General features: G+C 44.2%; 1 protein-coding gene across 1 annotated transcript; it reads right to left on the bottom strand.

Moving 5' to 3' along the window:
• Nucleotides 1-7964: 7964 nt before the first annotated feature.
• Nucleotides 7965-62875, bottom strand: LOC309568870 (uncharacterized protein). Its single transcript, XM_082274654.1, has 6 exons — nucleotides 62630-62875; nucleotides 41445-41579; nucleotides 40260-40353; nucleotides 28349-28395; nucleotides 13808-13933; nucleotides 7965-8170 (listed from the first exon to the last, which is right to left on the bottom strand). The coding sequence occupies exons 1-6, from the start codon at nucleotides 62772-62774 to the stop codon at nucleotides 8043-8045; spliced, it is 675 nt and encodes a 224-aa protein (XP_082130780.1). The 5' UTR covers nucleotides 62775-62875; the 3' UTR covers nucleotides 7965-8042.
• Nucleotides 62876-63684: the final 809 nt, after the last annotated feature.

Below are 63684 nucleotides of genomic sequence, written 5' to 3'. Positions count from 1 at the left end.
CTAAATACAAACAAAATGGCATGTGTATTCTTGCCTAAAACTTGGTATCCTTTGTATAATTCTTTCATATTTGAGTAATAATCCAGCATAAAAAACTCCATAACTTCTGTGCAGGACTTTCCTGTAGTAAGGACCAGTCACTGCTGCTCTCTCTCCTTGTGCAGGGCAACCGGTCTTGTATCGGCTCCATTTGTAATTTTTTTTACCAGCAGCCTGTGGTGGGAGGGCCTGCAGGGTCCTACCCACAGCTCTGCTCTCTGCACAGGCTATGTGCTGCACTGTGATGATGTAACACCTACATTTACAAGGAAAGAACTGGGTTTGCAAAGTTATCTTACAAAGTTGATTTATATCCTTTGTGGCAATTGAGGAAACTGCCCAATCACAGAAACCTTTGTATTTTATGAACTCATTCAAAAAATACAAAGGTTTCTGTGCGTGACAGCAGAATGGAGGGGCAGGCATAGCTGCTCTGTGTGCTTCTCTCCTCTCTCATAGCCCAGAGTGTCTCCAGTGTATCCTCCTGCAGAGCCATCAACCTGCCAGATATAAATAATAGAGATAAGTCCATGAGCTAGCAGGCACCTGGTTGGACCTAACTCATAGTGTGTCTGTGCTTTTTACGAAGTTGCTGAATTCCTGGAAATCAGATTGAAACTATAGCAAGAAATATATTGTAAATATTTGAAGAGTAGATAGAAAAATACTTTAAAAACAAACAATTGCTGTAGAGAGCACATCCCAGTCTAAACCCTACACAGGGAAAATCCTAACTAGTAAAAATTCTGCCATCATAACAGTTCAGCAGTCAGTAATATACCCTCTCTCTGTCTCTTCTGTTGGCCAGCTCATTGGGGCCCAATTGTTGTGTTGGAGCACTCAGAATAATGTCATTTTAACTACTGATAAAGGCACTAGCTCTACAGTATCTCACAAAAGCGAGTACACCCCTCACATTTTTATAAAAAATGTATTATATCTTTTCATGTGACAACACTGAAGAAATTACACTTTGCTACAATGTAAAGTAGTGAGTGTACAGCTTGTATAACAGTGAAAATCTGCTGTCCCCTCAAAATAACTTAACACACAGCCATTAACGTCTAAACCGCTGGCAACAAAAGTGAGTACAGCCCTAAGTAAAAATGTCCAAATTGGACCCAATTAGCCATTTTCCCTCCCCGTGTCATGTGACTCGTTAGTGTTACAAGGTCTCAGATGTAAATGGGGAGCAGGTGTGTTAAATTTGGTGTTATCGCTCTCACTCTCTCATACTGGTTACTGGAAGTTTAACATGGAACTTCATGGCAAAGAACTCTCTGAGGATCTGAAAAAAGAATTGTTGCTCGACATAAAGAGGGCCTAGGCTATAAGAAGATTGACAAGACCCTAAAACTGAGCTGCAGCACAGTGGCTAAGACCATACAGCGGTTTACAGGACAGGTCTCACATTTAGAACAGGCCTAGCCATAGTGGACCAAAGAAGTTGAGTGCACGTGCACAGCGTCAAATTCAGGAGTTGTCTTTGGGAAATAGACCTATAAGTGCTGCCAGCATTGCTGCAGAGGTTGAAGGGGTAGGGGGTCAGCCTGTCAGTGCTCAGACCATACGCCGCATACTGCATCAAATTGGACTGCATGGCTGTCATCGCAGAAGGAAGCCTCTTCTAAAGATGATGCACAAGAAAACAAACAGTTTGCTGAGGAAAAGCAGACTAAGGACATGGATTACTGGAACCATGTCATGTGGTCTGATGAGACCAAGATAAACTTATTTGGTTCAGATGGTGTCAAGCATGTGTGGCGGCAACCAGGTGAGGAGTACAAAGACAAGTGTGTCTTGCCTACAGTCAAGCACGGTGGTGGGAGTGTCATGGTCTGGGGCTGCATGAGTGCTGCCGACACTGGGGAGCTACAGTTCATTGAGGGAACCATAAATGCCAACATGTACTGTGACATACTGAAGCAGAGCATGATCCCCTCCCTTCAGAGACTGGGCCGGAGGGCAATATTCCAACATGATAATGACCCCAAACACACCTCCAAGATGACCACTGCCTTGCTAAGAAGCTGAGGGTAAAGGTGCTGGACTGGCCAAGCATGTCTCCAGACCTAAACCCTATTTAGCATCTGTGGGGCATCCTCAAATGGAAGGTGGAGGAGCGCAAGGTCTCTAACATCTAACAGCTCCGTGATGTCATCATGGAGGAGTGGAAGAGGACTCCAGTGGCAACCCGTGAAGCTCTCCATGCCCAAGAATGTTAAGGTAGTGCTGGAAAATAATGGTGGCCACACAGAATTTTGACACTTTGGGCCCCAATTAGACATTTTCTCTTAGGGGTGTACTCACTTTTGTTGCCAGCGGTTTAGACATTAAGGGCTGTGTGTGGAGTTTTGAGGGGACAGCAAATTTACACTGTTATACATGCTGTACACTCACTACTTTTCATTGTAGCAAAGTGTCATTTCTTCAGTGTTGTGACATGAAAAGATATAATAAAATATTTACAAAAATGTGAGAGGTGTACTCACTTTTGTGAAATACTGTATATCTGCAGGCAAAGCTGTTTCTCTTTTGTCAAAGTGTAGTGGAGTTTTGACCTCACACAAACTCCTTTGGTAGCAGATGATCTCCCTTTATTAACAGTTGGTAGCACAACTGATCAGTGTCCATAGTGTCCAATTCTTTAACATCAGCCTCTTCTTGCCTCTTCTTGCAGCCTCTTCTTGCAGCTATCCTGTAAATAATCTCCTTCACTTATCACACAAATAATCTTCTCCAAACAATGAACGGGGGCAGGTGTGCAAGCAGTAAAACTGAGCCAGTCCAAGTAACTGCACCTCTCCCTGCCTGCTGCGGACCGGGTCTATATGAGTTTTGAAAATTAGTTTATTCACATTATCCGCAGATACTAAAGTGAGTGATGGCTTGATTTGAAGTTCTTTTGTTGCTTGTTAAGAATATGTAAATACTTTAATCCCCATAGTCTAGGAACAGGAACACTTAAAGAGGAAGTAAACCCTCCTCTACCACTTGTACCTATAGGTAAGCCTATATTAAGGCTTACCTATAGGTACTGTAAATATCTCCTAAACATGCACCGTTTAGGAGATATTTACCTTATATGCAGCCAGTGACGTCACTGGCGCATGCGCTCTGAAGGAACGGCTGCTGGTGCCGTTTCTTCAGAGCCCCGTGCCGTGACTGTCGGCTCCCACGCGCATGCGCGGGAGTGACGTCGCCGCGGCTCCGGCCAATCAGATGGCCGGATGCCGCGATCCCGGAAGACGGGCAACTGGACATGTCGCCCGTCATACAGGTAAGCGGGCAGCATGGCGGGGGCTCGTTCTAAGGTATTTCATAATGAGCTAGTATGCGATGCATACTAGCTCATTATGGGTTTCTCTTTCAGGTTGCAAAAAAAAAAAGTTTCATGGGTTTACAACCTCTTTAAAAGTCAGCTTTACTACCTTTTTTTAAGTGACAACTTTATTTTAAGGCATACTAGTGTAGGTAAATGTATTTTGTAGTGATGAGCCGAACACCCCCCTGTTCTGTTCGCACCAGAACATCTCAAACAGGGGAAATGTTTTAGCGAACATACGAACACGAAAAAATCACAAGTCCTTATAAAGGCTTAAATGTAAGTGACTATTAATCACCCGCTGGGCCAAAGATTCAAACCCACAGTCTCTCACTTAGGACTCTCTCTGCCTAACAATTCTCTATCTGAGATTGACAGCTCTTTTATAGGGCTCTGACATCACCAGTGCCCCATAATCCATTGCTCAGGTGCAGTGAATAAATTACTGACATCACTTTGGAAGGGGGGGATAATTAATATTAATCACCTGCTGGCCTGGGGATTCAAGCTCACAGCCTTTCATTTGCAAGTCTGTTATTCTACCAGCTAAGCCACCAAGCCAGCTGATTAACCTTAGACTCTCTCTGGCTAACTAGCTTCTATCTGAGTGTGACAGCTCTTTTATAGGGTTCTGACGCTGACCCATAATCCATTGCTTTAGGTGCAGTGAATACATTACTGACGTCACTTCAGAAGGGGCGGGGCAATTAATTGGTTTTAATTAAAATCCATAATTAATATGAATCACCCTTTGGCCCGGGGATTCAAACTCACAGCCTTTCATTTGCAAGCCCATTAATCTAGCAGCTAAGCCACTGAGCTGGCTGATTAACCTTGGACTCTCTCTGGCTAACTAGCTTCTATCTGAGTTTGATAGCTCTTTTATAGGGCTCTGACGTTGCCCCATAATACATTGCTTTAGGTGCAGTGAATAAATTACTGACGTCAGTAATTTATTCACTGCACTTGAGCACTGCATTGTGGGACAGCTTGTGATGTCAGGTCACTATATAAGAGCTGTCAAAATCAAAACAGCTCATTCCACAGGAAGCGTCTGGAGAAGTAGGAGCTAATTTTTAGGTATTTTGCCAAGGCACCTCTGAAGAACCCTGAAGGCACCCTGGTTGAGAAAGGCTTAGAGAACTAAAAACAGCCTCTGACACATTTAGGAGAATAGTATATGACAGCTCAATCACTGTGTTGAGAGTTACTCTCAGTACAGAAACCTCGACTTTCCATGGACGCATATGTGCAGGTTGTGGGTGTTAAAGGCCACTATCTTAGTAGCAGCACATATGTATTATGTGGGCAGGAAGAGGTTAAACATGCTGCAAATACAAAAAAATAGCTGTTTATGTGTCAGAAATTTAGTGTGCTCCTACCTTCTTCTTTGAAATGACAACACAACTCCAAAATCCTATGCACATATGGTCAACCCCGTCAACTTAATTTCCAATAGATTTCAAAAACACAGACCTCAACCCCCTCCTCCTGTCTTTCATAATCTCTTCTTGTGCACAGCCAGTGATCAGCCAGATTCCTGGCAAAACCAAAAGGTATTTTTTGCACTTATCAAGCAGATAAAACAAAATGCTTTCAATTCTATATTTAGAAGAGAACTTCATTGTTAGACTTTACATGCACTTTAGTACTCCCCAAAATACAGTATCTGAAAGAAGAGAACGTATAGAACTTAAAGATCGAGTTTTTAGTTTTGTACAAATATTTAGGAAACTTTATTTACAATTTAAAAAAAAAAGCATCAAAATGAATTTTTTACTTTCACAACCAAGATACAGATAACTACAGTCTGTGAACGAACATTTTCATTAAATATAAGATGAAACTTTGTTAATTTAATAAATAACAGATACCGTCAGAATAAAAACATTTACAGTTTAAAGAAAAAGCAAAAGATAAAGATGCGCAAAATTACAAATACATAACAAAAATGTTAACTTAAATACATTGATTTTCATAGCATAGTGCTGATACATGTTGCATACCCATTTTACATATACATTGGATTGTTGCGTGTGCTTCATGTGCATCATTACTTTTATCATCATTTCTTTTTTTTTTTATTAATCCTTTTCATTTGCCCCTTTAGGCCAAATGAAAAGGCCTCTCACCAGTATCATTCATTTACGCAGTACTAACCTAGTGCTGCAATTTACATTTTCACAATCTGAGATCTAAAAAGTCAGCCAACATATTTCTATTGGTAAAAGCTGTCTTAAATTATATCTATCACCTAAGAAACAATATCACATTGTGGCGGATAGTAGGCAATAATGCATACGTTGGTTTAATGAGGCATTTGTGTTCTATTCCATTAAAACATTTTATTATTATTTATTTTATTACTGTTGTTTAATATATATATTTTTTACTAGATATTGTTCATAGTCTGTTTTGTCACTGGAGTTGCTATTGGTGCTCTTTTAGCTGCTGAGTTTATGCTGAATTTAGTGCTTGGTGAAAGTGAAACTGTGGACCCTTCGGTGTATTGTCCACCCCTTCAAATGTCTGCAGACCTTTAAACTGCAGTGCAGAAGTCATGCTTCCTTTACGTACATGTGTATCACTAAGTGGTTTAGTGTCTACCACATACCCCCCGTCACTCTTAGTGGGAAGGGATTAGTAGGAGTACTACAGCCGGCCTGTGATAAAAATTATGAGAACCACACAGGACAGGTGACACGTGCTCAGCGTGAAAAATCAAACACTGTGAAATAAGTGCCAATGTATGTACATTACAAGGAGTAGATTGGACAACAATGTAAATGTTTACACATCCTCTCCCCCTCCCTCCCAGCACAAATCCCCCCCCCCCCCAAAAAAAAAGAAATTCCCCTCTTGGCATAAATACCCCCCAATCATCCCTACTAGCACAAATCCCACCCCCCCCCCCAATCCAAAAATTCTCTTCACCCATTCCCCTTCTCAGCACTGATCCCCTTAGGTCACTATTCCTAGCCCCCCCCCCCCTTACCCCCTGCCTCCCCTTTTACCCTTTCAACACAAATCTCCTCCCCTCCCAATCTCCTCAGGGTGTCCTCCAACCTCACATGAAAGCACAGTTCCCAGGGCAGCTTCTCCTCCTGCCCACCCCTTGTCCTGGCCTTGTTTACAATGCGTAAACATGATGAGCTAATATAAATTTCTTGTACTACACTGTGCTTATTTTACAACTGAATAATGAAGGTTACTTGCCCCAGAACAAGAATGCAGATCAAGATTGTGAGAAGTCCCTGTCTGCATGCATGTTTGGAGCTAGTGACACAAAGCGGTTGATTTACTAAAGGCAAAAAGACTGTGCACTTCGAAAAATGCAATTGCACTCTGAAATTGTGTGAAATGTTAAGCACTGGGAAACACTTTTTGAAAGATTAAAAAATGCATTTTATATACAACTATATAGATCATAAACCAAAATGAGGGACAAATGAGGAGGAAAGAGGGACAGAGGGACTTTGTTCTGAATGAGGGACAGTCCCTCGAAATCAGGGACAGTTGGGAGCTATGCCTTTACTCCTGCTGGCAGTCTATAACTTTAAACTTAATTAATAATGATTTTATGTCTCTTTTCTTTGGGGATTTATTATAAGCACTAAAACCATAAATATTTTTTTTTTTTTATATTTTTTTCTTAGGTAAATATGAAATACAAATATTTTACATTTTCATATGCCACCAACAGGTGGAGCAATTAGCTCTTTTTCACATGTTTTCAAAGGGTTTCACGGTTACTAAAAAAAAAACTGTTGTTCATTAAACTGAATATGAAAGTTGCAATCATAAGGGAATTAGAGCAGGGAGTATCTGAAAAGAAACAGTGCTATCTCTTTAGCAAACCCCTAGCTCCCCTTAAAGTATAACTAATGGAGTGCAGAAGGATTGCTGTCTGTGCCCCCGTTAAGGAGATTCACCCTCTCTATTTGTCCTCTTTACCGGTATCATAGAAAGTGAAAGTAAAAGTAAAAGTAAAAGAAAATCCCAAATTTTGAGTTGCCCCCAGAAAAGTAATAGTGGGGAAATCTTCCAATGTGGACACTAGTTCTGGTGACCTGGTGACCTGAGGGTTCCCAAGTATTTCCCTTAATTTACAGGGATTTCCCTTCACTTCCTGTTTGGCTATGGGACAGAAAGTGAAGGGAAATCTCTGCAACGGGACACGGGGTAAAGAAATCTGACAGGGGTTAAAAACCATCCCTTAATCAGTTGAGCTGTAGTGCGAAGAGAATGCTGGTTGGAGAAGAGAGCAGAATAACAGATGAGCTTATCAGTGTGCTGCTTTTCCTTTACCTATCCAGTCACAGGGTAGGTAGAAAACCTACCTAACTGCAGCAGAGAAAAATCAAGTCTCTTGTCCTGCCAGACAAGGCTGTACTATGTGACAGAGCTGTGTACATTTTGGGACTGGATGAAAAGAAATACAAATCCTTAGGCAGGAAAAACAGCCCCCTTATACCGCAATTTAGCTGTTTGCCAGGAGTTTAGGTTTAAGTAAAAGCTCTGATGAACTTCACATTATAAATAACAACGATCACCATTATGGTTACTATAAATGATATCATCCCAGTGTCAGCTTATAGCCAAGAAAATGTTTTATGGCTCATACAAAAAATGTCTCTGGCCTGTGTCCTGTGTCTCCATTTATCAGCCTGAAGAGTAATTAAAAAGCTGCCAGCTTATTATTCATTGCTCCATCTCCATGCTCCTCTTCTGGATACTGATAGCTCCATGTGTCTCCATCTTCTTTTATGTTTATTGAAACATTGGTTTGAGGTTGGGCAAGTTCTCCTGCAAAAATCAACATTTATTATTTGTGCATTGAAAAAAAGGATTTTCATCACAGACACTAGAAAAATAACTTTCGTAAAAAAAAAAAAAGAAAAATGGTTATTGTGCCTAAGAGCAGTTACTTTCACTAATGTCCTTTTGTCAAGTCAGAGCTATCTAAGGGATCTCTCACACTTGGGGGGGGGGGAATTTTAAGCGGAACTTTACATTTAATTAACATTTTATTGGTTCTAAAGCCTTAAAGTAGAAGTCCACATTAACACTAAAATCCCTGCATCTACAGACATCTACGATCTAACACTAACCTATCTAGCCCTGTAAAGCAGAAATCAGTATACATATCTTTTTTTAAGCCAATCCGAACCGATCCCACGCTGAGCTGTGGAGGCGGATTCAGAGGACACAGCCGACAAAGTAAGCCCCATAGTAGGTCTATGGGTGACGTCACTTCCCATTCATTTCACAGTCGTTGTCGGCTGGGTCCTCTGTGGAGCTTCCACCGCTGGAGACAGGGTCGGATTGGCCTCAAAAAAAGGTATGTATACTGATTTCTTCTTTACAGGGCTAGATAGGTTAGTGTTAGATCGTGAATGTCTATAGATGCAGGGATTTTTAGTTTTTGGGTGGACTTACACTTTAAGGTTTTTTTTTTTTTACCTTAATGCATCTTCTACATTAAAGTAAAAAAAACCTGCTGAGCCCGATCTCAATCCAGCGCTGTGTGAGAGGTATCTTCTAGCATTGGAAGCAAGTCTTTTGTAGCGTGCCTCATTTTCTTTCCACCACTGAAGAGGATGACTTCTTCTGTCAATTACTGGTTCTTTCAAATAGAGATGAAGTTCATCATCCAGGCTCATAGTTGCAGATTCAGAATAAATTGAATCCTCTGCATGAGGCCCCAATAAAACACTGAAAATGTCCTGATCAATTCGACCACGATGAAGATTCTCTTCTGTTCGTTGACGTATTTTTGGAAATTTTTCTGTTTTTGCAGCATGCTGCTCTTTATAAAAATAGTGTTCTGGACTTGTCTTTTTGGCAGAAACCTCTTGCACCTCCTGTTGTATCTTCTGTCAGCCATTGCTTTGCCTTTGCCAATACATCATCAGAAGAGAAAGCATGGTTCTTGTATCGAGGATTCAAAAGACTTGCAAGTACAACATTTTTAATCTCTTCATGCTTCTCAAAGCATATTTCAATCATAGCTCTTTAGCTTGACAGACCATCATTTGAAAGTTGGAGGCTGTTGTGTGCCATGACACTGAGGTCTGACATATCAGCAAGCCTCATTCCTTTCCACATGTTTGCTCCACTGTCTAGAAGTAGCACAAGCATCACTTGGTCTTTGTTGATTCCGCAGTCTTCAAGCAAACCCAGAAACATTTCTCTAATGTACTCCCCAGTGTGGGATCCCTGCATCACTTTTGTATTCAAAACCAATTGCCTTTTTGTCCATCCGCTGTCAATGAAGTGGCATGTAAGATTCATTATGGACTCTGACTCTGTTTGTCCTGACCAGCAATCAGTCATGAATGAGAGTGAGTTGCCAGCATTCTCTAGTTGCAGCATTTCGGTTCAATAATACGTCTCACTCTTCAGTGTGTAGCTTGGCTCAAGTATGGACATCAACCTCTTAAATCCTGAGTCAGACACCATTGTAAATGGCTGGTTATCAGTGACATTTCATCTCTGTGATTACTCTGTTCAGCAGTTGGGATCTTCCATCTGAATCTAGACAGTGACACCTGTTTTTTTTCCGAAACATATCTGTTATTGATGCCTGGGATAGTGGAGGAGGTATTTCAAAATCACATTGATATTCATTTTGTTTTTTCTGTGCTGCATGATATAGTTCAATATGATGAACTCTTAGATGGGCCCAAAGATTTGACGTATTTTTATTATTTTCAGTTACTGATCCCATGCTTATGTTGTTTGTACATGTGTTGCACACTGCTGCTTTTCCTGGAGAAGGTTGAGACGAGAAATAGTCCCACACTTTTACTTTTTCTCTCCTCATCCATCTCCATTTCAATTTGAAAGACACAAAAACGATAAAAAAAAATGGCTTGCTGAAGTTGCTAGCACCCTGTTGTGGATTGGTGGCTGACGCCTGGCAGTGTGGGTGGTTTGCTGGCACCCTCTTGTGGGTTGGTGGCTGATGCCTGGTAGTGTGGATGGCTTGATGGCACCCTGTTGTGGGTTGGTGGCTGATGCCTAGCAGTGTGGTTTGCTTGATGGCACCTTCTTGTGCGTTGGTGGCTGAGGCCTGGCAGTGTGGGTGGCTTACTGGCACCCTCTAGTGGGTTGGTGGCTGATGCCTAGCAGTGTGGTTTGCTTGATGGCACCTTCTTGTGCGTTGGTGGCTGAGGCCTGGCAGTGTGGGTGGCTTGCTGGCATCCTCTTGTGGGTTGGTGGCTGACGCCTGGTAGTGTGGGTGGCTTGCTGGCACCCTCTTGTGGGTTGGTGGCTGACGCCTGGCAGTGTGGGTTGGTGGCTGATGTCTGGCAGTGTGGGTTGCTTGATGGCACCCTGTTGTGCGTTGGTGGCTGATGCCTGGCAGTGTGGTTGGCTTGCTTGCTGGCACCCTGTTGTGGGGTTGCTGGCTGCTGTCACCTTGTTGTGGGTCAGGGGCTGACGCCTGGCAGTGTGGGTGGCTTGCTGAGTTGCTGGCACCCTTGTGGGTCAGTGGCTGACACCTGGCAGTTTGGGTGGCAGGCTGGCCCCCTGTTGTGGGTCAGGTGGCTGACTCCTGGCAGTGTGGCTGGCTTGGTGTCACCCTGTTGTGGGTGGCTGGCTTGCAGGAACACTGTGGTGGGTTGCTGGCTTGGTGTCACCCTGTTGTGGGTGGCTGGCTGGCTGGCTTGCTGGAACACTATGGTGGGTGGCTGGCTTGGTGTCACCCTGTTGTGGGTGGCTGGCTGGCTTGCTGGAACACTGTGGTGGGTGGCTGGCTTGGTGTCATCCTGTTGTGGGTGGCTGGCTTGGTGTCACCCTGTTGTGGGTGGCTGGCTTGCAGGAACACTGTGGTGGGTGGCTGGCTTGGTGTCACCCTGTTGTGGGTGGCTGGCTTACAGGAACACTGTGGTGGGTGGCTGGCTTGGTGTCACCCTGTGGTGGGTGGCCAGCTTGCTGGAACACTGTGGTGGGTGGGTGGCTGGCTTTGTGTCACCCTGTTGTGGGTGGCTGGCTTGCAGGAACACTGTGGTGGGTGGCTGGCTTGGTGTCACCATGTTGTGGGTGGCTGGCTGGCTTGCTGGAACACTGTGGTGGGTGGCTTGCTTGCTGGAACACTGTGGTGGGTGGCTGGCTTGCTGGAACACTATGGTGGGTGGGTGGCTGGCTTTGTGTCACCCTGTTGTGGGTGGCTGGCTTGCTGTTACCCTGTTGTGGGTGGTTGGCTTGGTGTCACCCTGTTGTGGGTGGCTGGCTTGCAGGAACACTGTGGTGGGTGGCTGGCTTGGTGTCACCCTGTTGTGGGTGGCTGGCTGGCTTGTTGGAACACTGTGGTGGGTGGCTGGCTTGGTGTCACCCTGTGGTGGGTGGCCGGCTTTCTGGAACACTGTGGTGGGTGGGTGGCTGGCTTTGTGTCACCCTGTTGTGGGTGGCTGGCTTGCAGGAACACTGTGGTGGGTGGCTGGCTTGGTGTCACCCTGTTGTGGGTGGCTTGCTTTCTGGAACACTGTGGTGGGTGGCTGGCTTGCTGGAACACTGTGGTGGGTGGCTGGCTTGCTGGAACACTGTGGTGGGTGGCTGGCTTGGGTTCACCCTGTTGTGTGGGTGGCTGGCTTGCTGGAACACTGTGGTGGGTGGCTGGCTTGGGTTCACCCTGTTGTGTGGGTGGCTGGCTTGGTGTCAACTCACTCACCCTGGCCTGTTGTGGATGGCTGCTGGCTTGCTGGAACACTGTGGTCATGGTGGCGGGTGGCTGGCTTGGTGTCAACTGGGTGGCTGGTTTGCTCGCTGGAACCCTGTTGTGGAGTGGGTGGCTGGATGCTGGCCTGCTGGCACCCTGTTCTGTTGTGGGGTCAGATGGCTGGCGGCTGGCACTCTGTGGTGGGTGGCTGAGGCCAGCGCCTGTGGTTGGATGGCTGGCACCATCCGAGAGCACTGTGACCGGACCGGATTGCAGCTGGCTGCGCACAAGGCTGTCCGAGGCGTGGGAGGCAGTCTTAAGGCGGGGAATGTGTGCAGCGCGCGGTGAAATGACATCATGTATTGGTCACGCAGGTGTGGGAGGCGGTGTTAGAAGGCAGAACGTGTGCACGCAACATACGCAATGACGTCATGAAAATATCGGCAATATCGGTAAATCGAAAGGCCGATTACGATATATAGGGGAAAGTGCATATCGGCCCCCGATATATCGGTGTTGCCGATAATTGGTCAATCCCTAGTTATAACCCTCCCATACTCTATCCAAAATGAAAAAACAACTTTTGCCTGAAGTTCTACTTTAAGGCCAGGACTGGTTGAAACACATAAGCATGATATGGTTATTTTCACCTTATGTGATTAAAGTGGTTGTAAACCCACTTTTATTACTTTTACCTATAGGTAAGCCTTTAATAAGCCTTTAATAAGGCTTACCTATAGGTACTGTAAATACCTCTTGCAGGTACTAAACATACTAAACTTGCACCGTTTAGGAGATATTTACATTGCATGCAGCTGATGACCTCATCGGCACATGCGCTCTGAAGAAACGGCCACCATGCCGTTTCTTCAGAGCCCTGTGCTGTGACCGGCGGCTCCTGCGGGAGTGTCTTCATGCAGCTCCGGCCAGTAATACAGCCAGAGTCTGCAGACCCAGAAGGAAGATGGGCGAAGATGGATGCGGTCGGCAGCGGGGACAGCGCGGGCTTCGTTGCAGGTAAGTGTCACATAATGTGCTAGTATGTGATGCATACTAGCATATTATGCATTTACATTGCAGGGAAAAAAAAGAAAAAAAAAAGGAAGAGTTTACTTCCTCTTTAAAGCATTTCTAAATCCAAGAACAAACACATAATAAATGTCTGCTTAACAGCCTTTAAACTGTTGGCTGCATTTGGCATTTTTTGCCTTTTTAAAGTGACAATAAATGATATCCATATTTTCCCAAAATAACCCATACACTGCATAATGGACCTGTAAACTCTATTTAATGAAGTTGTTTCCTACTGAGTTTTTCTGCCTCCTTGTAACATCCATGGTGAGCTTTTGAGCCTCTCTTTTTCTCTCCCACTTCTGTTTGTTTGGAACGAGCTATGTATGTTAGTTGCGATTATGTTCACTGCTCTATGAGCTCTACAAATCCCATAGTCCATAGTCCCTAGTCCGTCTTGGGACAAAGCAAAAAAGGGTGGCTACATTCCTCTATACAGTGGGACCATAGAGAATGAACGTAGCCACCTTCTAACAGGTAATCAGATAGCAGCAGTAAAATCATAATATTAATTTGGAGATTTGAAGAAGGCTGAGAACAACAGAAGGAGCTTTTATGATTTAGAATATATAACTGAATGATTTTTTTTTTAAACCAGAGATTAGTGTCACTTTAAATGTAGTTATTAGTTATCCATTTTTCTCTAACATATTTCATGCTGCTCCACCTTTCAGTGATCTGAGGATGTTATCTGCATTTCTGATACTGACCTTCCATTTTTAAAGGTTTGGCTGTTTTCATTTTGTGTATGAGGAGGTGGATGACTATTGTAATTAACAATAAAAAGAACACCACCAAAACACAGATTAAAATCCACATATTATTGCTGCTGGATTCTGAAAAAGAAAGATAGAAAAAAAAAACATTAGTTTTCATTGAAAAAAAAGAAAAGAAATCATAAAGGAAAAAAAATAAGGGGAAATCCTACATTTTGGAGTTGTACCCGGAACAAGAGGTAAAGGGAAATCCTCTAAAGAGGAATCTGGGGAAACCAGCTAAAAGGGGAATTTTCTACATTTGAGGGATTTTCCTCTAACTTCCTGTTGTGTCTCTGGGACATGAATTGAAGTATCTTTAATAGTACACAAACAGCAAAACAAAAACCCTCCAAAAAATAACCTGGCAGGAGTGCAATCCATTCTTACTCTATTCAAAACAAACAAACAAACAAAAAAAAGTTTTGGCTATAGATACGTTTTAAAGTATAGCTAAATTAAAGTTCCACTTTAAAAGGAGGTATACAGTACTTGTTGTGAGTGTCCAGCTATAATTTAAAGCGGTTGTAAACCCAGAAAAAAAAAAAAAAAACAAACCCTGCAAGACAAAGGCATAATGAGCTAGTATGCATCTAGTATGAATTACTTACCTTAGAACGAAGCCCCGTCACGGACCCCCGGACACCGCTGCGGGCGCTGACATGATCCCACTGCGTCTCTTCCGGGTTCGGCGGCTCCGGCGCATGCGCGCGGGAGAGATTTTCTGGCAAGCTGCCGGCAAGGGAAGCTGAAGGTCCGCCGGACCTTCAGAGCGCATGCGCCGCTCGTGCGAGCGGCTGCATGCACTGCAAATATCTCCTAAACCATGCAGCTTTAGGAGATATTAACTGTACCTACAGGTAAGCCTTATCATAGGCTTACCTGTAGTTAAAAGTTTAAAAAATTGTGATACTACCACTTTAACCACTTTGCCACTGCTCTCTAGAGCTCTACTGCGGCAAAGTGGTTCGTTGTCGCCAGACACTCCCCTTTCTTCCCCTCCCGCCGGAGGCTTGCTCCCGCTGTATTCAGTCACAGCGGGAGTCGGGCCAGGGGAGGAGCAGCTGAACCTAAGATCTGTCCTTGTGTCACTCGGTCACCTCCCCCCACACACGTTAGTAAGCACCAGGCATACATTAACCCCTCCCTCTCCAATAAAATGAACCCCTTCCCTGCCAGTGTCATTTTTACAGTAACAGTGCATATGTATAGCACTGATTACTGCAGTAATGTCACTGTTACCCCCAAAAGTGTCAAAAATGTCAGTCAAGGGTCCGATCTGTCCGCCGCAATGTCGCAGTCCCGCAAAAAAAATCGCAGATCGCCGCCATTACTCGTTAAAAAAAAAAAAACACCAAAAAAATGAGAGAAATCTTTCCCTTAGTTAGTAAACGCAATAACTTTTGCGCAAACCAATCAAAATACGCTTATTGTGATTTTATTTACCAAAAATATGTAGCAGAAAACAAATTGGCCAAAAATGTAAAAAAAATTAGATTTTTAAATTTTTTGGGGGGGAATTTCATATAAAAAAATGTGAAAAATGTTGTTATTTTTTCAAAATTGACGCTCTTTTTTTGTTTATAGCGCAAAAAGTAAAAATCGCACAGGTGATCAAATACCACCAAAAGAAAGCTCTGTTTGTGGGAAAAAAAGGACGTAAATTTCGTTTGGGTACGGCGTTGCATGACCGCGCAATTGTCAGTTAAAGTCGCACAGTGCCGAATCGCAAAAAGTGGCCCAGACGTAAGACAGCAAAATCCTCCGGTGGTAAAGTGGTTAAAGTATAACCAAAGGCAAAACTTTTTTCTAGTTTTGGATAGAGTAGAGAAGAATTAGAACATTGGTCAGTTTTTATTGCTGTCTGTGTTCCTGTTAGGGATATTCACCCTCTCTATTTGTCCTGTTTACTATTATGTTTAAGGTAAAAGTAAAAGTCTAAACTTTGGGTTGTCCCCAGAAAAGTAATAGAGGAAAAATATTCTAATGGGGGCACTAGTTCCTTTCTCCCCAAGAGATCCCCCTAATTTGCAGGGATTTCCTCTCACTTCCTGTTTTGGTTATGGGACAGGAAGTCAAGGTAAATCTTCCCAATGGGACACAGATGGCAAAAATAAACCTAAACCCTAAAAAATACATGTTGCCTATAGTACCACTTTAACCGCTTGCTGACCGCCCACAGTAATATTACTACGGCAGTGCGGCTCCCCTAGGTCGTGACTGGAGTGGAAGTGGTTTCGGTGGCATGCGCGCGCCGCCAGAGGCTCTCCCGCTGTGTTTAGAGTAGGGCCGCGGAAGGAGAGGCGGCGATTGCCTCCTTCCTCCCCCGATCGTTCGGGAAACTGAGAGAAGACCCGCCTTCTTATGCAAATAAAGCAGGCGGATCTTCTCAGAGACAGGCAGGAAGAGATACTGCGATCTCTGTGCCTGTCACAGAACCCCCCCCCCCACACACACACACACACAGTCAGTAAGCATATTAGGCATACATTTAACCCCTTGATCACCCCCAGTATTAACCCCTTCCCTGCCAGTGTCCTTATTACAGTAACAGTGCATATTTTTAGCACTGATTGCTGTAGTAATGTCACTGTTCCCCCCAAAAGTGTCAAAAATGTCAGTTAGGGGTCCGATCTGTCCGCCGCAATGTCGCAGTCCCGCAAAAAATCACAGATCGCCGCCATTACCAGTAAAAAAAAACAAAAAAAATCTTTCCCGTAGTTAGTAGACGCAATAACTTTTGCGCAAACCAATCAAAATACGCTTATTGCGATTTTTTTTTTTACCAAAAATATGTAGCAGAAAACAAATTGGCCAAAAATGTTAAAAAATTTTGATTTTTACATTTTTTTTTTTTTTTTTTTGAGAATGTCATATAGCAGAAAGTGAAATATATTGTTTTTTTTTTTTTTTCAAAATTGTCGCTCTATTTTTGTTTATAGCGCAAAAAATAAAAATCGCACAGGTGATCAAATTCCACCTAAAGAAAGCTCTATTTGTGGGAAAAAAAGGACGTAAATTTTGTTTTGGTAAAGCGTCGCACGACCGCGCAATTGTCCGTTAAAGTAGCACAGTGCCGAATGGCAAAATAGTGCCTGGTCAGAAAGGCGGCAAATCCTTTCGGGGTTAAAGTGGTTAAGGAAACACTTTTCAATTCTCAAAGTCTAGAAGCACCATAGGTTTTTCAGCTTTTTATGGAATAGGAAGCAAAATAATTATCATCCTAATTCTAACTGTCTGGGCTCCAGTTTGGTGATATGGAGAACATGGAGGAGGACTAGCCAAGAGACTACAATCCAGCGCAAAAGTAGACTGGATGTTGTCTCTGTAAGAGCAGTTGTTTGCATTTTGCTGGCAGTATGGCGGGCCATAGACGGTTGGATTTGAACCATGTATGGGCAGGCAGAATGTACCCAAGCCTGCCAGATTGTTCATTTAATTATCATTAGCGTAGGTATAGCCGCTGGCAATAATTACTGTCTTCTCCTGATGTGAACGGCTCCCTCGCCCCTCCAGGAAAGTATAATAGCTCCGCGGAAGGGATTCCCCCCGTCAACACCACCTGTGGTTGCAGGAAAGAAATTCGCTCTGTGTATGAATGTAAGGGCTCATTCACACCTATGCATTTTAACACAAGTAATGCATGTACACAGGTTTGCCACAGTTTTAAAAGGTGCTAGTTTACATTTGTACATTGCGTTGATGTATAGGGTTGAGCGAACACCTAGATGTCCGTGTTCGACGGGTTCGGCCGAACTTTAAAAAAAAGTCCGGGTCCGTGTCCCGGACTTTTACCGAACTTTTCCCGGACACCGAACCCCATTGAAGTCAATGGGGACCCGAACTTTAAGGCACTAAAATGGCTCTAAAACACCAAAGGAAAGGGCTAGAGTGCTGCAAATGGCAGCAAAACGTAATTAAGAGCATGGCAAGTGCTCTGCAAACAAATGTGGATAGGGAAATAACTTAAAACAACAAAAAAAAACAGAAAAATAAAACAATGTTCTTCTTCATCTCTAAAGGACGAGGCCCATATGGAGTAGGAGGGAGGTTAAGGTGGTGGTGGATGTGGCGGTGACATAGGCGTGCGCACAGGGTGTGCTGGGTGTGCCTGGGCACACCCTAATCACCTAGGGCACATAGCATTGCCAGTGAGGAGATGGGAAAGATCTCCCTGGGACCTGCTCTGCTCTATTTCTCCTTGCCTACAGGTACATGGCCCCGATACATTACTCTCCCTGCTGGCAAACACATGCATGTGTATTTCAACTTTGGGGTGCACACCTTAATGCAATAGGCTGCGCACACCTATGGGCGGTGTAGGTGGAAGCGGCGGTGGAGGAGGACCAGGGCCGGATTAACAGCATCATGGGCTTGGTGCTGAGGATTTTGAAGGGCCTTAGGGCCGTGCCTTGCCATGCACCCAGAGGAGGAAGGGTGCAGCCATGCATGCCTAATTCAACATGGGATGCTGTCTCTGAAGCCCATAAACACATCCATGCATCGCCAACTGTCCCTCCTTGTCCGGCCTTCACGCTGTGTGGGGAGGTTCTGAGGGTGCTGCCTGGGGAAGCGAGCATAGACTTCTGTGTTTACAAGTGACAGAAGAGCGGTAACAGTGAATATGGCCAACCCGGGGCCTATATAAAAGGTAGGGGCCTGGAGCTGCAGCTCCAATAGCCCCTACATTAATCTGGCCCTGAGGAGGAGGACGAGGTAGCCAACACTGCTTCTTTTCACAAATTTTAAATGAGGGTACACCCCAAAAGAGTGAGAAAGAGCAAAAATGGAACAATGGGTGGGTAAGGTCGGTATCCATTGCTATTCTGCATAAGGTACGGAAAAGTCCCGTGGGATCCATGCCTGGTTCATTTTAATGAACGTGAGCTTGTCCACATTGTCTCTGGACAGGCGGCTGCGCTTGTCTGTTATAACGCCCCCAGCCGTGCTAAATACCCGTTCAGATAATACACTGGCTGCAGGGCACGCCAGCACCTCCAAGGCGTAAAGGGCAAGCTCAGGCCATGTGCCCAATTTGGAGACCCAGAAGTTGAAGGGGGCAGACCCGTCATTCACTACATGTAGGCGTGTGCACACATACTGCTCCACCATGTTGGTAAAATGCTGCCTCCTGCTAAGACGTTCCATCTGAGCTGCTGGTGCTGCTGTTTGTTGTGGCGTGCTGACAAAGCTTTTCCACATTTCGGCCATGCTAACCCTGCCTTCTGAGGTGCTGGCGGTGCCCTGGTTGCGTTGGCGACCTCCTCCTCCTCCTCCTCTGCCTTGTGCTTCCACTGTGGCCCCGCTGTCAGATGGGAATGCCAGCAGCATGGCGTCTACCAGCGTGCGCTTGTACTCGCGCATCTTGCGATCGCGCTCCAGTGAGTGAATTAAGGACGGTACGTTGTCCTTGTAACGGGGATCCAGCAGCGTGGCCACCCAGTAATCAGCACAAGTTAGAATGTGGGCAACTCGGCGGTCGTTGTGGAGACACTGCAGCATGTAATCGCTCATGTGTGCCAGGCTGCCCAGAGGCAACGAAAGGCTGTCCTCTGTGGGAGGTGTATGGTCCGTGTCCTCTGTATCCCCCCAGCCACGCACCAGTGATGGCCATGAGCTGGCCTGGGTGCCACCCTGCTGTGAACATGGTTCCATCTCCTCCTCCAGCTCCTCCTCCTCCTCCTCATCCTCCAGAACTGTGCCCCTGCTGGACAATTGCGTCCCTGGCGTTTGCGTGTGCAGGAACCCACCCTCGGAGCCCCTTGCGAATGACTGCCCTGAAAGCCTTGGAAATGTTACCTCTTCATCCTCCTCCTCCTCCTCATCCTGTGCCACATCCTCTTCCATCATCGCCCGAATTGTTTTTTCAAGGAGGCATAGAAGTGGGATAGTTAAGCTGAGAACGGCGTCATTGCCACTGGCCATGTTGGTGGAGTACTCAAAACAGCGCAACAAGGCACACAGGTCTCGCATGGAGGCCCAGTTAAATTAAATAGCGGAATAGAAAATATGATCCAAAAAAAGTGTATGTATAGCACACGTACACAACCACACTAGGCCCCAATTACTATTGTTTGTACCCCTAAAAGGCTAGATGAGGAGTAGGGGGAGTATGGAACAGGCAGCACCCTCAAACCTTCAGAAGTATGAGATGAACCCCAACAACTTGGAAAGGTGGATCTCTCTCACACGTACCGACACAGACTATCCCGCAATTCAATTGATCCTCAAAGGTTTTTATTGAATAGCGGAATAGGAAATATGATCAAAAAAAGTGTATGTATCTCGCACGTACACAACCACACTAGGCCCCAATTACTATTGTTTGTACCCCTAAAAGGCTAGATGAGGAGTAGGGGGGGTATGGAACAGGCAGCACCCTCAAACCTTCAGAAGTATGAGATGAACCCCAACAACTTGGAAAGGTGGATCTCTCTCACACGTACCGACACAGACTATCCCGCAATTCAATTGATCCTCAAAGGTTTTTATTGAATAGCGGAATAGGAAATATGATCAAAAAAAGTGTATGTATCTCGCACGTACACAACCACACTAGGCCCCAATTACTATTGTTTGTACCCCTAAAAGGCTAGATGAGGAGTAGGGGGGGTATGGAACAGGCAGCACCCTCAAACCTTCAGAAGTATGAGATGAACCCCAACAACTTGGAAAGGTGGATCTCTCTCACACGTACCGACACAGACTATCCCGCAATTCAATTGATCCTCAAAGGTTTTTATTGAATAGCGGAATAGGAAATATGATCAAAAAAAGTGTATGTATCTCGCACGTACACAACCACACTAGGCCCCAATTACTATTGTTTGTACCCCTAAAAGGCTAGATGAGGAGTAGGGGGGGTATGGAACAGGCAGCACCCTCAAACCTTCAGAAGTATGAGATGAACCCCAACAACTTGGAAAGGTGGATCTCTCTCACACGTACCGACACAGACTATCCCGCAATTCAATTGATCCTCAAAGGTTTTTATTGAATAGCGGAATAGGAAATATGATCAAAAAAAGTGTATGTATCTCGCACGTACACAACCACACTAGGCCCCAATTACTATTGTTTGTACCCCTAAAAGGCTAGATGAGGAGTAGGGGGGGTATGGAACAGGCAGCACCCTCAAACCTTCAGAAGTATGAGATGAACCCCAACAACTTGGAAAGGTGGATCTCTCTCACACGTACCGACACAGACTATCCCGCAATTCAATTGATCCTCAAAGGTTTTTATTGAATAGCGGAATAGGAAATATGATCAAAAAAAGTGTATGTATCTCGCACGTACACAACCACACTAGGCCCCAATTACTATTGTTTGTACCCCTAAAAGGCTAGGAGTAGGGGGAGTATGGAACAGGCAGCACCCTCAAACCTTCAGAAGTATGAGATGAACCTCAACAACTTGGAAAGGTGGATCTCTCTCACACGTACCAACACAGACTATCCCCCAATTTAACTGATCCCCAAAGGTTTTTGATTAAATAGCGGAATAGAAAATATGATCCCAAAAAAGTGTATGTATATCACACGTACACAACCACACTAGGCCCCAATTACTATTGTTTGTACCCCTAAAAGGCTAGGAGTAGGGGGAGTATGTAACAGGCAGCACCCTCAAACCTTCAGAAGTATGAGATGAACCCCAACAACTTGGAAAGGTGGATCTCTCTCACACGTACCAACACAGACTATCCCCCAATTTAACTGATCCCCAAAGGTTTTTGATTAAATAGCGGAATAGAAAATATGATCCCAAAAAAGTGTATGTATATCACACGTACACAACCACACTAGGCCCCAATTACTATTGTTTGTACCCCTAAAAGGCTAGGAGTAGGGGGAGTATGGAACAGGCAGCACCCTCAAACCTTCAGAAGTATGAGATGAACCTCAACAACTTGGAAAGGTGGATCTCTCTCACACGTACCAACACAGACTATCCCCCAATTTAACTGATCCCCAAAGGTTTTTGATTAAATAGCGGAATAGAAAATATGATCCCAAAAAAGTGTATGTATATCACACGTACACAACCACACTAGGCCCCAATTACTATTGTTTGTACCCCTAAAAGGCTAGGAGTAGGGGGAGTATGGAACAGGCAGCACCCTCAAACCTTCAGAAGTATGAGATGAACCCCAACAACTTGGAAAGGTGGATCTCTCTCACACGTACCAACACAGACTATCCCCCAATTTAACTGATCCCCAGAGGTTTTTGATTAAATAGCGGAATAGAAAATATGATCCCAAAAAAGTGTATGTATATCACACGTACACAACCACACTAGGCCCCAATTACTATTGTTTGTACCCCTAAAAGGCTAGGAGTAGGGGGAGTATGGAACAGGCAGCACCCTCAAACCTTCAGAAGTATGAGATGAACCCCAACAACTTGGAAAGGTGGATCTCTCTCACACGTACCAACACAGACTATCCCCCAATTTAACTGATCCCCAGAGGTTTTTGATTAAATAGCGGAATAGAAAATATGATCCCAAAAAAGTGTATGTATATCACACGTACACAACCACACTAGGCCCCAATTACTATTGTTTGTACCCCTAAAAGGCTAGGAGTAGGGGGAGTATGGAACAGGCAGCACCCTCAAACCTTCAGAAGTATGAGATGAACCCCAACAACTTGGAAAGGTGGATCTCTCTCACACGTACCAACACAGACTATCCCCCAATTTAACTGATCCCCAAAGGTTTTTGATTAAATAGCGGAATAGAAAATATGATCCCAAAAAAGTGTATGTATATCACACGTACACAACCACACTAGGCCCCAATTACTATTGTTTGTACCCCTAAAAGGCTAGATGAGGAGTAGGGGGAGTATGGAACAGGCAGCACCCTCAAACCTTCAGTATGAGATTGTGTTCACTGTACCCCACAAAGATTGAGTTCACTGCACCCCACAATGATTGTGTTCACTGCACCCCACAAAGATTGTGTTCACTGCACCTCACAAAGATTGTGTTCACTGTACCCCCCAAAGATTGTGTTCACTGCACCCCACAAAGATTCTGTTCACTGTACCCCACAAAGATTGTGTTCACTGCACCCCAAAAAGATTGTGTTCACTGCACCCCAAAAAGGATGTTGTTCACTGCACCCCAAAAAGGATGTTGTTCACTCCACCCCAAAAAGATTGTGTTCACTGCACCCCACAAAGATTGTGTTCACTGCACCCCAAAAAGATTGTGTTCACTGCACCCCAAAAATGATTTTGTTCACTGCACCCCAAAAAGGATTTTGTTCACTGCACCCCAAAAAGGATGTTGTTCACTCCACCCCAAAAAGATTGTGTTCACTGCACCCCAAAAAGATTGTGTTCACTGCACCCCACAAAGGATTTTGTTCACTGCACCCCAAAAAGATTGTGTTCACTGCACCCCAAAAAGGATGTTGTTCACTGCACCCCAAAAAGGATTTTGTTCACTGCACCCCAAAAAGATTGTGTTCACTGCACCCCACAAAGGATTTTGTTCACTTCACCCCACAAAGATTGTGTTCACTGCACACCAAAAAGGATTGTGTTCACTGCACCCCAAAAAGATTTTGTTCACTGCACCCCAAAAAGATTGTGTTCACTGCAGCCCAAAAAGATTGTGTTCACTGCAGCCCAAAAAGATTGTGTTCACTGCAGCCCAAAAAGATTGTGTTCACTGCAGCCCAAAAAGATTGTGTTCACTGCAGCCCAAAAAGATTGTGTTCACTGCAGCTCACACACAGAAAAATGGATGTGGATCACTGACACCTGCCTATCTCCAATCCCACACCACACAGCAATATCGATTGTAGTTTGTAGAACACAGTTTCCCTAAAATTCAGCAGACTCTGTCCCTAACAGGATTGAGAAGAGATCGTAGATCAGGATTGAGTGCAGACCCCACCCCCCACACAGCAATATCGATTGTAGTTTGTAGAAGACACTGACCCTATATAATTCAGCAGACTCTATCCCTAAAATGCCTACAACTCGCCCTGCCTAAACACTCCGACCTGTCCCTCAATTCTATCCGGACACAAATGGTTTTTTCCTGCCTATCTTTCCCTAATCAGCAGCCAGCACGTTGATGTGTGCTCTGTCCCTGAATCTAAGCAGCATAATGACGCCGCTGCGGCTGCCTCGAACTTATAAAGACTTGGTCACATGCTTCAGACGGCCAATCACAGCTACTGAGACATTTGCAGGCATGGCTGGGATGGCTTAAGGCACACCAGTTAAACGATTGTTGATTGGCTGTTGAAAGCCCGCCATGAAAAGAGCGCCAAAGCATGCAAAACCCGGAAATAAAACGACCGAACACGGATTTTTACCCGAACATACAGTAAAGTGTCCGTGTCCGTGTTCGGGTACAAAAAATCCAATTATTCGGTACGAACACGAATAATACAGTCCGTGTTCGCTCAACACTATTGATGTATATTGTCCATTTTTTCACAAATCATCACATATTATGGGACTTTTCGATGAAAATGCCAGTACATGAGAACCCATGGCTTTTGATAATGCACGAGAAGACACATGAAAACTTGCACAGCACTAGATACAGATAAAACATGTGAAAGAAAGTGTTTTCCAGTCACAGGCTACATCAAAACATATGCCAAAGCCTCCCACCTTTCACCCACTCTTAAAACATACCAGGACATGGCCCAGAAAGCAGAGGAAGGAAAGATTTTAGACACTTTGTGGGTTTTTTCTGAATACAATTTTTATATTTTCCAGTGTGTCTTTCATGCAGCTAGTAAAGGTTCAGGAAGTAAGGTATGAGCTTCTAAAAACCACTTTAATTAGCACTGTCCAGCTAGACCGGAAAATATGATTTTAACTTCAGGTTACCACAAAAAAAAATGATTGACAAGTCTCATCAGGCTCATCCTCATCCACCAAATACAGCACAGGAAGGAAATAATGAGAAGCGAATCGCACATTGTTTCTTGTACTGGTCAGTTTATTGTGGGTTGCTCACTTTTAACTTTGCAGTTCTCGTGAAATCAAGTTTCAAAAGACATCAAACACTTACCTCCAACAATAAAACATTAGGTTATTTAAAAAGATCCGATTGTCAGACCAGTTATTTCAACAAATATCTTCTTTAAGATTATTTGTGCATTTAACGTATTTTATACATGCTATCGTAGCACTGTCCCCATAGGGCTTGCTGTGTGTTGACTTCTTAGGCCACCCTCGTATTACCTGCAGACAGTTGCTGGGGGTTTTCACATATCCCTCCTTACTCCCGTTCAGCTCGTTACTCAATAAACAGTCCAGGGTATTTGGTTTTATTTATTGTGGAACTTGGATGGGAGAAGGGAATAGTGAGGTGCTCCAACTGAACTTTTCACAGTAGATAAGAACAACTCTCACTTGGCCTCACCCGATTACTTGTGGAAGTAGACACACTGCTTTGACCTTACTGACACTTATATGGAGGAATTAAGGCCTCTTGCTCTCTTTAGCAGCAGACTTGATGCAACTACTTTATCTTCAGGACACTCTCTAGCATCCCCTTGACTGACACCCGTTAACTGACTCTTCTAGCTGAAGGGGTGGCCCTCACAGGACAGGCCCTATGACACAGATCTGTACTCACCGTAAGCAGAATCAGATAATTTCCAAAGTCTCCCTTCCAGTCAGCTCTGCAGGACATCTGGGTTCAGCTCCTATCTGGCTCTCAGGCCCTCAGGCCCTCAGGTCGACCAGCCAAGGCCGCATGGCAGCCGTCCCCTCCCTCCGGGACCCCGCTCTCCAGCTGAAGACTCAGAGCACATGTGCCCTTGGCATCGCCAGGGCTGTAACAATGCCTGTGCCCTCCTTGGTCAGGTTTCCTCCCACTGTCCAATATACCTCCCTATTGGACCAGTGTGAAACATTCAGACAAACTGAGCTGAACCTGAGCACCACGAGCAGACCCTACCAATGGATCCAGCCTTCTGGTAGGCAGAGAGCAATCTAAATGTACCTGGCAATCTCTCTGGTAAGCAGAAAGACCCACAAACTATACTCTCTTCTAGCACCTACCTAGGAGGATGCTACACTATTTACCTACAAGAGTCAACCTGAGGATAGACATCTTAAAGAGCCCTAAAGCTTCATTCACACTAGCTACTACGTTATAATGTGTGAACTGAACTGCACTCTTCCTTTTTTTTTTTTTTTAAACAAACTTTATTGAAATGTCGAATTTTATGAAGTTCAGTTCGCTGTACCATGGTGCGAGGCGGTGCATTGCGCTACGCTGAAAACAGTAGTGCATGCAGTACTTTTTTTAGTGCACCATGCCTGCACACCACCACAATGCAGTGATGTGAACTGGGCACATAAGGAATAAAGCTTTTTGTCCTGTCATGTGGACAGTCGCCCAATGCAGTCCTACCATTTCTGGCGTGAATGGACCCTAAGACTGCTGCTGAGTATTTAGACACTCCCATAAAAAAGAGGGCTAAGACATGCAAGAAGGTAGGGGATTGTACCAGGGAATTACCTCTTCCTCGAGTAGTCAAATTTTCTAGAAAGTTTAAAGGCTCATTGCAAATGAATAAGAAATAATTTGTGGAAAGAAAACACTACATGTAGATTTATTTTTGCTTTTATCTGCAGTTTTTCTTGTAATATGTTAAATGCACAAATAATCTTAAATGGAAGACCAAACCAAGCTTTACAATAACTGCCCTTGTGTAAAGGTCTTCCTAGGTCCCAGGCTGAAACATTCTATGATTGGAAGAGGTGGGAAGGCGGGATGGTGACATCATGATCTCCACCTCATCCAATCAGAGAATTCTTTGCATTCATTTAAAAAGATGCATGATGGCTGAGCTGGTGATATGCATGGTGATCACTGTAATTGTACTATAGTGACACTCAAGTCCCACAAATATGGAATTTGCATACTTAAATTGGTCCAACTATAAAATACAAATCACACCTTAAATTCAGTTTTAAAGTGTGTGACAGTACAAGGCTTTATCAATGTGAGACTATAGGAAAAGGATTCACATTTAGGGTAAATGCAACGATCCAGACTAGTGTTTCTTGGCAGAGAAAGCTGTGTATTTGGCTTTCTCTATATTCTGTAGTTCTGGATCGGAGTATTCAATCCTTTGTCCTGGTTTTGCTAGACATCTGCAACCTGGCTGAGTATACAGGTGTGTGTGGTCTTTATATACTCAAGTCCAAGCATAGCTTAGAGCTCCCAGTTTGTAGACCACTACCACTGGGGGAGATAGAAGGGCTTGTCAAGGGGCAAGAGGACCCAGCTGGAAGCCAAGAGCCAGATGGTCTCAGTTTCAGGAGTCTGGTTTTCCCCTGTTGGGGTGTCAGGAGAACCCCAATCCATAGACCAGAGGTGGGCCATACAGCAAGGTGCTGTGACTAAAGCCTAGAGAGCCAGGTATCCAAGTGAGTTGGACAGCACAGTCTGAGAGACAGTTAAGAGGTACAGCGTGGTACTGAAGCTGAGTGAGCTAATGAGCCAGGTGGCTCAGCATTTTCCAATGTTTGTATTTTGCTAAAGCTGAAGAAAATCCCCTTTGTGGGAAGTCATTCGTTTGTGAACATTTGCTTTCTTTTAAAAGAAATATAAAACAGATTCTGTCTGTCGCAGTGGCGGCTGATGCTCCATGGGCCGGGGGAGGGGGGGAGACTTTAGAGGGACCGCACCATCCCCCCCCCCCCCCGGACCACAGCAGGACAGGACAGGACCCCAAGGACAGGACAGGATCTCTCACCTTGCCTGGACATCAGTGACGGCGACAGCGACGGCGACAGCGACAGCGGAGGCTGCTTCTTCCCCCTGTCTTCTGCGTCTCCTCCCTCCTCCATGCCCAATTGCATGGCTTCTCCTTTTGGCCAATCGGGAAACGGGTCTCAGAACCCGCTTCCTGATTGGCCAGGAGGAGGATCCGTGTGACAATAGCGAATTTTCATTCGTTATTGTCACACAACTGAGTGGGCTCGGGGCGCACGAGCCCACCCTTTTTTTTAGCCTGTGAGAGCCTCTGGCTCTAATCACATGGCTAAAAAAAAAAAAGCCCCATTGAATTCAATGCGTCCGGCGCCCCGCATGTAGATTAGGGGACTGGATGCATGAATGGGGGGGCAGCGCCCCTGCACCCCATATGCACCAGCTGCCACTGGTCTGTTGTGGACTAACTGTGCATCTACCACAAGAGCTAACTACTCTATGTCACAAATGTTTTATCTATTGAAATTTCAATATATCAAATAGATTTCAAATGATAGACTTTATGAAATCAAAAGAATGAAAATGAAGCAGAATCTTGGTCTTTCACCAGCCTGTTTGCTGCTGCTCTACAGATATAATGAATTAAATAATACAAACTCAAGTTATTTCTCAAAAATCCATTATTAGAATTATGCAGTTTTTTGTGTTTGTAGGATGTTGTTTGTATCATTGACTTTTTTAGAAGAAAAAATATCTGAGTCATATAGGCAAACAATGTACTTACTGTTGCTTTCAGTAGCAGGGTTTTTGGTGGTGGGGGCAGTATAAGGCCTATAAATATAAAGCAAAATGTAAATCATATGAATAAAATTATTAGGAACGTGGACCTTCATATATCATGTTAAAGCAGATCTTTTCCTTTAAACGAAAAAGTGTTGAGTGCAACTCTGAATGCTAGCATCAAAAAAAATATTCTATGGTAAATAAAAAGCATTTGACTGCTACTTACATTTAACTACATTACACTTCCTGGTCTTTGGATGCATTGGTGATATAACTAGGACCTCACAGATGCATTCTGGGACCTTACTGGGAAATCTCCTGTATACACGGTGAGATGCTGCGAGATTTCTAGCGAATCCTTTTTTTTCTCCCTATTCAGGTGGCACACATTGGCATTGGCGGGATAGAGCTCTGGGTAGTATGGGGATATTGAATCATCTGCCCTTTCAGTTAAGTCCACAATTGGATGATGGAAATGCCTGCAAATATATAGTGTAATGGCAGGGAAAACAAAAAAGAGCCACCCAAAACTCGGGAGCAATACTACAAAGGGATTCCCTTGGTGTAGTTACCTTCAATAAAAAAAGAACTCAGGAGTCTGTACATGGCCTAGTGACCTCAGGTGTGAGAATTTCCAGTTAATAAATGCTGCCCCTGTTAACTCGAAGGTTAGTTTGAAAGGAAGTTTGAAAACTCTGATAGTAAGCTGTGAGAGTCTGAATCCTGTTGTGTGGAAACCATAACACCTAGGGAGGAATTTCCCAAAAATCTATTACATTAGTGAAAGGGCCTTCGGTGGAGGGTTGGCATAGATCTGATAAGTCTATCTTAAAGGGAATTGTACACAAAGAACAAGGCTGGACATCCTGATCATACCATGTGGCCTGGAACATTGAATGTGCCCAAAGTGTATCCAAAGGCTATTTTTTATTGCTCCCCAGTGTAGCCTACCGTGTTCTCTTCACCTTATTTCCACATCCACCTTATTTTCCACATTTCCACATATACTCCATGATGGCTGCATTCCTGAATTTCTACTCTCCCTGTTTACTCTCCCTGGGTGACTTGAGCCCTTTAAATAATCTATGGTTGGCTCCTAGTCATGCTCATCTCTGTCACAAACTACAGTTCATTCCTATGTAGTGATGGCCCGAACACCCTCCTGTTAGGTTCTCACCAGAACATCTCAAAGAGGGAAAAAGTTCTAGCGAACATGCAAACTCTATGAAAGTCTATGGGACACGAAAATGAAAAATCAAAAGTCCTCATTTTAAAGGCTTATATGCAAGTTATTGCCATAAAAAGTGTATGGGGACCCAGGTATTGCTCTGGGGGACATGTATCAATTCCAATATTTTTTTTTAAAACGATCATTTTTACAGGATCAGTGATTTTAATAATGCTTAAAGTAAAATGATAACAATTATACATTTCTATAAATATTGTGCCTGGGGGGTTCCCTTAATGTGCCTGTAAAGTGGTGCATCTGTACAATGTATGGAGCCTGTTGCAGCAATACTGACATTTCTAAAGGAAAAAATGTAATTTAAACTTGCTTGTGGCTGTAATGTATTGTCGACTGCCGGCAATACAGATGATACCCACAAATCCATTCCAGGTCCTTATCTGAGCATGCAGCCTGGCAGGCCAGGATAGGGGGGGAGACAAGTGAGCGCCCCCCCGAACCATATCAGGCAGCTTGCCCTCAACATGGGCAGGGTGCTTTGGGGTGCCCCCCAAAGCACCTTGTCCCCATGTTGATGGGGACAAGGGCCTTTCTGACAACCCTGGGCTGTGGTTGTGGGGGTCTGCTCATGGGGTTTTTTTCGGGGGGGGGCCCCCAGATACCGACCCCCCCCATGAGAATGGATATCGAGTACACAGGGCCGGCCTTAGGTGTTAAGGCGCCTTGTGCAAGCTAATCCTGGCGCCCCCCACCGCACGCGCGTGACCCCCCCCCCCCCCCGCATATTTTCTTGCACCTTTTTTGCACTTTAACTTTTCTTTTTTATGATCTCTAATAATTTAGTCCACTTTATATTAGAGACCCTCACAGAGGCCCCCCTTACATCAGAGACCCTCATAGATCCCCCCTTACATCAGAGACCCCTTACATTAGAGACCCCCACAGAGCCCCCCCCTTACATCAGAGACCCCCCCACAGAGCTCCCCTTACATCAGAGACCCCCCCACAGAGCCCCTCTTACATCAGAGACCCCTGCCCAAACAGAGCCCCCCCTTACATCAGAGACCCCTCCACACACAGATCCCCTTTACATTAGTGACCCTCACAGAGGCCCCCCTTACATCAGTGACCCTCACAGAGGCCCCCCTTACATTAGAGACCCTCACAGAGCCCCCCTTACACAAGAGACCCCCTTACATCAGAGACCCTCACATAGGCCCCCCTTACATCAGAGACCCTCATAGAGCCCCCCTTAAATCAGAGACCCTCACAGAACCCCCCTTATACAAGAGACCCCCTTACATTAGAGACCCCCACAGAGCCCCCCCACACAGAGCCCCCCTTACATCAGAGACCCCCCACACACAGAGCCCCCCTTACATCAGAGACCCCCCACACAGAGCCCCCCTTACATCAGAGACCCCCCTTACATCAGAGACCCCCACACACAGAGCCCCCCTTACTTTAGAGACCCCCTTACATCAGAGTCCCCCCCCACACAGAGCCCCCCTACATCAGAGACCCCCCTTACATCAGAGGCCCCCCTTACTTTAGAGACCCCCCACACAGAGCCCCCCTTACATCGGAGACCCCCCTTAAATCAGAGACCCCCCTTAAATTAGAGACCCCCCACATCAGAGACCCCCCACAGAGCCCCCTTTACACCAAAGACCCTCACAGAGGCCCCCCTTACATCAGAGACCCTCACAGAGCCCCCCTTACATCAGAGACCATCACAGAGCCCCCCTTACACAAGAGACCCTCACAGAGGCCCCCCTTAAATCAGAGACTCTCACAGACCCCCTTACATGAGCGACCCTCACAGAGCCCCCCCTTACATCAGAGACCCTCTTACATTAGAGACCCCCACAGAGCCCCCTCTTACATCAGAGACCCCCCACACAGACCCCCCTCCCCTAACATCAGAGACCCCCCCACACAGAGCCCCCCCTTACATCAGAGACCCCCCCACACAGAGCCCCACCTTACATCAGAGACCCCCCACACAGAGCCCCCCTTACATCAGAGCCCCCCCACACAGAGCCCCCCTACATCAGAGACCCCCCACACAGAGCTCCCCTTACATCAGAGACCCCCACTCAGAGACCCCCCTTACACCAGAGACCCTCACAGAGCCCCCCCTTACATCAGAGACCCCCTTACATCAGAGACCACCACAGAGCCCCCCTTACATCAGAGACCCCCACAGAGCCCCCCCCCCTTACATCAGAGAGCTTACTTACCTCAGTATGGAGGCACACGCTGTCTGCAGCTTTTCTTTTTTTCATTAAACTTCCCGCCCACACATCCCCAGGGAGTGTGGGCGGGACGGGAGTAGAAGGGGTGGAAGGAGGAGGAGCTTATGATCTCTCCTCTGGCGTCCCTGCAGAGAGGAGGGATCTGTCAGTGTGGATCGGAGGCTGAGCTGTGTGTACTACACAGCTCAGCCCTGCAGCTAGGAGACCGAGGCACAGCCGCACAGCGGGAAGTAAGCGGCGGCCGCGGCTTGTGTTGACCCTCTCCAGGCCGCGGTCGCCGCTTAAATCCCACTGTGCGGCCTGATCATCTGCGAGCTGTGATGGCTGCACGGCTCTCCTGTTGCCCATGGTGCCCTGTGCGGCTGCACAGCTCGCACACCCCAAAGGCCGGCCCTGCGAGTACATCATACCCCTTCACATTCACCAAAAAAGTGTACAAAAAAAATAAACACAAAAGACAGTTTTTTGACAAGTCCTTTATCCAAAAATAAAATAATAGTGTCCCTCGATGCAAATCCATCTTCAATCACGACGGTCGCTGCACCCGAAAAATAGAAAAAAATTCAAAGACACTTCACCTCTTCTGAGGCATCCTGCCATATGCCGCTTTTTTAGCTTTGACAGCTGTTTTATAGGCAAGGGGCGGGGCCACCCGGTTACATCACACGGTGGCACCGCCCCAGTTTGACATCATGTGAATAAAGGACTTGTCAAAAACTTTCTTTTGTGTTTATTTTTTTTTACACTTTTTTGGTGAATGGGTACCCGATACGCACTCACATGGGGAGGGGGGCTTGGATCTGGGAGCGCCCTTTGGTAAAGGGGGCTTCCAGATTCCAATAGGACCCCCAGCTTGCAGACCCCCCACAACTACAGCCCAGGGTTTGTTGTGAAGAGGCCCTTGTCCCCATTAACATGGGGACAAGGTGCTTTGGGGGACACCCCAAAGAACCCTCCCCTGTTGAGGGCAAGCAGCCTGGTATGGTTCAGGAGGGGGGGCACTTGCTCATCCTCCTCCCATCCTGGCCTGCCAGGCTGCATGCTCGGATAAGGGTCGCATATGAATTTTGGGGGAGAACCCATGCTGGATTTTTTTTTTTTACAATTTGGCATGGATTTCCCTTAAAATCTATACCAGACCCCAAGGGCCTGATGCTGTTTTTTAAAAAAACATTTGGTCATATGGTTCCCCTTAATCACTTAAATACAGGGCACTTTCACCCCCTTCCTGCCAGGACCAATTTTCAGCTTCAGTGCTCATTGGCGTCTATGGGAATTCTTGGTCAGCTTGGCATGGCACTGCTCACAAACTATAGGTGACAGGACACAAAACTTGGGGAGCACCGAGAGGAGACCCAGGTTTACAGCAAGTGGGGTATAACCTGTACACTGCACTGACTGCACCAAACTAACTGAACACACTATCCACTAACTACCTGCCTAATCTCTATTATCACACACTATACATGGCTGCAGGGTCAGCAACAGCCTTATATAGTGTGGGGCGTGGACTTAGCCCCTGAGCAATGATTGGCTAAAGGTACCCTGCCTTTGGCGATTCATTGCTCTGACAGGACATTGTGCTGTGATTGCCCTATGCATACAGGTGCAATCGCGCAGTGCATTATGAGGCTCCCATCGGCGGGCGAACTTGCAGGCGAGCTCCCCGGGTATTTGTGCGTTCGCAAACACCCGATGTTCGAGTCAAACTTTCGTTCGACTCGAAAATCCAGCCCATCCTTATTCCTGTGTTGGAGAAACTACAACAGAAAGAGGTGGAGCAGAGGACACTGGAAAATGTAGTTTATTTAGTGTGCAATTTTAAATATCCATCTGTGGCTCCAGGGTTGGTGCACCTATATGCAGATCAAAAGACGAATGTGTGTGGACCTAGAGATTTAAAAGCCTATATTTTGTTAAATAAATGGCATTATTGAAAAATGTATCTGCAGTTTCACTATAGGGGTGTGGAAAAACACATGAATGTTTTGATTAGTATCCTTTAGTTCTTCTTTAATCTAATAGGACTGGGAGCATTGAAAAAATGGGAAAAAAGTAATAAAGAAAAAGAAAAAAAAAAAAACATTTTACCTCTACTGGAAATTAGATATGAAGCACTGGAAATATTCACATTAGTAAATACACAACATTGTACAATGAAGCCTGATAAAGAACATTGTTTTATAGCTCTGTTGATTATAAGGCCCTTATTTAGACCAGTAATAGAATATGTATACTTAGAACCAGTTCACGCTACTGTACAAAACACATGCTGTTAGCTACTTATCACTAATATCTAACCCAATATATTCTGAGAACTTTATTTTATATCAAAGCAGGGTAGCAAAATGCAAATTGGAAGTGAGTAGGAAGTGTTTAATATCTAGATCAGTTTCCATGCACCCACACAAGATGGGGAAGATAAAAATTGAACAGTTTTATGAGAAAATAAAAATGACATAACAAAGTTCTTAAAAATAATACAAAAATGTACTAAAACCGGAGGGTGCAAAATCTGGTGCAGCTTTGCATGGTAGCCAATCATTGGCTTTTAACTTTTGCTTGTCCAGTTAAGCATTGACAAAAAAAAAACTTGGAAGCTCATTGGTTTCTTTGCAGAGCTGCACCAGGCTTTGCACACTCCAGTTTTTTTTTAGTAAATCAACCCCATTGTTTGAATGGAAAACAACATTTTTGCCATTCATAAACTTTTGAACCTCAAAGAGTATGCATTACTCAAACTTATCTCCAAGCACCCCCTTTCCGCAGAGCATAGCCCAGTAGTGGCAGGTAGCTCAGGTCCAACTGATGTAGGCACAACTCCAAAACTACATGTCTAAAAATTCTGTTCCTCACATGCAAAGTGTGGGCAGGATTTTGGAAATCATGGCAACAGAATTGTTTTGCTAGGGAAAAACATTTAAATTATGCATGTGGAGAGGGACAGAGAGGGGTGGGTATAGGCGGAGCTCTGTATTCAACAGACAGGGCTTCCCAAACCAGACATTATTAGCATATAGGAGGATGTTCCCTTAAGGGTGGCTCCTCCTACTGGTGGAGTGCTTTGTGGGTATCCCTATTTAAGGTGGGTGGAGCTGGGGATCCCGGGTTGTTATAATCAGGATACAGAAAGAAAAGGAAGGCCTGTTGTGGGTGTTCATGTTCTCCCCTTTAGGGGAGAGGCTTCTCTGGGGTCAATGCTGGGAACAATCTGGGGAAGAAAAGGAGTAATGGACAGTTAGAGAGGAAGAGAATGTTTGGTCCCTCATTTATTCTTCTCTCGGGAGTGTAGATCTATGCCTTGAGGGGTTCTGATTTAAATAGTAGAGAAAGAACTGAATGTTTTTGGGATTAGCTCCACAGACGCCTAATGTCTCCCGATTGCCGCAATGTGTTTTAATTCATGCCACTACTTGAACTATGTTTCTGGCAATATCTGGACCAGCCTTTCTCAACATTTTAATTACAGAGGAACCCTTAAAATAACTTTCTGGTCTCAGGGAACTCCTGCTAAAAATAACTATATCTACAACTCATATCCCATTAGTGTGATGGTCAGTAAGAAGAATGCTCCTCAAACTTGTGGGCATTGTGAAGAATTTCCCCCCTTACAGATAGCTGAAAAAAATAATGGTGGCAGATGCAACTTATCTGAGAGGCAAACATTGGTCATTGGTGAAGGAACCTCTAGCAACTGCTGGAGGAACTCTAGGGTTCTATGTCAGCCTGTTTGCAAAACCCTGATCTGGACTGTTATGTTTCACTGCTGAATTTAGTTGAGTTGTAAAGTCTCAAGTTTTTTTCACCTCAATGTATTCTATGCATTAAGGTGAAAAACCTTCTTGGTTTCAGCTGTCCCCCAGACCCCCTGTTATTCTTAACTGAACCTGAACGCTCCAGCGATGAGCATGAGCCCAGCAGCTCTAGCAGCTGTCTTGTTAGATAGATTGATAGCAGCAGAACCTTCCGCTGCTGTCAATCAAATCCAGTGACATGGGGGGGGGGGGGCGAGTCCTACTGTCTGCTGTTGGTGCCCCCATGGAAAGTGGCTCTCTGTGGGGGCACCCAATGAAGAGGGGGAGCCAGGAGCACCGCCGGGGCACCCCAGAAAAGGAGTAACATGTTTTTTTTTTTTTTTACCTTTACAATCACAGCAAATAGAAGAAGTTTATCCTACTACTCTGGAGCATCTGTATGAATGTTTAGAGAATTGTCTGTTACAGCCTATAGGGAGTGAGAGTGAGAGTCTACTGCTGCCAACCAAGCCTCCAAAAGACCTGGAAATGTACTCTTGGACCATGTGTATAAATATTCCTGGGAAGAAGAGGTTAGCGGGACAGAGATTAGCAGGATGGAAAGCTTTGTCCAACAGCACAGGACAGTAACAGGTTGGGCTGGGAAACTCGGGGGGCCCTAGAACCCGTATGTTAGGTGGTGACCCAGCTGCTCATGATAGACAAAAGATCTGCTATTGTAACAGAATTTTTTTTTTTTTTTTTAAAGGTTTGGATTTATTAATATCCTAAGAAGCATTTTCTGATGTCTTTATATCAGTGTTTGTCAATCAATAGAGAACCCCCTATACAGGTGGGACTTTGAAGGCAACCAAGCATCAAGAAGTAATAAATTTGTACTTTATTCAATCGTATGAAGATAAAAATGTTTTGGTGACACAATGAAATACATAACAAATATACAGAAACCACATATGTGTGTGATGAACAATAACATTTTCACGGCTTAAAATAGGTGATCGTCAGGATGCATAGAACATCATGGTAACAATTTCCCCAAGTGACCCGACGCGTTTCAGGTGAAAACCTTTCCTCAGGGGTATAGTAAGCAGAGCTATGGATATTCCTACACTGTTTTATTAAAAAAACATATAGTTTCAATCATATAGCAAATATATTACATACTGTATATGTAACCTCATTGTTGCAATATAGTTAGTTACATACCAGTCAAGATATTCCTGGTGATCATAAGCCGTGTGCATTAAAACCAAGAACCAAAGGAAGAAAGGGGAAGAAAAGACAATGTGGTTGTATTTGCCGCACCGCACATGTCAGAGTGGGGACAGTGGTGTCACTAAGCCCTTCACAGTATCTCAGGGAGGTCCTCACTGGAAAGTAGGCCAAAAGTCTCTGTGTCCCAAAGAGAAGCCTGTTTGTAACACATTAATGCATATGGTGTATCAGAGCTTACATTTAGAATATGATTAGAGAGGGGTTCCCTTTAGTTAATACCGTGTTAGGAATTGTTCAGATGACTACACCTTCAAAACCAAGGCAACCAAATTGAAAAGACAGATTACTCAAAAGAGGTTATTCTATAACCTATTTGAAAAAAGCATACCGATGAGTTACTAGGTCAACTTGACACAACCTTCTCAATACAATACGAATCATTACCAAATACACCAGACAGCACCAGAAAGTTAAAATTATTTTTAAAAAATGTTGGCACTTGTTGCGCATCGATCCATTAAGTCCCCACATACCTGACAATCCAGCTATCACATATTGTAAAACAAAATCCCTCAAAGAACAACTTATTCATAGCGAGTATGTGGGGGAATTTAGAAAGGATCCATGCAAACACTCTGGTATTTTTCAAAGCGGAGGTTGCTCATACTGCCAATTAATGAATACTGACAAAAAATATCAGACTCCCTAACAGGAGGGTGTACAGATCTCGACAATATGCTAACTGTAGGACAGCTGGAGTGCTGTACTTGTTGATGAGCCCCTGTGGCTGTTTCTATGTTGGCAAAACCAAATTAGAATTTCACGAAAGAGTGTATCGGTATTTGACAAGTATGAGAACCTCCAACTCCGACCTAACCCTTGGGAGACACGTTAGGGATGTTCTTCTGGGAAAATGTCCTCAGATCAAATTTCCGATTCTAGAAAAGTTCACCCGAACAACAGGGGAGGGGATTGGAATAAAACTTTATTGCAGAGAGAGGCTCGGTGGATAGTAGACTTAATAAATGCCACCTCCCCTCCTGGGCTAAATGACTCCCTTAGTTATCGAACATTCCTGAAAGGATTTACATCAGGAGGATATGAAAAATAACCTTTGATGAGGACCTTAGATTAATTCCCACACACATGATTACACCTCTACTCTTCTAATAGGAACACTGATATATCTTTTTACCATTCAGGGGAATGTTAGTGACACTATGCCAAGATTATTAGCAATAGATAACTATGGGACTGCTGTATTATACTTAGGTGTTGCTTTGTGCTTGGTTGATAGTTTATGTATTGTATTGCAATGACCATAGTATATAATGTTTATTTATTCAGTACCATTTTATCTTGATTAGCTATGTCTCCCTTCTAGGACCCCATCTACTTCACGGGTTTGTATTTTTCAGGGTATACCTGTCTTTTGATAAACAAATTAATTTCTCCTATTTCTATTACTGTTCCCTATATGTGCATTTTGTTGTTTCACTTTTACATGCCGCACAATGTCCCCAGGTGTATATGTCTGGCATTTTGGCCCTTTAATTATTTCTCACTAGGCGTGCAAGGGGGGCTATTGATCGCACACGATCAGTACCCCAATCTGCAGTGACTCCGTCCCAGCGGGTGTTCTGTTGCTACGTGACAGACACCCATCTTGGGCAGTGAGGTCATACTTTGGCACCGGTGCCTGTAGAACGCACAACACACCCCTGTATGACGGCGGGGCGGCGCTGTGCGCATCGGAGTCAGTTGGTCCTATTAGCCAGATACCACTCATGTGTGGTTGTCTATTGACGCGGTGCATGTGCGGGCATTCGACATCCCATTTAAACCAGCAAACTGACTGGTCTGACTGTAGAAAGCCGCCAACACACATAGCTACTATACACGTCAGAGGTAAGCTCTTACACACACCTTTATGGAACTCTCCCCACAGGGGATTCTTTTGGAAAAAGGGCCTCTTCTTTAGTGGGATACAACAATCCTAAAGTTTATATTTACCTTCTATCCTAGGCCCTACTTTGAGGAACAAACCTGCTTGGAGACCTGTCGGATTTTCTCCTAGTATCAATTGGTACACTTCAAGGACCAATCAATACAATTTCTTAATACCCCAATATACAGTTATTGATCAGTTTCATTTATTGTTCCTGTTTAGACATATGTTTAATATGGAGGGATCTGCTAATCTCCATGTATAATCAAACCCCTCTCTAGTCGTATTCTAAATTTAAGCTCTGATACACCATATGCATTAATGTCTTATAGACAGGCTTCTCTTTGGGACACAGGGACTTTTGGCCTACTTTCCAGGGAGTACCTCCATGAGATACTGTGAAGGGCTTGGTGACAACCACTGTCCCCACTCTGACATGTGCGATGCGGCAAATACAACCACATCCTCTTTTCTTCCCCTTTCTTCCTTTGGTTCTTGTTTTAATGTACATGGCTTATGATCACCAGGAATATCTTGACTGGTATGTAACTAACTATATTGCAAGTAATATATTTGCTATATAATTGAAACAATATATTTTTCTATTAATAAAAATGTAGGAATATCCTTAGCTCCACTTACTATACCCCTGAGGAAAGGTTTTCACCTGAAACGCGTCAGTTCACTTGGGGAAATTGTTACCATGATGTTCTATGCATCCTGACGATCACCTATTTCAAGCTGTGAAAATGTTATTGTTAATCACACACATATGTGGTTTCTGTATATTTGTTATGTATTTCACTGTGTCATCAAAATATTTTTATCTTTATACAATTGAATAAAATAATATTTTATTACTTCTTTAAGCTTGGTTGCCTTCAAAGTCCCACCTGTATAGGGGGTTGTCCATTGATTGACATTATCACAGATTGATGGCCACCAACATCTTGGACTTCAAATAGTGGGTTACCCTACGTTAAATTAGCATTTAGTAAACCAGTGTAACAAGACCTGTCCAGCTTCATCAGTGCTTTATAAACATTAAACTTGTTCTAAAGATTTAAGCTTTTTTTCTTTTTTTTTTTAACCTTATTGCATGATCTGCATCAGGGTAGCTCCCCCCCCCCCCCCCCAGGCCCACCCTTATATTTATCAGAGTTCAATCTTGATTAAGCATTGTCTTTCTCTTCTCTCTCCCACCTTTTTTTGGCTCAGAGACAACAGTAGGAGCCATTGGCTTCTGCTGATGTCAATCACTGCCAGAGAGTAGGGAGAGGGGGTTTGAGGCTGAGCCATGCTCTGTGTTAATGGACACACAGGCCTTGGCTGGGGAATGAGCTCACACGAGTGCTCCATAGCTAGAGGCTTGCTATGGTGAGCACTCAGCAGGGGGAAAAGCCAGGAGCACTGGCAGGGAACCTGAGAGGAGGAGGAGGAGGATTGGGGCTGCTCTGTGCAAAACCATGAAAGTATGACATAGTTGTTATTAAAAAAATGATGGGTTTACAATCACTTTAAGCATTGCATATACAATATGAATAACTTACACTTCAACAGGTATGCACCGTCCACTTTTCATATCTAAGCCCTCTCCAGATGGACATTTTTTACATTCATATTTGAAAAAGCTGCTGCTGTTATCTGGAATCAAATTTAGAATAAATAATGTTTATGGGTTAATGGTGTGAAATGACATGTATTATGCATACAGGTTTAGATTGTATGATACTTTTACAATTCAGTCATCTGCATTTTCTTATTGGCTTAATTGTTATTACAAAAACATACAGGCCAAGGGAGGGGGTGGGGAGAGGAGGTGTAGAAGAGGAGTAGAGGGTGTCAATATGGCTTCTACCACACCATATTTGTAGTATTCAAAAGTATAGTTTGAGTCAAGGGGAGGAAAGGATTAATAAAGGCCCCTTGAACCTCCTTTAGGGAAAGGGAGCCTTGACTGCTGGAAGCATGGCATCGCTGTGGGTGTGAACCTAAAAGAGAAGTTAAGTAGCTCCCTTGGGATTGGCTACAAAGACCTGAGGTGACTGGGTGGAGCCTGAACTCTAGGAAAAGGGTATGCTGGGGCATATCCTACTGCTCTGAGGAGATTCAGCTGTTACAAGAGTTCACCCCACCCCCCCCCCCCTCGCCCATTGTGATGTTTTGTCACAGCTTTATTGGCGGTTTTGGCCTTGCCAGCAATTGATGTTGCTTTATGGGCTATGCCATCAAGTTAAATTTTGGGGTCTGTCTGGCACTGATGGTAAGGACAGGCCTCTTAGACTGTGTAAGTTTATGTTTTATGGGTGCTCACGGTAGAACTGTGACTGGCATTGTCGGGTGCTCACAGTATAACCATGACTGGCACTGTTGTTTGGTACATTTGGAAAGTTGTTACTTTTGCAAAGTTCAATAAAGCTGTGGCCTTGCCCTATTTCCAACGTAATCAGCTTCTGTGTCTTTTTGGGGGGCAAGGTATTGGTTTATTAGCTGCTCATAAATGAGCCTATGCTTCTCAGCAGTCAAGAGGATGACTGGGGAGAATAACAATCAGTTTGTCTGTATAATGTTATTTTTTATTTTTTACCAAAGCGCAGCAGAACCTTTATCATGTTTTAAGATATCTACAGTATTTCTTGCAATATAACATAAATGTAGAAGAGCAAAATTAAATTGTATCAGCACTGCAGAGAATTAGGACTGATGAGATAAACCTAATAGGCAAAAGTTATTACCTGTTATGCTAAGTCTCTCCCCACTCTTGCACTCTTGCAATTTCCTGCACTCTGTACAGCTTGTTGTTTGACAACCATAGCCCTCATGACAGCGGCATTCCATCCTATCATGGATACATGGCTCTTGGGGCAAAGCTGCAATTGAGAATGCATCATTTTATTACTTGATCACATTGCAGGCATCATGCAGTACCTAATGTTTTTTCCAATGATTTTTTCCCATTAACCTTGAATGCTTTAAAGCTGGCCATATAGGTTACAATCTGATTTTACAATCCCTGTACAGTCTGTAGGTGGGGTGCAGCATGATGCGGCAGCAATAAATCGCACAGGCAGATGCAATGGAAAACTTGTATTGAATTTGAAAGGCAACAGTTTACAACAAACCCAGTGGTAAGGTTGCCCAACCTGGTGCACTCACACTTTCCAGTGTTGTGAAGAGAGCAAGTATCAGCCAGACTGACAACATCTGTTAGGAGATCAGAATGCGGCTTGTCCTTCTCATGCCCAAGCAGGATGGTGTCCCAAGGAGTTGACTCTACGCTTTCCCTCCTCGTCAGGAACCTCTCCCTAATGTTAGTGCTACCCCTAACAGGTGGGGAATCTGTCTCTACTCTACCAACTTCCAAATGCGTGCCAAAGCTGGGAGCTGGGGCCTTAAAATGCACTTCCTTACTCAAGAAGGCTGCTAAAGTCATGGAGTGGATTTCTTCCCCAGTGACCCAGAAAATTATAAAGGAACTATGTTCCTTCTGACTTCCTCTCCAACTGCAGTGCAGAATAGTGCCACCCGCAGTGGAGAAAGTAGACTGCACCTGCCTACAAGTGGGTTTTTAGTTTTACCAAAAGAAAGTAACATGAGACAGTCTAGACCAGTGATGGCAAACCTTGGCACTCCAGATGTTTTGGAACCACATTTCCCATTATGCTCATGCACTCTGCAGTGTAGTTGAGCATCATAGGAAATGTAGTTCCAAAACATCTGGGGTGCTTAGGTTTGCCATCACTGGTCTAGACAGTTCATTTAATGTATTTCCACAGTTATGCAGGCCCTTGCATTATATAGATAATACCAATTGTAAAGGAATCATACTATAAAAATGTAATGTGTATAGTGAGAAAAAGAAATTCTCTAGTGCAATTAGGGCTTGAGGTGCTTAAGTCCTTCCATAGTTATGTGCCACCTTCCTAGGTAAATGCTAGAAGAGTATAGTTTTTGGGTCTTTCTGTTTACCTGGAAGATTGCCAGAATGCCAGGTAATTTATATTGCTCTCTGCCTACCAGGGAGCAGGATCCAATGGTAGGGTCTTCTCATGGTGCTCAGGTGCAGTTCAGCTTGTCTGAATGTTTTACACTGGTCCAATAGGGAGGCATGTGCCTCGGTGCATGCTGGATGACTGTAAAAATGGCAAGGGCACATGTGCTCGGGGTCTTCGGCTTAAAAGCGGGGTCCTGGAGGGTAGGGGTGGCTGCCCCTCCTCTGTAGAAGGGGCCACGCGACCTTGGGTGGTCGAACTGAGGGCCAGAAAGTCAAATAGAAGCTGAACCCAGAGGTCCTGCAGAGCTGACTGGAAGGGAGACACCAGGAAGGATCTGATTCTGTCTACAGTGAGTACAGGTCTGTGTCATGGGACCTGTCATGTGAGGGCTATCCCTTCAGTGAATGGGTGTCAGTCAAGGGGATGCTAGAGAGTGTCTTGAAGATAAAGTTGTTGCATCAAGTCTGCTGCTAGAGAGAGCAAAAAGACCTAGTTCTTCCATACAAGTGGCAGTATGGTCAAAGGAGTGTGTCTGCTTCAACAAGTAATTGGGTGAGGCCAAGTGAAAGTTGTCCTTATCTACTGTGAATAGTTTTAGTTGGAGTACCCCACTATTCCCTTCTTCCATCCAAGTTCCACAATAAATATAAAACCAAATCCAATGGACTGTTTATTGAGTAACGAGCAAACGGGAGTAAGGAGGGATATGCGAAAGTTCTCCAGCAACTGTCTGCAGGTAATCAGAGGGAGGCCAGAGAATGTGCACACGTCCTCTAAAATAAAATACAGGAATTGTTTTCTTGTTTTAAAGTAAAGAGGAATGAGAGAAGAAAAGGGGGGTGGGGGTGTTGTTAGCAAGGGGAACATTGTACATTTTAATCCAGTTATTTATGGATACAGCTCAAGTCATTGTAGCTAGGTTAGATTTTAAATGCTAAAATTGATTATATTGGGATGAAAATAATAAAGTTTTCTTAACCACTTTAATACAGGGCACTTCCCTCCCTTCCCGCCCAGGCCAATTTTCCCCTTTTAGCGCTGTTGCATTTTGAATTTATGTAATTTCCCCCCCACAAATAGAGCTTTCTTTTGGTGGTATTTGATCACCTCTGGGTTTTTTCCTTTTTGCTAAACAAATAAAAAAAGACCGAAAAGTTTGAAAAAAAAAAAAAGTTTTTTTGTTTATGTTATACAATTTTGTAAATAAATAAGTTTTTTCCTGCACTGATGAGCACTGATGAGACTGCACTGACAGGCACTGATGAGGAGGCACTGATGGGGTGGCACTGATGGGGTGGCACTGATAGGCGGCACTGATAGGTGGCACTGATAGGCACTGATATGTGGCACTGATAGGTAGCACAGATATGCAGCATTGGTGGGCACTGATAGGCGGCACTGCTAGGCACTGATAGGCGGCATTGATGGGCACTGATAGGTGGCACTGATGGGCACTGATAGGTGGCACTGATGGGCACCAATGGGCACTGATAGGTGGCACTGGTGGGCACTGATGGACACTGATGGGCGGCACTGATCGGCACTGACGGGCGGCACTGATGGGCACTAATGGGCACTGATAGGCGGCACTGGTGGGCAATAATGGGCACTGGTGGGCAGCACTGATGGGGAGGGCAATGGGGGGCTCCCTGAGCCCTGATTGCCATCCCTGGTGGCCATAGTGGGCATCCCTGGGGTCATAGTGGGCATCCCTGGGGTCATAGTGGGCATCCCTGGTGGATCTAGTGGCATCCCCCCCCCCGAGAGTCTGCACTGGTAATCAATGATCTGATTACCAGTGCCGACCCCCCCCTGTCAGGGGAGCCGCCGATCGGAGCTCCTTTACTCGTGCCTGTCAGGCACGAACTAAGGAAAGCCGATCAACGGCTGTTCCTATTTACTATGTGACCAGCCGTGATTGGACACGGCTGATCACATGGTAAAGAGCCTCCGTCAGAGGCTCTTTACCGAGATCGGAGATGCAGGGTGTCAGACTGACACCTTGCATCACGATCGCCGCTCTGCGCGCCCCCGGGGGGCGCCCAGAGCTGTGTTATCCTGCCGCCGTCATATGACGTCCGGTCAGGATAACACAACCACATTCCCGCCGTCATTTTGTAATAGGGCAGGCGGGAAGTGGTTAAAATATAACTAAAGGCAAAACTTTTTTTTATGGACAGCGTGCAGGGTGATTAGATTGCTTGCCAGTTTTTATTGCTGTCTGTTCCTCCATTAAGGAGACTCACCCTCTCTATTTGTCCTGTTTACCATTATCAATGAAAGTGAAAGTATAAGAAAATCCACAAATTTTGAGTTGTCCCCAGAAAAGTAAAAGAGGGGAAATCTTCCAATGGGGACATTAGTTCTGGTGACCTGGGGTTCCCCAAGGAATTGCATTAATTTGCAGAGATTTCCTATCACATCCTGTTTGGCTATGGGGCAGGAAGTGAAAGGAAATCTCTGCAATGGGACACAGATGGCGAAACAAAATTTGACGGGTTATAACCCTCCCTTTCTCTATCCAAAATTTTTAAAAAAAGTTTTGCCTAGAATTATACTTTAAAGTGGAGTTCCACCCTATTTTTATACTTACCTCCATCTTCTCGCTCCGGGTCACCTGAAAAAGAAATGGATAATCGCATATTTTTTTTTTTTTACTTACCTCGTAGCGAAGAAAATATACTTACCTTACTTCCTTCTTCCTCCTTCCTCGGCCGTGGCCCGTCGTCACTTCCTGGCTCTGCAATGATTCCTGGGAGCTGAACGTCATAGCTCCCAGGAATCATTGCGCCTGCACCGGCCCCGACGTCAGTTCCGGGTCGCGCGCGTCATCCCCTTCTAAACAGCTTCTGGGCATGCCCAGAAGCTGTGGAGGGATGACGCGCGCGACCCGGAAGTGACGTCGGGGCCGGCGCAGAGCATCGTGGGACCAAAGAAGGCGGAAGAAGACGCCGAAGGGGATCTCGCTGGCTTCAAGCTGCCCACATCTGAGATGGCAGCGCTGGACAAGACGTTTGCAAGGTAAGTATTTGTCCTAACAGGTAAGTGCAACCCGGGACAGATCAGAGGCTAGCCATTGTGGAATGCACTAGCCCTGACTGTCCCGGGGGTATTAAAAAAAAAAAAAAAAAATCCAGGATGGAACTCCGCTTTAACTACTGGTTTTTGAAACCAATAAGGGGCCGCAGCCAATTTCTAGGCCAATATAGGCTTAGTTTTTTTTAAATGTTATGTTTATTTATTTTCTTGGTGCCTAGGATCCCATGGCTTAATTTTTTTCTTAATGATTTCAGTATGTAGTTAAAAAAGTGAATCTGTGCTACTCTGTATAGGACAAAGCAACAGGTAAGTGTTAAAGAGGAAGTAAATCCTAAGGCATAATTTGTACAATGTCGCAGTCCCACTAAAAATCGCAGATCGCCGCCATTACTAGTAAAAAAACCCAAAAAACAATAATAATGACATACGTTTTTCCTGTAGTTAGTAGACGTGATAACTTTTGCGCAAAGCAATCAAAATACGCTTATTGCGATTTTTTTTACAAAAAATATGTAGCAGAAAACAAATTGGCCTAAAATGTTAAAAAATTTAGATTTTTACATTTTTTTTTTTTGGAAATATTATATAGCATAAAGTGAAAACAAAAATATATTTTTTTCAGAATTGTCGCTCTGTTTATAGCGCAAAAAATAGAAATCGCAGAGGTGATCAAATACCACCAAAAGAAAGCTTTATTTGTGAGGAAAAAGGATATCAATTTTATTTAGGTACAGCATTGCACGACCACGCTATTGCCTGTTAAAGTAACGCAGTGCCGAATCGCAAAATATGGCCTGGTCATTAAGGGGGAAAATCTTCCGGTCCTGAAGTGGTTAACTATTATTAAGGCTTAACTATAGTGTAACGGAACAGGACACCTCTGACTGGGTACCTCCATTGACAGATACTCCTAGTGCTTCCCAGGGCTCAAAGCACTCCACCAAACACCGTAACCATTTCAGACCCCACGAACCAGCGCAGCTTGGTTAGGGTCTCGCCGTCTCCTCTCCCTGGACCTCCGACAAGGCTCCAGGTTCCTGTGGGTGAACCTCTCTTTCCCCAGAGAGTGCAGCAGAACAAGCTCTTACACAAGCTCTTACAAGAGCTTAGTGATTATCTAAGGGAGTATGGAAGACCATAGGATATTCCCCCAATAAGAGACAGGACTCTAGATTGAGGGTGAAGTAACTCTAGAGCAACTTTATTGAACAAGAAACAGACTTATATACAGTTTTCACCCACAAGGTTACAGCCCAGGTGGACCTTGTTGAAGACTGGACGTAACATTCTAAAGACAATAGGGAAGTCTGCCAATGACAGTCTTTGTGTCTCTCTCACAGCCAAGCATGGAATACACTGTGTAAGGTGGTATTAAATCTTTATATTTCTATTTGAAGATTTTGCTGACAAATATTGAAGCAATCCAAACCATTTCACTCATAGTGACAGTTAGTACCGTCACATATTGGTACTGTAAATATCTCCTAACCGAGTACCGTTTAGGAGATATTTACGGACACCCGTTCCTGTGCCGTGAATGATGGCTCCCCTACGCATGCACAGGAGTGATATCCTCGTGGCTCTGGCCTGTCACACAGTCACAGCTGCAGGCCCGAAAGGAAGACCGGGAGAAGATGGATGTTGCCTCAAGCGACTACATCGCATCGCTGGAGGGCTTAGTTTTCAGGTAAGTTTCCTTAGCCAGACATCTATGGAGGGGTAAGTGACTTACCACATGTAACAGCACTCATTCCTGATGATTGGCTGAGACAGTCAACCCCATATAAGCGCTAGCTTGAGTGTTCACAAGGCTGTTCCCCAGCCCAGTATGTGAATAGAGCAGAATACATAATATACATGCTACTGGGGAAGAGAAGAATACAGTGAACCTGTTGCTTTGCCCAGCATGAGCACTTAACAAAATTGGGTTAACCAGTTAAGGACGGGAAGGATTTGCCTCCTTATTGACCAGGATATTTTTTGCAATTCGGCACTTCATTATTTGAACGGAAAATTGCGCAATTGTGTGACGCTGTACCGAAATAAAATTGATGTCCTTTTTCCCCCCACAAATAGCACTTTATTTTGGTGGTATTTGATCACCTCTGCGATTTCATTTCTTTTTTTTGCGCTATAAAAAAAAGAGCGACAATTCTGAAAAAAAAAAGAAAAGATATATTTTTCACATTCTGCTATATATCCCCCCCCCAAAAAAAGAAAAAATGTAAAAATCAAAAATTTTCATCCTTTCAGGCCAATTCTACTACATATTTTAGGTAAAAAAAAAAAATCACAATGAGCATATTTTGATTGGTTTGCATAAAAGTTATCGCGTCTACAAACTAGGGGAAAGATTTATGTAATTTTTACTTTATTTTTTTTTTTACTAGTAATGGTGACGATCTGCGATGTTTATTGGGACTGTGTCATTGCAGCGGACAGATCACACCACTAACTGACATTTTTGACACTTTGGGGGGGACCAGTGACATTACTACAATAATCAGTGCTAAAAATGTGCACTGGTACTGTAATAATGACACTGGCAGGGAAGGGGTTAACCTAGGAGTGATCAAAGGGTTCATTGTGAGCCTAGGGGAGTGTTTATAACTGTGGGGGGAGGGACTTGTGAAATGATCACAGAGATCCGTGATCCTATAAAGAAGGATCACAGGTGCTCTGTGATCATTCCAGAGAGAAGAATGGTCTGCTGTGATTACAACAGCTGACCGTCCTTCTCTCAGCGGGGAGCGATTGGGGTGCCCGACGGGGGGTTAACATGTCGGCCGTGTAAGTGTTATGTGGGCGGCGCTGCGGAGGCTTCGTTTTAGGGCTCTTTCACACACACTGTCCGTTGGATGGACTCCGTTTTTCTCATCGGGGGATCGACCCGCCGATCCCCCGCTGAGCAGGAGAATGACAGCTGTTCTCCGCGCTATGTGCGGAGACACAGCTGTCAGAGCCCCATACATCTCTATGGGGGAATCAGATCGGAACGGACCGTCGGTCCGTTCTCATCCGATCCCATCCTATCCGATCCAATGGACGGATTGAAAATAGTGTTTCCATCCGTCCAGATTTGACGGATCGGATGTCAGCAGACATGTCTCCGCTGACATCCGATGCCCCATAGAGATGCATGGGGGGACCGTTCAGATCCGCCTGTCCATTTTTTTGGCGGATCTGAACGGTCCGCCTGTGTGAAAGGGGCCTTAAGGTATTTCATAAGGAGCTGGTATGCAATGCAAACCAGCTCATTATGCCTTTGCCTTTTCAGGTTTTATTACTTTTTATTTTTTGGAGGTTTGCAATCTCTTTACATTTGTATTTGTTGTACTAGTAGCAACAGCAAATGGTTAGCCCACGGTCAGGATGTGACTGTATCCCATGTGATTGCTGTGGTTACACTGCATGGTTATGTAGTATTATGAAGAAAGACGTGAACAGAACAAGAAAAATATCACCGGTTACAGTATCTTGACATTAGCTTATGGGAATTTTGTGTTTTTTTCAGTGACCAGCACCAATACCAATATTCTAAAGCAGACATTGAGTCATGGCTGGATGGAACTGTATTGCTTGTAATGACTATTATCTGTAATCTGAAAATCAGTGTTGGTAATTGTCCTAACCTTTTCAGATAGCCTGCCCAGTTGGTATACTGTGTGTCTATAAACATTTTTCTACAACTGAAACGTAGGTAACCACAAAGTTTTATGTCTGCTAATCGAATACAAACCTAATTACTCTTCTATTAATTCCTTCCCAAAAAGTTAACAATTTTCTGTATGTTTAAATTGGAATTTCAGCTTAACCCTAACTATTCCTAAAGTGTTACTAAACCCAGGAGCTTGCATTCACTATATCTGGTCTCCCACAGTACACAGAACATGGACATGCAATCGTTTTAGTAAATATAAACTGTTAAAAAGCTTTTCTCATCAGCAGTATATAGCAGTCTTGTGACTTCTATCAGTGTCTGGTTAAAGCTTGTAGGAGGAGTTTTCATTCTCCTCTATCTGTCCACTGAGGCTGCAAGACCCCTCACCATCTGTCTGGACAGTGGTGATTGGCCCTGTGCTGATCACATGTACTCTCCCAAGAAAAGAAAAAACTCTCTAGCAGTGCACACCAAACTGAGCATGTGCAGAGTGCCACCAAGGCACAGTGGAAGAAGGGAAGGATTTGAGAAGATAGGATCACACAGTCTTTTTACACAATGTGGATGATTAACCCCTTAGGTTATCAGTGAGTATCACAAGCATGCTTTGATGCATGTGTAGCGGGTGCCGGTCAGCCTGCTCATGTCTCCCACCTCCCACCGGCCATGCCGATATATACAAAGGAAGGCTGGCATGGACACACACACACAGCCTCTCTGCGCCTGTGGGGGATTTTCACCCGTCCCTCTACTCTCCTCCTTTCATTGTGCAGTGAGTAAGAGACACTCACAGACAGAGTAGCTCAATCTGCTCCCTCCCCTGCTTCCTCACTGGTAGGGGAGGGAACCAATAGGACTCCAGCACAGGAGGAACAAAGCATCATGGGACATGTAGTCCCCAACACAGATGGCCCTACTGTAATTTACGGAGGGAAAACGACACACCCCAGCAGCCCACAGGGACAAGAGAAGGAATCTTACATAGAAAGGCTGCCTGGGATCAAGGAGATACCACAAGGCAGGGGAGAAGACTTGACTCAGGGGAGAGGTGCTGCCTTCCCAGGGCGGTGTGCTCTTCCTCCCACAGTTCCACGGCCGGTCGGAGACATCCTGCTTGAGAGGGATCCCAGGTGCATGGTCGCAGGATTTGGTGAGTGCGCCAACCGACGTAGGTATACATCGATCGTGCCCCTGCAGCTAGGGGGCGAGCGCGCGCTGCTGACGGGCGCTCCCGCCCCCACTCGGCAACGGGGACTCTGATGCAATGGGTAGGCAGCTCCTATTGCTGCCTGACACCCGCGATCGCTCCCCGCTGAGAAAGAAGAACGGTCAGATGTAAACACAGCTGACCGTTCTTCTCCCTGGAATGATCACAGAGCACCTGCCTTCTATATAGGAACACAGGTCTCTGATCATTTCACAAGCCACGTCCCCACAGTTAGAAACACGCCCCTAGGTACATATTTAACCCCTTGATCACCCACAGTGTTAACCCCTTCCCTGCCAGTGTAATTATTACAGTAACAGTGCATAATTTTAGTACTGATTACTGTAGTAATGTCACTGGTCCCCCCAAAAGTGTCAAAAATGTCAGTTAATGTCCACCGCAATGTCGCAGTCTCACTAAAAATCTCAGATCGCCGCCATTACTAGTAAAAAAAAAAAAACAATAAAAATGACATAAATCTTTTCCGTAGTTAGTAGACACGATAACTTTTGCGCAAATCAAAATACACTTATTGTGATTTTTTTTTAACAAAAATATGTAGCAGAAAACAAATTGGCCTAAAATGTTAAAAAATTTTGATTTTTAATTTTTTTTTTGGGGGAATGTTATATAGCAGAATGTGAAAAATATATATATTTTGTTTCAGAATTTTCGCTCTTTTTTTGTTTATAGCGCAAAAAATAAAAATCGCACAGGTGATCAAATACCACCAAAAGAAAGCTCTATTTGTGGGAAAAAAAGGACATCAATTTTATTTTAGTACAGCGTTGCACGACTGCGCAATTGTAACGCAGTGCTGAATTGAAAAAACTGGCCTGGTCATTAAGGGGGCGAATCCTTCCGGTCCAGAAGTGGTTAAAGGAGTTGTAAAGTCAGGCAGGTTTTTTATCTTAATGCATTCTATGCAATAAGATAAAAATCCCTCTGTGTGCAGCAGCCTTGCCAGCACCCCCTAATACTTACCCGAGCCCCATCTCTGTCAAGCAATGTCCACGAATCCCTTGGCCATGCGGGACTCTCCCTCCTGATTTGCTGAGACACAGCCTCGGTGCCATTGACTCCCATGGCTGTCAATCAAGGTTTGTTAGCCAATCAGGAAATAGAGGGGGTGGGACTGAACCATGGCTCCATGTCTGAATGCTCACACCCAGCTCCAGCTCGGCTCGGGTGCCCCCATAGCAAGCTGCTTGATGTAGGGGGGACTTGACAGGAGGGAGGGGCCAGGAGCAGTGAAAAGGGACCCAAGAAGAGGAGGATCCAGGCTACCCAACTGCACAGAGGAGATAAGTATAACATGTTTGGTATTTTCTTTACAAAAAAAAAAAAACAAGACTTTACAATCAGTTTGAAGAGGAAGTAAAGTCTTCTGTTTTTTTTTTTTTTTCTTTTTTTTCTTCCCTGCAAAGTAAATGCACCATGTCCTAGTATGCATCGCATTCTACCACATTAAGTGACACTTACCTGCAAACGAAACCCGCGTTGTTACCACTGGTGGCCGCATCCATCTTCGCCGATCTTCCTTCCGGGTCTGCAGACTCTGGCTGTATTACTGGCTGGAGCCGTGTGACGTCACTCCCGCGTATGCGCACGGGAGCCGCCGGTCACGGCACAGGGCTCTGGAGAAACGGCACGGGAGCCTGTTTGTTAGGAGCGCATGCGCCGATGACCTCATCGGCTGCATGTAATGTAAATATCTCCTAAAATGCAAGTTCAGGAGATATTTACAGTACCTATAGGTAAGCCTCATTATAGTCTTACCTAGGTACAAGTTATAAAGGTTATTGTGCAAACACTTTAAGTTGTTTCAACTGTGCTATTTGAACTCCACACACTGCTTGTGCTATACTGTTATAAATCAGAGTTGTTTTCTGACTACTTGGTTAGGCCTCTTGCATATGATACTCGTGTTTTAACATCTACCTTTGCAGACTTTTTTTAATGTATTTGCGCATTTTGCGCAATTTCACGCGCACTCACGTATCAACGCTAAAAATGCACGAAAACATATTCTTGTGTTCTTGTTCTGCACAATATGTAAAGGGGCATTTGCGCACATGAGGTGGGAATTACTGACCCAAAAAAGCCGATTTTTCTATATTTATTTTTTTACCTAAGAATGCACGGCACTTGTTTATGCATCTGTGTGCATAGGCACATTACAATGAATGGGCTGTATTTTAGCTTAGTAAAAAAAAAAAAAAAATCTGCACTAAGCTTTTTCAAGTTACAGTGTGCAAAAGGCCTTACCCTGCACTGTTTGCTGATGGTGAAAGTTTCCCATTAATCAGACTTTCTGGTTCACCACAGTTTGGGGTTTAATAACTAAAGCTATAGAGGGCACAATAAGTCTCAATTCTGCAGAGAAACCAATCAGCTTCTAACCTCAGCTTGTTTAACCACTTGCCGACTTATACTTATACTGCAGCAGGTCGTCTCTGTTCTGCGAAACAACGTACTTGTATGTCGCTTCATGAGACAGCTAATGGTGGTGCGTGCGCGCCGATTGGCCACAGAGGGAGCCAATCAGCGGGTCCGGCAGACGCTATGTCCGCCGGGCACCCACGATCGCTCCCCATGGAGACAGACCGGCTGTCTGCCGTTATAAACATGGCAGACCGTTGTTCTATCAGTGATGAACACAGGGATCCTGTCTTTCCCCTATTTAGGAACACAGGTCTCTGTGTTCATACAGCAAGCCCACCCCCCACACAGTTAGAAAGCACCCCCTAGGGACACATTTAACCCCTTGATCACCTCTGGTGTTAACCCCCTCCTTGCTAGTGTCATTAGTACAGTAACAGTATAATATTTTTAGCACTGATTACTGTAGTAATGCCACTGGTCCCCCCCAAAAGTGCCAAAATGTCAGTTAGGTGTCAGATCTGTCCACAAAAAAATCCCTGATCGCTGCCATTACTAGTAAAAAAAGAAATAAAAATGATATAAATATTTCCCCTAGTTTCTAAAGCGATACATTTTGTGCAAACCAATCAATATACACTTATTGGGATTTTTTCTTTACCAAAAATATGTAGCAGAATACATATTGACCTAAAATGATGAACACATTTGATTAATTTTTTTTTTATTGAGAATGTTTTATAGCAGAAAGTAAAAAATATTGTTGTTTTTTGTTTTTTTAGAATTGTCGCTCTTTTTTTGTTTATAGTGCAAAAAATAAAAATCGCGCAGGTGATCAAATACCACCAAAAGAAAACTCTGTTTGTGGTAAAAAAAAGTACATGAATTTTGTTTGGGTCCAGAGATGCACAACAGCGCAATTGTCAGTTAAAATAATGTAGTGCAGTATCACAAAAAAATGGCCTGGTCATTAGAGGGAAAATCTTCCGGTCTAGAAGTGGTTAATAAAGCTTTAGCAACAAAACCTAGGAAGCTGATTGGTTTCTCTGCAGAGTTGTGACACATTTAGGCCTCTCTAGCTTTAGTAAATAAACCCTTTTATGTCTATTTTGTCCCGTGCTTGCATTTAAACTGTTTACTAGGTGTGCCAGAGGGGCTGGGATTGTTCTTGGGATTGAGAGGCGGAGAGCAGAACCAAATATACTGAAGCTGCTCCTGCAGGGGTAGCGCTCCCCATATACAGACTGATTTTACTGTTGTGGGTTTAGTAAGACTTTACCACCTCTTCCCCCTTCTAACTAGGGTTGCCACTTTTTCTTCAAGCCAAACCCAAACACTTTAGCAGCGCACAGAAAAAATATTATGTTTAGTATACACTAGAGCAGTGATGGAAAACCTTGGCACCCCAGATGTTTTAGGAAATAAATTTCCCATGATGCTCAACTACACTGCAGAGTGCAGGAGCATCATGGGAAATGTAGTTTCAAAACATCTTCAAAGTTTCACTATAGGATAACAGACCTGGGACACATTTAGGGGCTCCAAAGAGAATAGAAATTTGGGGCGCATAGTGCCCCTCCCCCAGGGCCGGATTTTTGCCGCCCTAGGCAAAATAAAAATTGCCACCCCCCCCATCCCAAGTTGCTGTAGGGGTGCAAACCAGTGGTGGCTGGTGCTCCATTGGTCGGGGGGGCAGACGGACCTGGCCAAGGGCATAGTACTCTGCTCCCCGAGCCCACCCTTTTTTGAAGCCTATTAGAGCCTCTGGCTCTGATCATGTGCTTAAAAAAAACAAAAAAAACAACCGTCATTGGAATTCATGTGCAACCGGCGCCCTGCATGTAGATTAGGGGGCTGGACGCAGGGATAGGGGGGGCAGCACCCCTGCGCCCCTAATGGATGGGCCGGCCACCACTGATTAAAATGCCTTCAGTGACTTACGGTACGTCACTTACCTCGGGTCTGGCTCCACTGGCGCCCCCTGCTAAGTTGCGCCCTAGGTGGCTGCCTAGGTCGCCTTACTGGTAGCGCCGGCCCTGCCCTCAACCTCCTGTCAGGCCCTGTTCCGAGCCTCATTCCTGTCTAATTGTCCCCCTGAAACCTGGACACATGATTCAAAACCTGGACTGTCCGGGTGAATCCTGGACAGGTGCTCCTAACCTCTATGCCTACTAACCCGTGTAAAAAGATGTGTACACTCACCAATTTTTAGGCTGCCGTGGGTCCAGTCACATGATCTTCCCTGTGTCAGCTGGGGAGAGGAGAGAGCACTCTGGCAATAGCTGGTAAAGTCTGGAGCAATGATTTCACCCTAAGGTTTCAATGGCCTGTCCATTGACGGCGCTCCCTCCTCTCTCCTGCAGCCCCTGCTGACTGACATGGGAGCAGGATCAGACGTCCAGACCTGAGCGGCCCGAAAACAGGTAAGAAAATACACCTCATCTTTCTTGCACAGGCTACTAAGCAAAGGTGTGTGTTGGTGGTGGGGGGAGGGGGCAGTTTTAGGAGTAGTTAGGGTTAAGCTGAATTCCACTTCTGGACCACCCCACGTACATTTACTTCAGCGGGGCGGCCTCTCTGCACGAAATCAAGTACCTGTACGTGATTTCGCTCTTCCTGGTTTGGGGCATGCACGTGCCCTGACAGCAACCAGCGATTGGACACAGCGGGAGCCAATCAGCAGGTCTGGCAGACCCAATGTACGCTGGCACCCAGCGATCATTCCTGAGGCAGACAGATCGAAGTTCTGTGACAGGAGAAGACAGAGATGATGTGTTTCTGCTAAGCAGGAGCATGGATCTCTCTGTCTTTGCACATTGCAAGATTCCCCCCCACCCCCACAGTTAGAAAGCAGCCCCGCTCTCATGCACATCGCTGGATCAAGATGGGGCTCAGCTAAGTATAAGGGAGGGGGGCTGCATCCAGAAGGTTTTTTTTATCTTAATGCAAAGAACACAATAAGGTGAAAAACCTTCTGCCTTTAGAACCACTTTTAAAGTGGAACTTTAGTCAGAAAATTAGGTCCTGCTAGATCACTTTGGGCTGGCCCCAAATGCAGGTATAGCTATGTAAAACATTAAAAATAAGTGATTATACTTTTTAAAAACCCGGGTCTCACCCTGCTCTGCACATGCTCAGTTGCTCTCTGTTTTTAGGCACTGCTGAGTTTATAGAAGCTGATCTGCTGATAGCTTTAAAACGGAATTAAACCCTCCTATCCTTTACAGCCAAGGAAGCTGCTTCTATTTGATCTGCAACTACTATGGTGCTGCACACGTGATCGGTTATGACTATAGTCTTTTGATGGTTTGACCATTTGGTTGAGTACATAATTAAATCAAACTGTTTTTTGAAACTGGTAAATCAATGGGTTTAGTTCTGCTTTATTATTTACAGCTGAGGATTTGGGCTTCAGCAAAATGGCAGCCCCAGCAAGAAGAAACAGGAGCAATGCTGGAGGAAATTTACAGCACACACTTATTTTGGTAGTATAAATATTAATGTGGAATAGATGTTCCTTACTAAAGAAAAATATTTTTTATCAAGTTGTTATAGGTAAAGTTTCGCTTTTAACAGCTTTGTTGGATCAAGCCTAAATATAGACCTGTTACACATAAATGTATATTTGTACTGTATGGAGCACCACCTGTAGTTAGCAAACTACTTATATATATCGGTTATAGAATCTGTTGTGGTTTTCCTGTTGCTCGTGAAATGTGCCTGGTGAAGCTACTGTATATGAAAGGATTTTTTTTTTGGTTGGATGCACCTAGCCTGCTGCCAGTAAAGCATGTCCTAGACACAAGTTATATTTTGGCCATTTTTATCACTGATCGTGGGATAAACACACATGATTTTTTTTTTTTTTTTTTTCACACATGATTTTTTGAGATATTTAAAGTGGAGCTCCAACAAAAAGGAGAAGTTCCTCTTGTTTGTACCTTCTGCTGCCTCATTTGGCACTTTTTGAGGTGGAAGGGGGAGCGGGTGCCTGGTTTTGACAGGTACCCGCTCCCACTTCCAGCTTAGATCAGTACGACAATCTACGATGATGTTCCGCCTCTCCTCCTTCCGCTAGAAGGCTTCACTGCTGGTTTCCCCTACCTAAGATCTCCAGCTGAGGAAGTCCATGCCCAGGGACGATACGCGTATAGGGGATGGAGTCTTGTGATTGAATATCATCCCGTGGCCATCTCGGAAGTGTTTTACTGATATATCTATACCAGCTAGCACTGCTTAAGTGCTCATTTATGGGAGTGTACCACTTTTTTCTTGGTTTTGGGATTACAATTTATGCAGAGAGCACTAGATATTTTTCTTTGTTTTTCATTTGGAATGGCCATCTGCTATCTGTTCCCGAGAGCTGACAGAAGAATATTGGCGATACGGGAGACCGATCACTGCAGAGACCTAACATTGTCCCCAGAGGGGAACAGCTGATTGCGACCCACTGGTGAAACAGGGGTCATAATGTGAGATGAACCAACTATTGACTGGATTATGTCTGGCACTTTGGAGTTTCCTCTCAAAAGGATATTTAACTTGCGCATTTGACCATACTTATATGATGGTCCACAGGATAGGGTAAGAAGCTTGAGGTGTCACCTGGTGGTGGAAGCACTACGAGTTGGGAATGCAGGGACACTAGTGGAACAAGAAAATTGTGGATGATTTGTTCTTGTTGGACTTTTTCGTTTCACATCGACTTTATTATTTCAGCCCTTGAGAATGGGCTTTTATGGACACTATCCTAAGTACTATCCCGTACTTGATGTGATTTTTTATTTTTTTTGTTCACGTTATTCACCTAATAAGTTTGATGTCACTACAGTTATCTATATTAAAGTTTTCTATATTTACACAATACAGAGTTTGTTAATTTTCAGCGCTGCTTTTTAAATTTTTTTTTCACATTTCTTGCATTTGGTGTCACAGATTGCTTAAGCGGCTGCTCGCTTGTAGTTCATATGTGTCAGCGCGGATATTCTCTTTGATTTTTTTAGTAACATCTCCGGCACCTGCACCCAAAGCCGGTAGAAGAATCGGCTGGGGTGCTGACATCACTGAGTCCCTGAACAGGTAAGTGTCCTTATATTAAAAGTCAGCAGCTACAGAATTTGTAACTGATGATTTTTTTTTTTTTTTTTTTTGGGGGGGGGGGATACTGGAGCTACTCTTTAAGTTTATTAAAACGTAAAAATCTATTTCATACCATGTGTTTTTTTTTTTCCTAAAGTTGGTGGATCAGGAGGTGTCTGCAAAGATGCAATATGATCCTTATATAACTGTCAAGATTTTGTGACTATTGTCTCACAACTATGGGAAGCCTAAGAACCCCATTAAAAAAGAAGGTGAGAAGCACCAACTCTCTTCTTCTGGGGTTTGCCACCAACACTTTTGGCCTCCTCACTGGAGATCGAGGCAGCAGCAGAAACCATTGGCTCCTGCTGTTGTTAATCAAACTCGTGCAGGCTCGCTCCGGAGCTCCGGAGCCATGCTCTTTGTCCATTGATACAAACAGCGTGGCTTAGTCCCTCAGTCCCTCAGTCCCACCATCCTCTCGCTTCTTGTTGACTTTGATTTACAACAGCAGGAGCCAATGGTTCCAGTTGCTGTCTCGATCTCCATTGAGGAGTGAGAGAGCCAAGAGAACCACTACTCTCTGGCACGACACTGGATCAAGATCAGTGCTCAAGTAGGTGTGAGGTATGGCTGGGGGAAGGGGGCTGTACACAGAAGGATTTTTTATTTTTTTTCCAAAGAAGGTTTTTTACCTTAATACAGAGAGTACCTTTAGAACCACTTTGAAGAACAATAATCAAATGCATCCTGGAGAGCCAATTTTACATTTTTTATTTAATTATTTTCAGTTATTGCAGTGATTTGTTACTGAAGATGAATGCAATGTAGATTTAGATCATTTCTGCCCTAATCTAATATGGCTGCTTACAGGCTATCCCAATGACATCAGAGATAACTTCACTTGGGATTTCCCATGCATGCACAACGCGGTTACACAGTCATTGATTTACTAAAGGCTTAGAGACTATTTACTTAGCAAAATCAATGATCACTAAATAGAGCTAATGAGATGAGGCTGTGTTGACTTCAATGAACTGATTGCTTTCAAAATTATTTTTTAAAAAAATTCTGAAATACACAATGGAGTATTTAGAGTGAACACAAGTTCACCCTATTTACTAACATTCAGTTTGCAAAGTGAAAAGCATGTTTCTTCAATTAAGCTTAGATGCCCAGACCAAAACTAGCAGTGTCGGTATTCATTAATTATGCTTGTAAGTTTGACAGTGGGGTCTAAGTAGGAACATTAATTAACATTCTCATGAAATAGGACATTATGACTGCAATACATCTTTTAGGTCATCACACATGAAGTGGGTAATAAAGTTCACCCATTCCATTCCAAGACCACTATCATGATAAATGTGTTTTTGAGATATTGGTAATATAAATAATGACTTTATTAGAATGAAATTCTTTGTCTGCTTTTAAATGCATTTGTATATGTGTTCACATTTGTATGCAAACTAAGCTATGCAGCAAAATGGACAATAACATGTTAAAATGTATGTTAAGGGCAAAACTTCCTTTTATAGTTTTGGATATAAAAGGCAAAGGGTAAACCCCTGTCATACTATTTTTTGCTGTTTGTCACAGTGACGCAACAGAAAGTAAGAGGAAATATTCTTAGAGTGAGAGGGATTCCCCTTTTAACCCTCATTCACATTGAACGGGGCTTTGGAATTGTGCAACTTCATCTGAACTCAAAGCCGCATTTCAGTCCGACATCAGGGGCGACTTGAAAGACATATGTGTGGGTTAATGCACAGATGTCTATTGAAATCGCCAAAAGTAGTGCAGGAACTACTTTAGGAAATCGGTGCGGCACCGCAAAGTCAACGTGGCACCGATTGGGACAGTGTCATTGCCGTCAATAGGCTGCGTTTTGACCTGTCAAATTGCATGTCAAATAGTGCCGATGTGAATGGGGGCTTCAACAGCTGTCACTGGAACAACTGTTCCTTTGTGGCACCCTCCTAGTCAGGTGCTAGGTAGAGAGTATAGTTTTGGCTCTGTCTGCCTATCAGAGGAGCAGCAGGCACAATCTATATTGTTCTCTGCTTAACAGAGAGCAGAATCTGTAGTTAGGTCTGCTCAGTGCTCAGTGTGTGACTCATCTGGTCTTAGGGAGTGTCCGCAGCTGATCCAATGGGGAGGCACATAGGATGCTGGAGGAAACCTGACCAATGACACACAGACTTTTGGTACTGCCCCAGGGATTGGCGCAGACAGTTGGTCTCGGTGCATTATGGGGCAGGGTATAAAAAGCCACAGGCAAATGAGGTACAAGTCTTTAATGGGAAGCAGAATGAGTCCCAGAATGAGGGTGGCGGCTGCCTCCTCTTCTGCAGCAGTTAGTGATGCTTACATGCAGTCGGCCTGGTGAACCTACAGAGTGGAGCTGAACCCAGAGGTCCAGGAGAGCTGACTGAGGAGTTAGGGCACTGCGAGACTCTGGAAAAACAATATCGTGAGTACGGAGGATCTTGCCCAGGGGTCTGCCCAGGAAGGGGACCACTCCAGGCAGTGCAGTCAGTGGACGGGTGTCGGCTAGTACAGAGAAAGGGGGTACTGGGGGAGTACCCAGAAGAGAAACATAAATAGGAATACGTACCTCATCTTCATTCAACTAGCAGGATGAAGTAGCGGCCTTGCTGCAAGTTAGAAGTCCTCTGAAGTGTGAATAGTTAACAGTGGAATATCCCACACATTCCTTCTCCTATCCTAATATAAATAAAACAACAAAAACAACAACAACCCCTAGACTGATCATTGACTGAGCCAAGAACTTAAAGTATTAAGATTTCTGCAAGCAGTTGCTACGAGTAACCCAGGGGAATCCAAAAGTGTCACTCTTCAGCAGTCCTCTAGGGGGCAGTGCTACACTATCAAAAGATTTATCCTCATCTCTTGATCTGATGGCAATTCTAAATTATGTTGGAAGGCGCTCACGCTATCACTATTAGTGACTCAAATCAAATAAACACACTAACAGACATCTAACACCAATTTAGCAAGACCCTTGACTAATAAAGTAAAATATTGCACAATTTAGATTAATTTCACGGTTTTTATGTACTATCCCTGTGATATATACATTTTCACACAAGACTGAGGGATTTGCACTTTATGTTCTATATCACTTTAACAGCGCAGCACTTTATACATCATTTAATTTTCAAATTTTGGGTTTCTAATAACTTTCTCGGTGATAATGGTTACCAGGACAAATAGAGGGGAAAATCCCCAGCAGAGACACAGACCTAAATAAAAACTTAACAGAAGGTCTCATCCTTCCACACTCTATCCAAAGCTAAATAAAAGTTTTACCTTTATATTCACTTTAGGCCCCTTTCACTTTGGTAGTTCGCTTGCCTGTCACTTTTTCAGATGGATTGGCCCAGGTATGTCTATGTAAGTAATGCCTGTCTGATGGAGGCTGACCGGAATGGACACAGCTGGTGAAAGGGCCCTCGAACATGATGTATGACATTTGTCAGCAGCAGTAGTAAGAATACAGACCAACTGCTTCAGCGGACCCCCCAGTAAAGCTCTGCTGTCCCACTAATGAGCCTAGAAACCTCACGTTGGGTGTTGCTGGATAGAGGGAAGGAAAACCATTAAACATCAGTTCGCTAATCTCCCCTAAGGAGCAACATGCATTACGTCCCTTCTATTTTTTACTGTCACTTTCCCTAGGAAGAAGCTAGTGGAGGGCAATCTGTGCTCCATTAGCATCAGTGGAAGGCAGGTAGGACATCAGGGGTCAAATAAACTCCTGATGTGTCATTAAAGAGAACTGTCTACTGTATATTGTGCTTGATTAACTGTTGCGTTAATACTGTATCATATAACATAACCATTTGGAACTACCACTATTTTATTCTCCAGGGTTTCTGCTTTCCTATAGAATGTTTGGGGGTTTTATCAAATCTTCATGCGTAAATTATTATTTTTTTTTTTTAATGCGTAGTTCTGGAAGTAAAAGAATTATAACATTGCCAGGGGTGCTTACAAAGATTACTTTTTGTTCACATGGGTTACATTGCTGCCACTGCTCATGGACCCCTGGCAATAATTATTTGCCCAAACCGCTGTCATTTTTGATGAACACCTTGGTCTGTGTTTAAGTGTGTAGTAGAATACAAATAAATATTTGTGAAGTAAAAAAAAAAGGAATTCATAAAGTAAATACTAAAATTACGAGTATTAACAATAATCAGAATATAGTTATTTATAGAGTCCTTAAAAACACTTTTCAGCTGTCTTTGCCTATTTCAGAACACATCAAGCCTACTGGGTTGATCTGTTCAGATGTATGTTCTCTCAATTTATTACCTAATTCATTAAAAAGAAAATGAACAAAAAGTGTGACTGTTGCAAAAGGAAGCGACCATTTTAATTAATCAGCCCCCTAATCCCTGGTTACAAATAATACAAATGGTAATATTTTAAAAAAGTAAAAAAAAAAAGATTTTAAATTAATTCACGCATACAGCATTTTTTTTCCATTTTAAAAACACACTATATATGGTAGAATAAAATAATACTCACATTGTTGACATTTCGGGCAGCATATTAGTCCTTCTGTGGTATAGACAGGGTGTTCATCCCTTCTGCATACCTCCGTCACCACTGTTGCAATCCCATTCATAAGTGTCATGCACCATGCTCCAAAAAACAACTCACTTAGTCTCATTATTGCTCCTTTTTGTCTGAGGTTGCTGAGATGCTGTTTACAAGGCTGAAAGGTTCTTCATAAAGTCTTTTCCTTCTTTTGAACAATGAAACAAATGCATCTTATGTTCGGCACATATCTTTATAGCTATGTGGGAGCTTCCTGGTTGTGGTCATGACGTCTGCTGCACTCTTCAGACGCTTGAAAATATCTTTAAGCCCTTTGCTGGGCTTGTTCCATATGCAACGTAAGGAGTTATGATATTTAAGGTCTGTAACTGATGGTTAGGAGTGATGGGCCAAACACCCCCCTGTCCAGTTCGCACCAGATCATCTCAAACAGGGGAAAAAGTTATAGCGAACATGCAAACTCTGTTAAAGTCAATGTCAAAGTTCTCATTTTAAAGGCTTATATGCAAGTTATTGACATAAAATGTGTATTGGGGGCCAGGGTACATGAATCAATACAAAAAATGTTTTTAAAACTATCGTTTTTACAGGAGCTGTGATTTTAATAATGCTTAAAATGAAACAATAAAAATGAAAAATTCCTTTAAATTTTTTTTTAAATTCCTTTAAATTCCTTTAAATATTGTGCCAGGGGGTCCCCTTCATGTGCCTGTAAAGTGGTGCATCTGTACGGTGTATGTAGCCTGCTGCAGCAATACTGACATTTCTAAAGGAAAAAATGTTATTTAAACTTGCTCGCGGCTGTATTGTCGGCTCCCAGCAATACAGATAAAAAAAATGAAAAAAACAGGGTGAGGTCCCCCCCAAAATCCATACCAGACCCTTATCTGAGTGAGTAGCCTGGCTGGCCAGGCTGGTGGGGGGGGATGAGCGAGCACCCCCCCCCCTCCTGAACCATACCAGGCCACTTGCTCTCAACATGGGGAGGGTGCTTTGGGGTGCCCCCCGTGCCCCCCCAAAGC

Source organism: Pelophylax lessonae (assembly GCF_965119305.1).
Source record: "Pelophylax lessonae genome assembly, chromosome: 12".
Classification (NCBI taxonomy): Eukaryota; Metazoa; Chordata; class Amphibia; order Anura; family Ranidae; genus Pelophylax; species Pelophylax lessonae.
This window is presented reverse-complemented; position numbering and strand designations above follow the sequence as displayed.

Bases quoted from the DNA above. Each gene is read 5' to 3' on its own strand.
- LOC309568870 (XM_082274654.1), bottom strand. From the start codon at position 62,774: ATGAGACTAAGTGAGTTGTTTTTTGGAGCATGGTGCATGACACTTATG. The intron at 41,580-62,629 runs GTGAGTATTATT...TCTCAATTGCAG, and splicing joins CTGCCCGAAATGTCAACAAT to CTTTGCCCCAAGAGCCATGT. The intron at 28,396-40,259 runs GTAAGTTATTCA...TTATATTTATAG, and splicing joins CGGTGCATACCTGTTGAAGT to GCCTTATACTGCCCCCACCA.